Source organism: Protopterus annectens, chromosome 4.part0 (assembly GCF_019279795.1).
Source record: "Protopterus annectens isolate FY-2018-M chromosome 4.part0, PAN1.0, whole genome shotgun sequence".
Classification (NCBI taxonomy): domain Eukaryota; kingdom Metazoa; phylum Chordata; order Ceratodontiformes; family Protopteridae; genus Protopterus; species Protopterus annectens.
The window spans coordinates 966,551,400-966,623,488 of NC_056733.1; positions in this window are offsets into that span (position 1 = coordinate 966,551,400).

Below are 72,089 nucleotides of genomic sequence, written 5' to 3' on the forward strand. Positions count from 1 at the left end.
AGTTTTATATATATATATATATATATATATATATATATATATATATATATATATATATATATATATATATATATATATATATATATATATATATATATATATATATATATAGCTTTGAGGCAGACAATGTATGCATTACATGGCTGCCTTTGCTCCAGATGGGATGAATATGCTGCACATCCTTAAGTCATATGAGACCACAGCCACCTGTTCCAGGGACCTCAGTGTACAGTATGACATACATGGGACATGCTGGAAAGACACATACATGTCTCAAAGGTTGTCAGTCCTCTGCATTAGGTTTCCAATCCATGTCAAGCAGAGCACACCCAGTAACCTGTTTAAGCACAGGCTGGCTGACTTGAAAAAATGTTATCTGCCATGGATCATTGCTGATTCTATCCTGGACATGGGGGGAGTCCTTTCTGTAAGAAATATTGGCCATGCATTATATCTGCCATTGCATGTTATATTTTGATGTATAGACTATGCTTCTAAACACCATCAGGCCAATACCCTTGTTACAGCCTATGAACCTTGGAACTTCTGGTGATGTGCACGACCAAAACACAATATTATACTGTATTACTACTCTGAAGAGATTTGTCTGCAGTGCTTACATATATTCCATGGCTCAGAATCTGATGGGTTGACTTTGGATGTGCAGACATAAGTTAGCACTAAACAACCCTTTAAGAGAGGGCTAGCTATACAAATGAGATGCATTTCATTGATTGACCATACAAGCCTTACAAAAGTATCAACTAGAAATTAGAGGAATCATTATGCTAGCAACTGTCTAACTGCAATATAACTGACAGGCACAATTATCAGGCCAACAGCACAAATGGATAGATAAAAAATATATTAATGTAGGTAGCTTTAGTATCCTTGAAGCCAAAAGATAGACAACAGGGATGTAGCACAGTCATCACTTGCAAAGTTTTTTTTGGGGGGGATGCAGAAGACCTAGCCTGACACAAAAGGTCAGATAAGGGCAGCAGCCAACACAGAACATGTAAATGTAATATGTGTGTCAGTAGGTGCTCTCAATGTGACATTGGTGTGTGTGTGTGTGTGTGTGTGTGTGTGTGTGTGTGTGTGTGTGTGTGTGTGTGTGTGTGTGTGTGTGTGTGCTTGTGTGTGTATGAACACAGCCAAGCTCATTGCTAGCCCTATGTGTCTGTGTGCTGGACAGCTGTGAGCCATGCATAGTACAGGTGACAGTTCATCGTCTTCATCCCCGACCACGAGAACTGTCTCTGCTAGGGGTTGCACTGGCACCTCCATGCCCAGGGTCAGATGGAGTGTTACTATCTGAGGGTGACTGATGTCTGCTGGATGTGCTCCTTTCATAGGAATGCCCAGGACTATGACCCCATGGCCTGCTACGTCTGGGTGTGGACAGCACACTCTCTGATGAAGCAGCGGATGCACTGCCACTACAGGAGGTTGATTGGGCATGGCCCCATTGGCATTCAGCAGTTGTAGTTACTGACCTATGCCCAATGGGTTCGACTTTCCCCTCCCAGCAGATGTTCCATCACAGACAATGTGCATTCCATGCCAGACACTCTTCGCTCTCTCATGGACACATCCCGTTCATACATTTCATTGAACCAATCCAGTGCATTAAAAACACGGTGAAGGCAGTCACACATGTCAGACTGTGCTGAATCTAGAACCCTGAGCATTCTTTTGGAATGACATTCTGAATGTGCGTGTGCCTCCATTATGTCCCTAAACATACGTTGAGTGACATATGAAGAGACACTTGCACCAGGTAGTGGAGGGACAGCATGCCTCTGACAAGCACCCCTATCAATCCGCCTGTGTGGCACCTTGCCAACAGTTTGGCTACACACAGTGTCAACAGGCACTGAAGCCATGGTAACTTAAACCAAAAGGCACAGGTCAGCAATCCACTCAATAACTTAATGTTAGCACTTTCGTCTGCCAAAGTTGACAAACTTCTTCAGATAAAATGATAAGGAAATTACATCAGTTAAATAGAAAATGCTTTAAAACATCACTTCCTGTTTCCTTAAAAGTTGCTTAAATAACCATTTTAAATCTGTGAAAATAAAAAAACATTAATTAATAATAAAAATAGAAATAGAGAATAAAGATGGCTTCTCATAATATTAAAAGTTATTACATATGTCATCTAAGGACTTTAAATTCCATAAGCATTTGACATTACAATTCTCGTTGAGACCTGAATAAGAAAAGGCATTAAGCCGTAGTTGCCAAACTAATTCCCTTTCTTCTAAAATCAAAGACCATGGACCCCCTCCAGATGTCAAAAGGTAGTTTTTCTAAAACAGTAAAAGAAAAATGATGTTGGACATGGTCTGAGGTGTGTCTGGCTAAAGCATTGTTGGCATTTTAAAGCATTTTCTATTTAACTGATGTAATTTTCTTATCATTTTATCTGAAGAAGTTTGTCGACTTTGGCAGACGAAAGTGCTAACATTAAATTATTGAGTGGATTGCTGACCTGTGCCTTTTGGCTTGTTTAAGTTTGTTTTTTACACATTAACTGAAGCCATGATAGCCACACTTCCCCGATCTATGTCCTCTCCCTCCAAGTGTCAAATATCTGTGGCCTCAGTGGGCTGGGTATGCGTAGGCATACTGGCTGTGTCTGGGAATCCTGAGTGTGGGTGCTAGATGTCAACTTCTGTGTCAGATTCAGCCTCTGCAACCCTCGACTGTGCCACACTTTGGCCACCATCATCATCAGAATCTGATGGACACTGACATTAGGTGGCGCTGGGGACACAAAACTACTTCCATGTTCACCTGTGATAAAAAGAAAAACAGGACAACATTAATACCTACACTACTATGCCGCAATATATGTTAATCAAATTACACTGCTGTCAACATTACGGATATTTAGCCCTGTCAATCACTTACAGTAATAAGTGTGGAGAAAGCCATAAACCGTGGTTGTACAAAGGCTCAAGACCCAGGGACAAATGTGACATAATATACAATTACAAACCTATAGGTGTATACGGCTGATGGAATAACAGGTTTTGCTTCACCATGACATATCTGAAGGGTATGCATTTTGAATATGGCATCTGTGTCATACTATTTAATGTTTGTAATCATTAATGACTTGTCAGTAATCTGCCAGTCAATTACTATGATCTTAAATATGGGCCATAAAGATGACTACAAAATCTTGACATTCAGCAAAAACCTGTGCAGTAGACAGGTATGCAGACAGTACTACAATATATACAGCAGGCATGAGAAGACAGTATAGAAAACATGTGGGAATATACATATATATATATATATATATATATATATATATATATATATATATATATATATATTGTATTTGGGCCTAGTGTTTGTGGAGGCTGTGTGTCTGAGCACATATTCAGGGACATCTTGGTTTAACCAAAGCCATCAGGCATTTCAGTGAGAGAGAATTGTTTGAGGTCATTGGCTGACTGAGGTCACCTGGACTACAGCTTAGACTAAGCACCTCATTGGTTCTTTTGAGATTTCTTTCTTAAAAGCTGTCTGAGGTTTCAACTTTCTGTTACCTAAGAAATTCAGTTGTGAGTGTTCTGCCATTTTACACTGAACTGATCGAAGGAAGGACACTGAGGAAACTCGGAGCTATAATATATAACATTAAGTATCCTGTTTTTTGTTTATTTTGTTCTTTATTTCTTAGTTATTTATAGCACTTTGTGTACTGTGTATTTTTCTAGCTAGTTTCACTGTGTGTGAGGTATTAACTGGAAATTGTCCACTTTTATTAAGCATCTGTTGGGTTGTTTGTTTCTGATAACTTGTTGCAGTTAAACTCTTTTTTCTAGAGGCTACTTTAGCTGTTTAAAACTTTCATTTAAAGGCTCACTGCTGCTTTTCAGCTGTGAAACATTTCTGCAGTTTGTTTCCCACCCTCCCTCTCTGTTGGTATAGTGTTTTTATAGTTGGTGGCTTTGCAGTTGCCCGCCCCTAGTGTAAATTTGATCTGGGACCCTCCTCCCAGTCTAGTGTCATTACCTCATTCTATCCAGTACAGGGAGAACATTTGAGAAGGCCATTCAGCTTAGTTTCTGCAAATCCTTTCTCTCTTTCTACTAAAAAAAAAAAAAAAAAAATGTATCTGCTTTTACTGTATTTGTGTTTCTTCCTATTTTATTTTGCTTTTGTTTCATCTTAAAAGTACTCAGTTGTATTTATTACTGCTTGGTGTAACTCATTCTAAGCCTTTTAGTTTAAGCACTTGGGCTTCAGACCAGTTGCTTTACATTAAGAAGGTTTGTGGTCTGCACTGTAGTGGCAGAACAGGTAGCTTACATCCTTCTAAGTTGGGAACTGCTGATTGAGGGCTCAGTGTCTGTTATTCTAAAAGTGTATTAATTCTGGTTTAAGCACTTGGGCTTCAGGCCAGTTATTTTACATTAAGAGGGTTCGTGGTCTGCACTCTTGTGGGAGGAGATGCTGGACTCTGCCCTTCTGAGCTGGGAATTTCTGGTTAAAGGCTTATAGTGCCTGCATATTTGAACTGCTTCTTACTGAAATTGGTACACCTTGTTTGCTGTAGCATAGACTAGATCCAGGCCTGCTGAATCTAGCTTTGTTTGTATAACTTGAGCACTAATCCAGGCATTCTTTAAAGTATTCAATTGTATTTATTACTGCTTGGTAGTAACTTGATTAAAGTGTAGTTATCATTCTAAGTCTTTTGGATTAAGCACTTGGGCTTCAGACCAGTTGTTTTACATTAGGAAGGTTTGTGGCCTGCACTGTGGTGGCAGGACAGGTAGCTTACATCCTTCTAAGTTGGGAACTGCTGACTGAGGGCTCAGTGTCTGTTATTCTAAAAGTGTATTAGTTCTGGTTTAAGCACTTGGGCTTCAGGCCAGTTATTTTACATTAAGAGGGTTCGTGGTCTGCACTCTTGTGGGAGGAGAGGCTGGACTCTGCCCTTCTGAGCTGGGAATTTCTGGTTAAAGGCTTATAGTACCTGCATATTTGAACTGTTTCTTACTGTAATTGGTACACCTTGTTTGCTGTAGCGTAGACTAGATCCAGGCCTGCTGAATCTAGCTTTGTTTGTATGCTTGCTGTTTGTTTGCTTGCTATTTCCCTGAAATGCTAATTCCACCTAAAACGCGGCTTTTCAGCACTTCTGTGGATCCCTAGTGATATCTACATTGCTTACTGTACTTATTTCCTTGTTTCACTTGAAAGAAATTTACTGTTTGTCATTTTTGCATTTAAGTTACCTGTAGCACATTGCATTTAAGTTACCTAGCACTTGCTCACTAGGTCAGCACTAAAAAATTAAAAGCACTACACCCTCACAAACTCCCCTTGAGTACCTTGTTCCCCATTGGCCCTTTTTTCAATTATAAAGGAATTCCCAATACTATTCTAGCATGTCCAAAGGTCAGTTGTCAATCTCCTCTCCGGTCCAGCTGGTGAATCTGGGAATTTTGAGGCAATGTTACAACTGCCTCATGTACACAGACAACCCTCTCCTCCTCCCAACAAATTCTAACACGTGTGAGAGATGCAACCATATAGCCAAACTGGAGGCTAAGCTCTCTCAACTCAGTACTGGCGTAACCAGTCAGGAGGAGAAGGAAACCACACTCACTACAATTCCAGTCTCACATAGACCAACCACAACAACAAACCAAACACATAAACACACAAAAACATACTCGGTGGCTCTAAATAAAAATCTGCCTAAGCAGCAGAGACCTCCAAAGCAGACACTCAAGCAACCGCTACCCCAAAACAAAACACGTGCAACACATAGCTCACAAAGCCAGTGTGCCGAACAGTCACAGCCCTTAAGGCTAAACAACACACCTGATACACTTGTAATAGGTGACTCTGTTGTCAGGCACACTGACGTCCCACTCACCAGACTGAACAAGGAGAAGGTCACGGTGAGCTGCCTGTCGGGCGCTAGGATCCACCACATAACACAAGCACTCAGGTCACTCCAAGGCAAGTACAAATATGACTCAGTCATTGTCCATGTTGGTGTGAATGACCTGAGACGTACCTCCCTGGACTACATGAAAAGAGACATAGACGAGCTCTCTGAGCATGTAGCCCAGGCCGGTATGACCCTGACCTTGAGTAGCATCTTACCCTCACCAAGAATGATGCCACAATATGAAGACAAGATGATCAATTTCAACAATTGGCTTAAGTATTGGTGTCATTCAAAGGGGATCCAATGCCTGTCAGCCTGGGATGACATACTCGACAAGCCACGATGCTTCGCTAGGGACGACTTGCACCTGTCACCCCTGGGCTTTCAGATATTGGCAAAGGCTCTTGCTACCCCCATAGTGCCTTTTTTAGGCAAGGCTCAAAGACAAACCCACCTCCATAGGTATCACAAGGGATAAGAAACTAAGAGTAATGCTACTCAACGCCAGAAGTCTAAACCTCAAGATGCACGCACTCAAAACTCTCCTTAGCATGGAGAACATCGATATCTGTGCAGTAACAGAAACCTGGTTCAAGGCTCCTGAGAGCACCCCAGCACTACCAGGTTATACCTCATACCATGCTTTTCAGCCCCAAAACTTGGACAGAACCACAAAAGGAGGGGGAGTATCAATATTCATCAAAGATACCCACACCTCCAGGTTGGTGGCACAGCATAAAGTATCAGAGACTATCCATGTGCAACTAACAGTGGGTAAAACTGCCTTCCAGTTTATAGCCTGCTACAGACCACCCTCACAAACCCAGGAACCCCATTCGGCCTTCTAGAGAACACTGGAAAATATGAAGGTCTCTCCAAACACCATTATATTGGGTGACTTCAACTACCAAACATAGACTGGGAGCATTACTCTAGCTCCAACACCCTAGCCCAAAGGTTCCTAGAATTTATAAACTCAAATGCTATGGAACAAATTGTTACCACTCCCACAAGAGGGGAAAACATACTGGACCTGATCATCACCAACATGGGGACTCTATGCTCCAGACCAGAAGTGTATCCCTCACTGGTAAGATCAGACCATAAAATAATCTCACTGGATATTCACATCCCGACCCCACCCCCTGCCCAGAAAACCACAGTGAAAAACTTCGCTAAGGCCATTGACGAGGGGAAGGTGGTCCACACAGCCTACCTGGACCTCGCTAAAGCCTTCAATACAATACCGCACTCGGGCATTATAGATAAGCTCACCAGCTTAAATATAAACCCCTATGTCACTAGATGAGTTGCAAACTGGCTCAAGGACAGAACCCACATGGTTAGAATTGCTGGAGCCATGTCAGACCCCAAACCAGTTACAAGTGGTGTCCCACAAGGCTCAGTCCTGGGACCTCTCTTGTTCGGTATATATTTCTCGGAGGTACAGGCCAACACGGAAGGACTGTGGCTGACCAAGTTCGCAGATGATTGCAAACTGGGCGCCATAATCGACTTTCCAGCCGACACAAGCATCCTCCAAAAGGGCCTCATAGAAACAGACAACTGGTGTCAGAGCCATGGCCTCAAGCTAAACACCAAAAAGTGTATAGTCATCCCCTTTGGCAAAAACAAAGTGCCCACAAATTACCACATAGGTGGTAATCCATTAAGTACAGAAGAAGAAATTAGTGACCTGGGGACCCAAGTTGATAGCAATCTCTCATTTGACAACCACGTGGCCAAAGTGGTTAGAAAAACTTTTTATATGGCCCACCTAATCATGAAGGGATTCACATCTAGATCAGGGGTGGTCATTGTGCCTCTTTACTAATCCATCATCAGGCCCATAATTGAGTACAATGCCCCTTTTGGGAAGTACCTTACCAGACACCTGCAGCAACTGGAAAGACCCCAAAAGTATCTCACCAAGAGGATCAAAGGGCTCAAACAGATGCCATATGCTGCCCGGTTAAAGAAACTCCAGCTCTACTCAGTGGCATACCGCCTGCTCAGAGGCGATCTGTGCCTGATGTATAACGCCATGTCCAACCTGGAATTAATGGACATGCTGCACCTCAGAAAATCCAAATCCCATCGAGCTACGCACTCGAGAGACTTGAACCTCAGCACTGAAATAAATAGGACATGCTGGAGGGACAGATTCATAACCCAGAGGCTCCCTTCACTCTGGAATAAAATCCCAGTCCAGGTTAGGCAGACTCCCTCACTGACTCTCTTCAAGAGGAATCTTGATGAGTGGATGGGAGATCATAGGTTTTCCCCGGGTATCACTTCTGTGTCACTGTTAGACAGAGGCACAGTATACTAACCTCGAAAAAGGGCATAGCAAAATTAAAATGGGTGGCGAAAGCCAAACACACTCTGGCTAGGCTTATAAATGCCCTAGGGCAGATAGCCTAGTATGAACCTATGAACCTATATATATATATATATATATATATATATATATATATATATATATATATATATATATATATATATATATACTGCTACAGGCCTTGCCCAGTGAATTCCTGACATTCTTGGGAAAAGTAAAACAAGAGCTCAGATGGTATAGTGGTACATTCCTGTGACTGTAGTGTTCAGGGTCATGGGTTCAACACTTGGGACTGCTGTTACCCAGCTCTGTTAGAAATGCTACATGTAATGAATTCCCAATCCCTCCACACCACACTCTCCAGAGACCTCACCTTCATTACCACAATCAACAGAACGTGCTGGAGGGACAGGTTAATAACCAGAGACTGTCCATGCTATGGCTGTCTCATTAGAGGGGATCTCTGCTTGACTTATAAAGCTATATTTGAAGAGACTTCCCATACTTGTCAAGCAGAGCACCTCAGTGGCCCTCTTCAAGAGAAATATTGATGAGTGGATGGGAAATAGAAAATTCACCCCAAGGGTCGTTGCAATAGTTTCACTCAACAGAGGCACTGGGAACTAAGGTTGGGTGGCATGATGCCAGGATAATCCTATGGGCTAGGTTTGTAAAGGCTCCAGAGCCATTAGCCTAGTACACACCTATGAACCTATGAACCTGTAAGACATAATGGCAATGGCACCCCACATTTAACAGTAAAACAGGGGTTAATACTTTTAGTCATCTATATGTACAGTCAAATAAATATTATCAGGACTGTGGATGACAACCTTTAAATGAGCATAAAACTGCAGCTATCTGAAATACCCCCAAACCAACACACATTCCGTTTGAAACAACTATATATATATATATATATATATATATATATATATATATATATATATATATATATATATATCTATATACTGATGACAGAATGCAGCATTATTTTAATGATGATGTAGAAAAGCATACCTGGCAGCCTCACATGTGATGTGGGAGTGACACCCACATCCAGAATATATTGGCTCAAGGATTGCTGGGAGCTGTCCTGTGTGGAGATGTGTGTCAGGAATTCCTTTGGCAGTTATAGGATCTGAACATTGCAGCAATCTGAATTATCCCTCACCAAAAAAACAACCTACCATGTATTAAAACTATAAACACTATTACAAAATGACTACAACTGTATTCTAGTGCTGATCTAACAAAGCCTATGTGGATGCTCCTGTGACAAAAGGAGATACTGCCAGCCCAGCTAGTTGGAATTTTGTAAATAATTATATATCATTGGTGAATATCGAAATGATTTATTCAAGATGCTTGTGTTACAAATATATTAGAACTGTATGTCATGTGTATATCAAACTGCTTGTACAGATGTGTGTGTTCAAAAGGTATTTGCAAAGTGCTGTTTGAAATGTAACCACAGTATGCCCTACTGGAAAAGAACAGAAATTTACATGTACTTTTGTAACTGTTTAAATGTATATATTTCAAAAGTGGAAACTGGAACACAGGAGGTTAACTTTAGAAAAATAAGTGAAATTAAATTAGTTTATGGCTAGGCCATAAAAGATGGTATCTTTTAGTTTTCAATACAGCAACAGATGCACTATCTGTGCTAGGAAACCTTGTGTATTGTTGTGAAATAAATTATCAAAGAATCAGACTGTAAAATCATTAGGCTTTTTAAAATGACAGTCACCAACACAGGAGATTCAGATACAAGAAACTTTACTAGTGTACACCAGGAGGCAGAAAACCATACAGTACAAGTATAGAATTCTGTCTAATTACATTCAGGAAGTGTTCAATATTTTATAGCATTTACAATTAGCTTTGCCCACCTTACTGACGTGGTCAAGCACAGGGCACCTACATCACTATAGTCCACAATAATCTATTCATAAGAAAGTGCTGAAGTTATACTTTTTAAAAGTTTTCCCATGAGAATAATACAGCCTTGCAAAGCACCTCGTCAGTTATAATGTCTTTCTGTAAATGTTATTCTTTCAAGGTTTCAGTCCTGCTCGAATACAATAGTCAGTTCAGTTCTTAATATGCTTCTTTGTTCTTCTTGCAACATTAACTTCTAGCAGCTGTGCTGATAATATTCACAAGGCCAACTATCTCAGAGGAAGGAAGAAAAGATTCAATGCCTTATATATGCATTTTCCTGACCCAGCAGATAATCATTAGTGAAAAACATAAGCTTGCTGAGCTGGCTACTGCCAGGGTCAGAGTTCAATCACACTGCAGCTCCAAAGCTTCAAGCAATTACATGTAAGATCATTCTTACTGCCATATTGTAAAATAGAATAAAATGCATTACATACTATTTGCTTTTAAACTAGCACTTCATATATGTTTAAGTACATATTTTTTTAACATTCTCCCTCCTTTTAATACTTTTTATTCTATTCAGAAACATAAACAATATCATTTCGTTCCCTAGCCTTTTCCTTTTAAGGACTTTTAACTAGGCAAGTCATTTAATCTATACTTTAGAAAAAGCATCATCTGAAATCAATCTTTCAATTTCAACATCTTGGTAAAAAGTTTCAGTAACAGATATATCAACAAAATCTTTGATTAATCTTTTCATGCAGGGAATTCCACAGCAAGCACATGTTCCTATTAGGAGTATACCCACACAAATAGCAATTAAAATGTTCATTAGGATGGAACCCCACCCCCCAAACAGATTCTGGAAAATGTCCGTCAGTGGGTTTGGGCCTGGTTTAGTCATTGCTGATACTTGCTGAATTACCTCTAGGTGATTATTTGTCTCGTGACGATCCTCAGGGATAAAAGCACAGCATTCTTCTTTGTGTACCACCTCTTGCTGCTAGGGTGAAGTAAAGAGCCATTCGATTTTGTAGCACAACAGTTCTCATTGCATTCAGTTCATCAGTCACCAATTTTAGGGTGGAAAAAGTTGCATTACTCATTACTTCGAGAAGTCTCGACAGCTTCCTCAGCTCCCAGATCAATTTGACTGCTCCATAGGCTGGTAGTATTCCTGCCCAGGATATAACACTGTTACCCAAGTCCATATGAGTCAATTCACTTTTGTCTTTTACTGAATTATGATCTCTCCAACCAGCTTCGATCTTCCCAACTGGATTCACAGGTTTCTTAACTGGACCTTCAGATTTTTGAGCTGTTTCCCTTACATTTCGTATCTTACCCAAAGGTAATTCTGCAGTATGTTTTATTGCTGGAACCAGATAACCCAAAAAACAACTGCCGGACCAATTCTCAGGTAACCATTTATATGCCTTTTTCCCACAAATAAAATCATTACTTTGGTACTAATACGTGTTATCCCTGCATGAAACATTCTCCTATCTTTAATAGACAATTATTTAGTTAAGACTGGATTGTCACGTACTGCATTTAATGTAGTTTTCATTGAACTCAGATATGAATCATAGTTAGTATTACAAACAGTACCCCCACTTCTGACTTTAATGTAACATTTATAAGACATTGTTATATTACAATTACTTCAGCCCACCTGGAGGGTATCATTTTTGTAGAAACATACAACTCCTTTTTGTGTGACAGGTAAAAATAAAGCTATTTTGTCCTTTGATCTTACAGTGCCTGTATTAAAAAGCAAAATTTTCCAAGTCTCATTTATCCCCAGAGGGACAGCGGACATTAACAGTCCTCCATATGCTGTTGGTATAGCTGTACAAACCCAGCAATTTGAAATGTTCATAGTCTTTGCATACACACGTTTCATGGCCAGGTATGTGTTAAAATTTGGATGCCAGTCTATAGACAGTTTATCATGTCTTCTCACTTTCACTCGTGTGGTTGAGTGCAGGAAAAAACCACAATAAGAGAAAAATTGTCACACTTATAGTCAACAAATGCACAGCTAACAAAATAATTATGCAATAGTTCTGGGGTTGCTCTACTTTTCTGTTTGCTTTACTTTTGGCCATTTTGCCCTTGTGTATCAGTCACAAAGTTCTTATCAAGTTGAAAGTTCTTTTACCGGTTTACAATGCGTCAAATGAACCCAGGACGTCCTCTCAGCTACTCTGACTGCAGTAGGCGTTGCCAACAGGACCTGGTACGGACCTTCCCACTTTGGACTCACCCTTTTCGTCACCTTCAACCAGATCCAGGTACATGGTTCCAAAACTGCTTCTACCGGTTTGTTCTGTCTTTCATCTGAAAAAGAGTCAAACTGCAAAACAGATTTATTCATTAACAGTTTCTTTATATAATTAGCTAATGAACTGTCAGCCTCCTGCTCTGCAGGCATGAGAGCTTTCCACTGAGGCACATAATATGCTCTCCCAAAAAACATTTTAGAGGGAGTCAAACCCTTTACATTTATTTAATTCTAAGAAATCCATACAAGTAGTGTGGAATGGATATGGTGGTATAGGAAAACTTCCTTGCTTGGTTTTAAATGCTCCTTGTGCATGGTGCTTGTTAGCTGCACAAAATTTTTCTGTATAATTTATGTATCCATATGTTTGGAATATTCGATTTACTAACTGTACCATCCCCCCTGTTGAGACATAGCACTGCCCATGGCTCAACAAAGCTGCATATCTAAATAAATTAGACGGCAATATCGGTTTTCTTTCTTTGGAAATGTACAGTCCATTCTCAAAAATTGCACCTCGTTTTACCCATTTTTGTTTTTCTGCTTTTGTAGTAAGCATCTGCATTGTTTTTAACATGTCTAAATCTAAAATCTCAGAGGGTTGTAATTCCTCATTTAAAAATAAAGTTTCTGAGTCTGAGGCTGCTTGCTTTGCAGCTGCATCAGCTCGTGCATTACCTTTTGAAATCTTATCCTGTTGTTTTGTATGAGCTACACATTTACAAATAGCTACTTTGGTAGGTAACTGAATAGATTATTTTTTTTTTTTTTTCTCAATAAATTTTTATTCAGTATATAAAACAGACATTTAGGAGTTTTGTACATGTAAATAGAATTGAATAGGAATATTACAACTCTGAAAAAAAAAACAATCATTCAGGAGAGTTTACATATAACAATGATAATAAAAACATTACTAAATATATACACTATATACAAGTTAGGCATCCTGAAAAGATAGAGAGAAAGAACAAAAAAATACAGAAAAAAATACCATCTTGAAACAATAAAAGAAGTGATGGCATTAACTATTAATAATATTTAACACTTTTTCTAATACTAAGTTCTTTAATGCCTTTTTTTTGGACTTCTAACTATGTTCCCTTGTGCATCAATATATGAATAAGCCATTTTTTGAAAAGTTGTCCAATTTAATTTGGTGCGATCAAGCCAATTTTGTGTTATGTAAAGTTTTAATAAGGAGCAAATAAAGATGATAACATGAGTATCTGATTTTGAAAGATGAATTAATGGAATATGAAGAATGGCAAATTCCCAGGACAAAGTAGATTTATGGTATCCCATTCTCTGTAGTCTGACTTTCAAAGAGGTCCATAATCTATGAGAAAAATGACAATACCACAAAATATGGAGAAGATCAGCTTGGGGGTGATAGCAACATGAGCATGATGCAGATTTGTTTGGATTGAATTTATTTAATTTATAAGGGGTATAATAGGCATCATTATTAATCATTAATTGTGTGTATAAAAGTTTTTTGAAAGGGATAAATTCCTTTGTATGTCTGATAGCCAAAAGTTTTTGAGACTCAGATAACTGAGAATTATAATTCAGCCATGTATTAGATAAAAGACAATTATTTTCTATCATTAAGCTCTTTATCAATTTGTAGGAATTTGAAAGCATTTTATCTGATGAAGATAGCATTTTGATAATTGTGTTGAGATTATTCATTTGATGATCTATGGGGTCTATACATAAAAACTTATTTTTAATTATTACTCTTAATTGACAAAGAACTGGTGAATAGTTCCAATTGACTTTCAACAACTTACGCCAATCAGGTATAGATAAGTCAAGATGTTTCAAAATATCTCCAATTTTTAAATTTTTTATTAGAGGATATTTTGTTAAGTTAAAAGGTTTGTTATCGATCATTATATTTGGGTTTAGATGAATTGGTTGTATAAAATGAGAAATCTTATCTAAATTGCACATTTTTAATAAAGATTGAAAAGCTTTAATCTTTTGCTTAATAAAGATGGATAAATTTTTGGTAGAAATGGTGTCCAAAGAGATAAAAGGAACAGCTTCTGGGTTTATATTTTTGAAATGATGTAATTATACCATATTTTATCCATAAAGAATGATTTATATGTGCAATATTCTTGGAATTAGATATGGTGAAAAGTTTGTTAGATGAAACTATCAGATAATAGAGATGTAGTTTAGGAAGACCCAGACCCCTTTGTCCTTAGAAATTGATAGTCTGGAATATGAGATTCTAAGATTTGGGGAACCATAAGAATTTAGCTAAAACTTTGTTTACAGACTCAAAGAAAGATTTGAATTATCTGATCAGACGTAAATTGGTAAAGGAATTTAGGCAAAATATTCATTTTAATTATGGCAGCTTTTGATAAAAGTGAAAGATTTAGATGTTGCCATCTGTTTATATCAGATAATATTGAATTCCAAATTTTATATATATTATTTTGAGAAGATGATTTATTATTGTGTTCTAAGTTGATACCTAAATATTTTATATTATAAGTAAACTGAAACTGATGGTCTGAAAACAGACATGTTTTATGTACTAAATGATTTAAAGGAAATATATAGGTTTTAGAAGAATTTAAGAGATAATTCGAAACAGAAGAGAAGTAATCAATAGAGTTAGTTATTTTTCTATAATCAGATATAGGAGTTTGAAAATAAATTATTAGGTCATCAGCAAAGGCTGAGAAATAAGTTTTGGTGTTAAGTATTCTAGGGACATTGTGAAAAGTATTTTGAATAATATATAACAATAAAGGTTCTAAATAAATATTAAAGAGAAAAGGAGACAATGGACATCCTTGTCTTGTTCCTCTAGTAATCTTAATAGGAGGAGAAAAGTGACCATTAATGTAAAGTCTAGTATACATATCTTTGTATAATATTTTAACAAAGTTTAAGAAGAATAAAGGAATATTAAAACAAGACATAGTCTGAAAAAGAAAATTCCAACAGACTCTGTCAAAAGCATTTGATGCATCCATGATCAGAGCATATATTGGGTTTGTGTCTTTTTTAATAAGATGAATGATAGACTCTAAGGACAATGTGTTGTCCCAAGCATGTCTTCGAGACATGAAACCAGATTGATCTTGAGAAATAATTGAGGGTAAAATTCTTTTCAATCTATTAGCCAAGATAGATGATAAAATCTTAATATCTACATTTATTAAAGAAATGGGTCTATAGTTAGCTGGGTCAGATTTTTCTTTATTACTTTTCAAAATTAAGATAGTTTTAGAAGTTTTCCAATGAATATCTGAGATGTCATTGAGTCTTATATGGTTATATACTTTGAAAAGAAAGGGAAGAATTACCAATTTAAAGGTTTTGAAGAATTCCGGAGTGAACCCGTCAGGGCCAGGAGATTTAGCTGATTTAAGATTGTCAATTGAATCTGAGATTTCTTGTAAGGATATAGGAGCTGAAAGTAAACTTTGTTGGTTATCATTTAGTTTAGGAAAATGCAGAGAGTTTAAGAAAGTTTCTATGTTATTATCATTACCAAAATTAGAAGATTTTGAATATAAATCAGTAAAAAGAGTAGTAAAGAGTTGAATAATTTCTTCATCCGTGTTATATAATCTATTCTTATAAGACAAAGATGATATTTTTGGTCTGTCAAAAATAATTTTAATAATTCTAGCTAGTAGTTTAGAGGGAACCTGAGCCCATTCTGAGTATGAAGCAAGTAACTTTTGTTCAGCTAAAGATAGATTATGTTGATGAAGCAAAATTAAATCTTTTTGACCTTCAAGAATTTGCTTTTCTATAGTATAGTCATGGTTCATTCTAAGCTGATTTTCCAGGGACAGAATTCTAGATTTTAAAAACTCCTCTTTCTTAGAGTAAAGTTTTTTAAAATAGGCTGCTTTACTGATAAATAGTCCTCTTAACCTTGCTTTACAAGCAGCCCATTGTATGTCATAAGGGATATCTGATGTTTCCAAATTACCCTCCATTTCCTGTAGAATATCGGAACATTGTTTACAAATTTCTTCATTTAGTAGTAAATTATTATTTAAAGACCATTTATTCATATTACATTTATTTTTAGTATTAGTATTTATGTTTAATTTTAATAAAATTCTTGAATGATCAGAAAAGAATCTAGGTTCAATATTAAAATCTAAAATATATTTTGAGATAGAATCAGAAATTAGAAAAAAATCCAGTCTGGACCATGAACGATAACACTTAGAGTAATATGTATAAATATCACTTCTATTTGGGATTTTAACAGCATGCATTGGGTCCATTAAACTATAGTCTACCATCAAATCATTAAGAGCCATAGTAGATTGATAGTTATAAGAAACAGTGGAGTGAGAACGATCAATTTCTGGATTAATTACTGCATTCCAATCACCGCCTACTATAATATAGTGGTCTTTATATGATGTGAGAATATTATGGATTTTTAAAATAAACAAATGTTGTGAATTACATGGGCCATATATGTTTAAAACTAAAAGAGGTTTATCAAGACCATGGATGGAAGTGGTAAATAAACACCATCTACCCTCATTATCAAATTTCTCATCGACAATGTTCCCCAAAAATTTTTGCTTAATGATTATGGCTACTCCTCTGGAATTAGATGAGTCCCCTGAGGCTACAATCTTCTTAATCCATTTTTTATTCCTCTCTTTATTCCAATCAAAACGAGGAATATGGGACTCTTGAATAAAACAAATATTGGCCCGTGACTTAAAAATCAAATGGAACAATAATGACTTTTTTGCTTTGCTTTGAATACCTCTAACATTCCAAGAATCCAATATTATGTCAACTGGCATATTCAAAGCAAACAACTATTATTGATGCTGCACAGAAACCACCGAGTAAAACCCAAACCACACTTAAACCAGTACATTTGAAAAAAATAAAAAAAAAACAGATTTAAACTGGACAGTATTTAAATATGTCATCACATTAACAAATATCTCCTGTAGAAGAAAAATAATATCAAAAGTAATATAAGATTTATTTATATCCTTTATCCTAACCCTAGTGCCTACCCACCAAACACCTAATGATAAAGGAAGATCAGATGCAAATAAATTAAAAGTTGAAATTTTAGATAATAAAAGTATGAGGTTTACATAAAGAATACTCAATATCAACCTAACAAAAATTAAAACCAGTATTACACTACTATAACTATATACAAGACAAACTAATTTCAAGATGTCCAACATACTCAATCCCTACTTAATATATTTAACTACAAGCTCCTATTAGTAAGTAAAAATATATAGTGATATAATGAATTTCCTCAAGTATTTAACATCCCAGCATAGCGAATGATATGATGAAAACAAAACATATGTAAAATAACATGTATTAATATTAAAAGACAAATATAATCACATTACTATATATATTAATAATCCTATGAGAAACTAGCAGTAAATATATCATATATAAGCTGGTACCTTAATTATATATAGAAAAAATAACTATAAATAATGCAAAACAAAATAAGACTACACCTTTACAAGTAATCACATAGTTAACTACAATGAATTTGTCAGTAATCATATAAAAAATAACTAATACAAAAAATGTCTAAAATTATAGTATAAGCATTTAAATTTATTTCTAATATAGCAAAGATTAACCTCTGGGAGACTTAATATTTTATAAATCAATCCCATATAGATGAATGTTAACTGCCAAAACAGCTGCTATTTAGCAACATCTCTCTTTATTCTACTGTATAGTGAATAGACTTTGTCGCCATCTAGTGGTAAAAGATGACTACAAACAAAGACTACTGGATAATACCTTGACCCATGTTATATTCACTATATTAAAAGAACACTATTGTAGATTTTTACATTTTGAAGGACTGATTTTAAAATGTTTGTATCATTATATCTGCTATATGTAAGGTTATACTGTCCTTTTAGAATATAAGGACGCAGTATGGCAACAGAATATAAAATATACCAAACTCGAGATGCATTCTCTTCTGAATATCCAGTGTAAAGCCAAAACAAAATAAGCTAAAGTCTATAACAATCAAACAAGCTACCCATAAACATGTGTATTATATCCAATGAGATTAGAGTTAAGTCTATCTAAACTTTGTAACTATGTGTAATATTTTGTTAAACATAATTTAGAACTACAATCCCCTCTTAATGCATATATTAAACTACATAGAATTCCTGAAAGAACAGGCAAACAGTGAAGATAAAATATATATTTTAACATTACTTTATATTTTAAAATATGTTATTCTTGTCAATCCATTCTTGTGTAATTGAAATGAATAGGACTAACCTGTCCCATTGATTTATGAATGAAGTCCGCCTTGGTATTGAGTACATTTACTCGCACTAAAGCGAGATAAGAAAAATGTGGAGAATCGCTGGTGGTAGTGTGGAAAGATCACTTGTTTAAAGTAAATAAAATATTTATCGCTTAGTCACAAACATTTTAAAAGTGTAAATAAAGATGTACGAGTCTTTTTTGAAGACTAATACTTGCTGACGATAAGCGCCACTGTATAAGTGAAGCTAGCAGCTGTCCGCAGGAAATGATGACGTCACCCACCTCTTCCGAAAGTTCATAGAAGGTGCGTGCTCCAATACAGATGCAGCTGGTGCTACCAGCAGAAGATTTTCTCTTCGGATGGTCTCAAGAGGCGAAATTCTCCCTCCATCAACCGCACAACTAGCAAAGGGGACTTTTAAACTAAAAGCTAGAAAGTACAAATGTACTATATCCGCAAATAGCGAAAAAATAGCTATATGGCAGTTCGAAAGTCATGACAACAACACTAGACAACTGCAAAGCATATACCATCATAGTTATATTAGCCCTTATTAGAATCAAACTAAAACAAAATATATATATATATATATATATATATATATATATATTCATTTCATTTAACTTATTAGGGAAAAAGAAAAACAAGATTAGGCAGCAACAGACATATACACTCTAAAGCATAAACAATGACTGCAATATATCACATTTGAGACACATTCAGAGTAACATATTATGATACACAGTCTGGAATGTTTTTAAATGTTTTAAAAAAATATCTTTAGCATCTTTAGGATCAGAACACACAAACCTTTTGTCATTGACAGTAAAAGACAAGGTATTTGGATAAGACATACGAAATCTTATCCCTCTTTTTATCAAGTCAGCACAATAAGGGGCAAGTTTTTGTCTATTTAATTTTATTTGAGAAGGAAGATCTTGGGAAAATGACAGTTTATGAGATTTCCATATAAATTGTTTTTTGCTTTTAGCTGTCTCCAGGATTTGGAAAGTATCTTGAAAGTTTAATAACTTGGTATAAATAATCCTTGGTGAGGAAGAATCTTGTCTAGAACGTAATGCTCTATGTGCTCTCTCTACAATTATAGATTTTGAAGATGTTTCACAGTTTAACAAAGTTTCGAAGATGTCTTTAGTCACAGATAACAAGTTTTTATTGTCATAAGATTCAGGCAAACCACGGATAATGATATTATTTCTTCGACTTCTGGCTTCCAAATCCAGCAGCTTAGTTTGTATATCAGAGATAATCTTATCTTTAGACTTAAGAACACTTTCCAATGAATCAGTTTTTTATCTCTAATGCTGTATTTCTATTTTCTATCATATCCATTCTGTCATTTATTTGTTTTAAAGTTTTACTAAAATCAGCAAACTGTTCTGAGAAGTTTTGGATAGCACTTTGGATAGGCTTTAATGCTACTTTTAATTCATCTAAGTGAAAGTTTGAATCATTTAAGTCTTTATTACTTACTTTGGAAGTTTCAGTAGATTGTTTAGATGTCCTTAATATTTTTGAATTGGAATCTTTTTCAGGAGAGAGCATTGAAGAAAATTTGGCCTTCGTAGGTTGTGTCTCCATGGAGTCAGATTTTGTAGCCATGCCCAGAGATGAAGTGCAATTGACAGGATGTCAGGATCCAGGAATAGACTGAAGCAGCAGGTGACCAAACAGATGTGATATCAGAGTTGTTCTGAGGTAAAATAAATCCCAGGATAAGAAATTCAGAGCCAAAAATAATCCAAATACGTAGAAAAAGATTTAAAAAATGTTTTTTTAAAAAAAAACTGAGGAAAAAGTTTGGTATAAAGTTGTAAAAACAACCAAAAGTTAAATAGCTGTGAGGAGCTCAAAGAGTAGGGACTAATCTAGTCGGCAGCCATCTTGGAATGACTGAATAGATTCTAATAGTTCTAAAATAAATTGCGCATGATTAATAGGTTTTCCACTGGATGTAATCATTCCTCTAATTTTCCATTGTTGTGCAAATACATGTACTGTAGAAAAAGCATACTGACTTTCAGTATATATGTTTACACACTTGTTTTTTGCTAAAGTACATGCTCTTGTCAAAGCTATTAACTCTGCTGCTTGTGCAGATAAGTTGTGTGGTAAGGATTGAGCTTCTGCATACCCCACCAGATTCTTTCCTGTAGGACCCCTTTTGCATGAGCCGTCCACGTAATATATCACCTCAGCATTATACAAGGGCATATCTGTAAGATCTTGTCTAGGTAAAGCTAACTGTTTAATTTCCTGCAGGCAGCTGTGTGGTGTGCCCACCGCAGGAGTTGGAAGTAATGTCATACATCGTTCAATTGTCATATGAGGTTGGCTCAGCAGTATAGTTATACATGAAAGATGTCTAGCAGGAGAAAGGTATGCCATTTTCTCTTGCAGTAAAATTATTGCAACTGCATGAGGCACTCTCAATGTGAGAGGGTGGAATAACACCACTGAGGCCGAAGCCTGCACTGCCATTGCTGCTGCAACTACTGCTTGTACACAGTGAAGCAAAGATCGCACCACTGGGTTTAACTGTGATAAATAGTAAGCTATGGGGCATTGCTTATCCCCATGTTGTTGTGTCAATACTGATGTCATGTACCCTTGCTTACAATCTACGGTCTGAAAGAACCGTTTGTGATAATTTGGAAGTCTTAAAACTAATGAAGAAGCTATCAACTGCTTCAACCTGCAGAAAGCCATTTCTGCTTCTGTTGTCCATTGTAAAATATCTTGTACTGCCATTGGTGTCTTATATATCAAATCAGTCAGTGGAGCAGATTCCAAAGCATAATTTGGTACTCAGCTCCAACAAAAATTAGTTGTACCTAAGAAAGACATTATTTCTTTCTTAGTTGTTGGTTTGGGTGCTTGCAAAATTGCTGTTTTTTTTTTTTTTTTTTTCTTTATCTAGTATTCTACTTTCATTGGATATCACATATCCCAAGTATCTAACCTGTTTTTTCCAAAGTTGTAACTTACTTTTGTTTACTTTGTGTCCTTGTATTGCTAAACATTTTAATAATGCTACAGTATCTGCCCTGCACTGCTGCTGGGTGGGGGCTGCTAGCAAGATGTCATCTACATAAAGTAGAATTTGACTACCTCCCGGTGGGGTCAATCTTGCCAGGTTGCTAGCCATTTCTTGTGCAAATATTGTTGGGCTCTCACAATATCCCTGTGGTAGTCGAGTATATGTATACCTTTTACCCTGAAATGTAAATGCAAACCAATATTGACTATCAGGATGTATAGGTATTGAAAAGAAAGCATTGCTAATATCTACCACAGAGAAATACTTCTGTTGCGGTTTCAAATCATTCAACAAAGTATGTGGGTCTGGCACCGTAGGTGCTCTAGGTATTACTGCATTCTTTACAGCTTGTAAATCTTGTACCATCCGCCATTCCCCGTTTGCTTTTTTAACAGGAAATAGGGGTGTATCACATGGTGAATCAGGAGATTCTACCAGTACTCCTTCTTTGAGTAATGCTGCTATTATAGGCTTAATTCCTACTTCTGCATCCTTTCTCAAAGGGTATTGTCTTTTCTGTGGTCTAAAAGCTGACTTTGGGGTAATTGTAACTGGTCCTGCTGTTCAAATAAGCCCTACATCTGACTTGCCTGTTGACCACAGAGTTGTTGGAATTTTACACAAGGCCTTTTCTTTTTCTTTTAATAAAAATGCTAATCAGCTGTCCTCACTAGATTGCAAGTGTACAGCTGTATGTGTCTGTGTCAACCAATTCAGTTTTTGTTTTTGTATCCCTTGCTCTGACAGTTCTAAATCAGTCTGTTTCTCCCATCTTGTTACTTTTTTCCTTTTTTTTTTCAAAAAACTTTTTATTGAATTTTCAGACATTGAAATAAAAATACAACAACAACAGAATTAAAATACATATTGAAAGAAAAAAAATGAAATATTAGGAGATGTATATGATCACACAATTTTGTATGATAAATGTTTATATCTCAATGCAGTCTGAGAACATACAATAACTATCTACAACTTATACTAATGTTAACCTAAAAATACTTCAAAATGGATATAGATCTAAAATGAAACAGGTATATAGATATAAGGGAGACTGAGGTCTATGAATTCCACAAGGAGAGTAACCAACTATACACTATAAATAATATGTAACACCTTTTCTATAGCTTTATTAATTTGTGCCGACTTCTTGGGACTTCTCACTATCATTTTCTGCGCACTAATATATGTGCAGGCTAGAGTTTTGAAATTATTCCAATTCAATTTGGTAGTCTAGCCAATTTTGGGTGATATAAAGTTTTATAAGTGAACATATGTATATTAGTACTTGTGAATCCAATTTGGAAAGATATATATTTGGTATGTGTAGTAATGCAGTCTCCCATGATAGGGTGGATTTATGATAACCCATTTTCTGTAAATGGACTTTTAGAAGTCCAAAGTTTATGTGAGTGATAACAAGACCAAAAATATGTAGAAGATCTGCTAGGATGAGAACAACAAGAGCATGAGGCCGATTTATTAGCGTCAAATTTGTTAAGTTTAGAAGGAGTGACATATGCATTATTATTAATCATTAGTTGAGTGTAAAAGAGTTTTTAAAAGGCGAGTATTCTAGTGTATTTTTAATAGCTGAGAGTTTCTGATCTATAGATATATGAGGATTGTGTTTGTCCCAATAATTGGAAAAAAGACATAGTGTATTATGAATTATCTGATTTATAAGATTATAAGATTTAGATAACATTTTCTCTGGAAGCGTAAGAACTTGTATGACCGCTTTATAATTAATGATATCTGTGTTGTCTACTGCGGTGTATGGGAACTTAGCGTTGACAATATCTCTCATTTGACGTAAAATGGTTAAGTAATTAGTGTTGACCTTAAATATTTTACGTATATTTGTGAGAGTTTCATTTTTGTATTGTATCAGATCCCAAACGGTAAAATCTTTGATCAGGGGAAAGTTTGAAAGATTAAAAGAAATATTATCTAAATTAATATTAGGATTTAAATGGATAGGTTGCATTAATTGAAATATATTTTCTAAATTAACAAGTTTTAACAGTTCTTGAAAAGCAAAATTTTTTTGTTTTAAAGAGTTTGAAATTTTTAGCTTATTCATGACATCTAAAGAAAGAAAAGGAAGAGCTAATGGATTAATCTTTTTAGTTAAAATGTGTTGATACCACAATTTTGTCCAAATAGGATATTGATTATACTTCTCAGTATCTACATTCAAAATAGATAATAGTTTATTGGCCGAGATGATCAAATAATAAAGATGAAAATTCGGAAGACCAAGTCCTCCCTTATTTTTAGGAGAGATTAATTTACTGTAAGAAATTCTCACTGATTTGGGAAACCATAAAAAACTAGCCAGAACTTTATTAATTTTTAAGAAAAAAGATTTTGGAATCAACTGATCCACAGCATTAAATTGAAATAGCAATCTGGGGAGAATGTTCATTTTTATTATTGCTGTTTTTGATAGAAGTGATAAATTAAGCAATTTCCATCTATTTAAATCAAGTATAATAGACGACCATATTTTAGCTAGATTATTTTGAAAAGTGGAGAGACCATTATGATTTATAAGAATCCCCAAATATTTAAAGCTCTGAACTATCTGGAAAGTGGAGTCTGGAAACAAATATGATTTGTGAGCAAGTGGATTTATGGGGAGAATCTGTGTTTTTTGAATGTTAATCTGATATCCCGAGACCTCAGAGAATCTTTCAATAGAACCAATTAGTTTTGAAAGGTCAGAGCAAGGTGTTTGAAAATATATTACAAGATCATCTGCAAAAGCCGACAAACAAACTTTAGTGTTAAGAATTCTAGGAATCCTGTGAAAAGTATTTTGAGTTATATATAATAATAAAGGCTCTAGATATAGATTGAATAAAAAAGGAGATAGCGGGCATCCTTGCTTTGTGCCATTAATGATCTTTATGCTTTTGAATACTTTCTTATTAATATAGAGAAAGGTATGAGAATTTTTATATAAAATTTTAATAGAGTCTATATAAGAAGATGGTATATTGAAGCAAGACATAATGTGAAAAAGAAAATCCCAGTTGACTCTATCAAAGGCCTTAGCAGCATCAAGGGTCAGTGCATACAATGGGTTTGAATCTTTTTTAGTAAAGTATATAAGAGAATCTATTGTCAAGGTATTATCCCATGAATGTCTATGTGACATAAAGCCCACCTGCTCCGAAGAAATCAAGAATGGTAAGACTTTTTTTAGTCTAAAAGCAAGTAAAGAAGCTAGAATTTTGATATCAATGTTGATCAGAGAAATAGGTCTATAATTATTAGGATCAGTTTTTTCTTTATCCCTTTTCAATATTAAAATGGTTTTTGAGGTGTTCCAATATAGGTCGGATATACCATAAATCATTATATAATTAAAAATTTCAAAAAGAAGGGGTGAAAGCTCAGATGAGTAAGTTTTAAAGAATTCAGGTGTAAAGCCATCTGGTCCCGGGGATTTACTAGTCTTAAGTCTGCTAATGGCTTCCGATATTTCTTTAATAGTCAACGGGGCAGAAAGTGTATTCTTTTGTTGATCGTTTAACCTAGGAAATTTAATAGAGGACGCAAAGTTCACTATCTGTTGTTTACTCCTAGATTTGTTGTCCTTTGAATATATCTCTGAGAACAATGATGTAAAGAGCTGCATAATTTCCAAATCAGTATTATAAAACTTGTTGTTATGTTTTAGTGACGAAATTCTAGGGAGGGATTGATTACCTTTAATTATTCTGGCTAGCACTTTAGAGGGGACCTGTGCCCATTCAGAGTATGTAGCTAAGAACCTTTGCTCTGATATGGTAAGGTTATGTTGATGTAGAAGCAGTAATCCTTTTTGGGAGTTTAACAATAGATCATATGCAGAGGAATTAGGACACATTCTGTATTGATTTTCCAACATCTGAATTTTTGTTTTTAACTGTAATTCTTTGTTTCTATATTGTTTTTTAAGATATGATGCTTTGTTAATTAATATGCCTCTAAGGGTTGCCTTACATGCAGCCCATTGTATATCTAAAGGAATATCTGATTTACCTAGATTAATATATGTTTCTTTCAATATTTCAGTTATTGATTTATGTGTATCTTCATTTGTAAGTAAGTTATTGTTGAGTGTCCAGCTATTGTATACAGATGTATCTAATGTATTTAAAGCCAAACTAATTCCAAGAGATATTCTAGAATGGTCCGAAAAAAATCTGGGTTCAAGAGAATAGCTAATTTTCCTATGAGTAAGGAAGTTGGAAATAAGAAAAAAATCTAATCTTGACCATGACTTGTAACATTTTGAGTAGTATGTGAAAATGTCTTTTCTATCATATTGTGTTATGAGAGAGATAGGATCTATGAGGTTGAGATCTATTATTATTTCTTCCAGAGCAATAGAAGCTTGGAAATTGTATGAGGAGGATTTACTAGTACGATCAGTGTCTGGATTAATGATAGCATTCCAATCCCCCCCTAGAATAAAATAATGGTCTTTAAAAGAGGAGAGAATATTATAAATTTGTATAAAGAAGACATGTTGTTGATCACAAGGGCCGTAAAGATTAAAAAATATAATTGGTTTATCAATATTGTGGAAACAGGAGATAATGTAACACCACCTTCCATCCACGTCATATTCCATGTCAGAAATAGTTCCCTGAAAATTATTTTTAATTATAATGGCCACTCCACTTGAATTTGTACTGTTACCAGCTGCTACTATCATCTTAATCCATTTCTTGTTTGTTTCTTTATCGAAATCTTCTCTATTTAAGTGGGTCTCTTGCAAGAAACATATATTTGCCTGTGACTTAAATAGAAGATGAAATAGTAGGGATCTCTTATTTTTATTTTGTAATCCTCTCACATTCCATGAGTCAATACTTAAGGTCATATAGTTAAATAAAAATAAATATATAACATATACCTAAGGTTTGGCAGAATGTATTTATAACTATAAACCTCAGTTCTTTGCCTTTATTATAGTGTATCTTGATGTCTCCCAAGAAAATTATTTTAAAGACCCTGTTATATTCCTTCCCAAATACCCCGGTGCCTAGCCACCCACCCCCTACTAGAGAAGAAAAATATAAGTGAATCAAATAAGTGATTTTGGTTAACACTATCAATTTCAATTGCATCAAGTTAGCATAAAAAACTTTATATAAAAACCTAATTAAACAAAAACACATTTTTATAATATCAAACATATTTACATAACTAACTAAATTCAAGATGTCCAACATATTTAATCCCTACTCATTATTTAGTATCGAGCTCTAATTTTAGGTAAAATATACAACAGTTGAAAGAAATTCCTCAACAACACATTCTAAATATTAATATGGATCAAATTTATATAAATTACCATGTATGGAAAAAATACGGAAGATAGATTTAACATTATCCCATACATATGATACCTTCAGGAAAAACTAATATAGATTGTATTAAGTGTAGGTAATGTTTTGGTTGAGTAAGAAATATTTTATATATAGCAATTAGATGAGTAAATTAAGCAAATAATCATACAGTAAGATACGCCGTGGTTGCTATAGTGATATTGTGGATGACTATGACAGTAAAATCAGCTCATAGCATAAACATATGAAGTATGGTTCTAAAACCAGACATGCCTGTACCATAATAATAGCATTTCAACTATCAGTCCTAAAATAAATAAATAAGTCAAACAAAAAAAATATAAAAAACTGTAATACTATGAATAATATATTGAAGAGATATTTCCTAAGTTGAAAAGAGCAGTATCCAGAAACTTAAACAGATAAAAATAAGCAGTCTCCCTCCATAGCCAGAAATTTAAAAGCTGAAAACTGCTGAGCTATCAACCACATTAGGAATGTATTTGCATCGGTATTTTAACATCATAAGCAAACATGCTTTGCTAGTACACATCTAAAAAATATATAAAAAAAAAAAAAATACTAGAGTCTTACACAATAATTTCTACTTGTCTTGTTACATGCTACATGTATTTTGCCAATTTCATTTTACTTGCATTCTATTCAAACACAAATGACATGTCACTGGAAGCATTCTACAAATACCACCCATGCATGCATCTTCTGCAATAATTAAGTTTCAAAACAGATACAGCATACATTTCCATGACTTTTTGTTTGTGCTGAAATGCAACAAGTTAATCATTTGGGGGAATGTGTCATATACAATATATCTTACTTACTGAGATAGGTATAACAGGTTAATTTTTAAACTAGCACAAAATATACACTACAGTTCTCCTGCATGCATACATAAAGTTATTCAAACAAAATATTTAAATCTGAATAGGAAGACGAAATTATTGTACTGTACATGTATATGCATCTATATCATGTTTCTATTATATCACAAAACCCAACATATAAATGTTAATCAATTTATCTATATATTCAACTGTGAAAAATCAATTTACCTAAATTACCCTTATGTTACTTCCTTATTATGCACATTGTATATGAAGAAACAGATTATTTTACCACTTATGAAAAAAAACAGTTCATATTTACTTGAAAGTGACCTGTTTATATACATTAAATAAAAGTTGTACCTTGAAAATAAATGTAACAGAGCTGTTTCTGGACCTTTGTAGACTAATTCCATCAGTTCTTCCATACAAGCGTGTCCATACTAAAACGGGAAAGTATGCTGTTAACAGCAGATGACCAGAGCGAAGCGTGCCTTCTTAAATGAAGCATTAGACCACTGTGTAAGCCCAAATACCAGATAAAGTGAAAAAAACCCCATGAAAACATATAATTTAATGTATTTAAGCTTGGAAACGTTTCATTCAGTAGCCTGTAGTGAAACGGCACTAGCGAGTGTCCTCTGCGAGTGATGACGTCACTGCTGGGCTCCGTAGCTTCCTAGAAGGTGCGTGGCAAAGTGAAACAACAGCTGATGGGGAAAGCAGAAGATTTACACTCTGCACAGGCTCGAGAGTCATAAAAACTCCCTCCAAAACACTTGTAGCTTAAATAAGGTATTATAATTGTTTAAACTAAAAAACAAGAAACAAGAACATGTATATTAAATCGCAAAGCCTGTAAGAATCTACAAGGCTTATTTAAATACAAAAACTGACTTCATATTCCTGTAGGAAAATTTTGTTCACATTGAAATCAGTATCATTTTTCCTTTTTTGTTTTAGCCCCTTGTTTACAAAGGAAAAGAAGAAGAAAAAGAATATACTGTACCTATATAAATATTGTGCACACTCTTGACAAGAATAATTTGAAAAATAGATGACACATTCTGTCTACAGAAACATATCATTTTCATAAGAATAACCACACATTTGTACCCAGCAGATAAAAAAGTTAGGAAACTGATTCCGGAAGCCTTTTAAATACTTTAAGAAAAATATCTTTTGCTCCCTTTGGATCAGAACACATAAATCTTTTTTCATTAAATGTAAAAGACAAGGTATTTGGATAAGACATATGAAATCTTATCCCTCTTTTTATCAAATCTGCACAATAGGGGGAAAGTTTTTGTCTATTTAGTTTTATTTGAGAAGGAAAATCCTGTGAGAATGATAACTTGTGAGATCTCCATAGAAACTGTTTTTTACTTTTAGCTGCTTGCAGAATTTGAAAAGTGTCTTGGAAATTTAATAATTTAGTATATATAATCCTTGGTGAAGAAATATCTTGACTTGCTCGTAAAGCTCTGTGTGCTCTCTCTGCAATTATATTTTTTGAGGATGTTTCACAGTTTAACAGTGCTTCAAAGATACTCTTAGTCACAGATAACAGATCTTTGTTATCATAAGTTTCTGGTAAACCACGAATAATAATGTTGTTTCTGCGACTTCTGGCTTCTAAATCAATCAATTTGGCTTGCATTTCGGAAATAGCTTTATCTTTAGACTTTAAATCACTTTCCAATTAGTCTATTTTTATCTCTAGAGCTGAGTTACTATTTTCAATAGTGTCCATTCTGTCATTTATTTGCTTTAGAGTTTTACTAAAGTCAGCAAATTGCTCTGAGAAGTTTTGAATGGCACTTTGTATAGGTTTTAATGCTAGCTTTAGTTCATCTAAATAAAAATTTGAGTCATTCAAGTCTTTGCTACTTACTTTGGAAGTTTCAGGAGATTGTTTAGATGTTCTCAATCTTTTGGAACTGGTGTCTTTTTCAGGTGAGAGCACTGAAGAAAATTTGGCCTTCGTAGACTGGGTCTCCATGGAGTCAGATTTAGTAGCCATACCCAGAGATAAGATGCTGAAGGCAGAGTGTCAGGTTCCAGGAAGGTTCTGAAGCAGCAGGTAACCAGATCAGATAACTCCACAGACTGTTCTGAGGTAAAATATATCCCAAAATGAAATTTCCAAAGATAACAATATTCCAGATGTATGTAAAAAGATTTATAAAATCTTTTTATGAAAAAAATTGAGGAAAAATATTGATACAAAGTTGTAAAAAAATAAAGATGTTACAAATCTGTGAGGAGCTCAAAGAGTAGGGACCAGTCTAGTCGGCAGCCATCTTGGAATCCTACTTTTTTCCTAGGTCTGCCCATTTAACACTTTTGTTTTTTGTCAAGCTGACATGTGGCAGTCTATTGGACTTATACAATTTCATGAATTCCTGAGGTAATGAACAACTTACTACACTGTTTCCCTCAGTATCCCAATATAAAGTTCGTAATATTAATCTGTTAGCAGGATTTCTAAACAATTCTTGCTCATATTCCTTATCAGGTCCTGGTGTGCTACAGTAGTATAGAGTATAATGTAACAAATGCTGCTGATCAGTGTCAAGGGAGGGTACCTTACTGATGGCTACGTTCATCAGTTCTTTGGATACTGCCCCTGGACCAGTAAAAAGGTCCTGGCTGTACCAATAATAGGCTTCACCCTCCGATCACACCACAAAAGTATCCATTTGTCTTTGTACCTCCATACCCTGCATGGTAGGAACTACTGCTATTCCAAAAATCTGCATGAGGTCTCTTCCCAGTAAATTTACTGGACATTTTGCAGAAACTACAATTTTACTTTTTTGGGTCATACCTGAAACAGGATCAGTTATTGCTATATCATGGGAAAGTGGTTCCCTATATAGCTGCCCATTTGCTGCTTTTACTAATATATAGTCAGGTGATTCAGAGTGTTCTGGTAACTTTGAAGGGTGTATCAAAGTTCGTGACGCTCCTGAGTCACACAGGAATTTCACTTCCCTTCCTTCCACCAGAAGTGTAACTTCCAGTTTTGTGTCTGCTAAATAGAGCTCCAAGCTCAACTATGCTAAGTCTAAAACTTCACTTTTTTCATCCTCTACATCTGTTTGTACCTCCTCTATTCCCTCTACTACATTTACATTTTCTTTCTGTCTATTAACCTTTCCTGATGATTTTTGATTGTTATCACTATCAAATAGTCAATCCTCATCACCTTTATCTTCTGTCATTGCTTTCTTATTTTGTTTACAGTCCCTAGCTAGATGCCCTTTTTACCTGACTGTAATACAAATACTTCAGCTCCATCTTCAGCAGTGAAGACTTGCGCCTTCTTTTTTTTTTTTTTTTTTACTATTAAAGTGTCTTTCAGCATGTCTAGCATACTCAAGTAAGGCTTGTAGCCTGCTTGTTCGGTGATCTATCATATGCTTTGTAATAAAGCTACTGATAGGGGCAATGCAACCTTTTAAAAATGCATTTTTTTTAATTGTTGTTTAAAGCATTCTAATAATCTAGCATAATATCCATCTATTGTCTCATTTTCCTGTTGTATGCATTGATTAATGCAAGTCCAGTCTGTTTTAAGTTTTTATTTCTCAGAGCTTCTGTCTGTCAGACCTTTCACTCTGTTGTCTAAAAATGTTTTTGAATTTTTTAAGCTTCTGTTTTTCTACGATTTGCTTCCTCAATCCACCTGTGTGCTTGAGGTATGCCTAGTTGGTGCTGCTTTTCTGCCTGATCTCCTGCATCAGATTTAAGCTGTTTAAGGAGTTTAACTAGTGTAAGTTTATCTAGTTTACCATCAAATTCATATTTGTTAACACATTTTGTATAATACCTAACATATCAGCATGCTGTAATTGCATGTATTTTGTCTCTTTGGTTAGGGGCGGATCTTGCAAGGTTTTAGTGCACTGATTTCCCATGTCTTAAAAAAGACTGTTACGTAACCCTTTTCTTACCACGTGGTATCTTCTTCCCTCTGTTCAGTCCTGTCTAGAATGACTGCCTACTTTATTCTGTTTTCCTGATCTATGACCAAATATACAGTACTGCAATTCATTCCTGATCTGCTAAAACAAATCTTAGTAACAATATACTGTAACCTGGTCCCTGATCTAAAACAAAAGTAAAGAGGGAAATTCTTCCTACCTGAGTCTCCTGGTGATGAAAGTGTTCCAATTCCGCTCTTCGGCCACAGATCAAAAAGTGGACAGCCTCTTTACACACAACAATTCAGTCAGAGGTCTTTTCACTCAAGAAGAACCATTTTGGCAACTTCTCCTGCACAGATTTATTACCACCCATACACTCTGACCTGTAGCTTACCAAGGGAATTCCGTCACGAAAGGACCAAACTGTGAAATAAATTATCAAAGAATCAGACTGTAAAATCATTAGGCTTTTTAAAATGACAGTCACCAACACAGGGGATTCAGATACAAGAAACTTTACTAGTGTACACCAGGAGGCAGAAAACCATACAGTACAAGTATAGAATTCTGTCTAATTACATTCAGGAAGTGTTCAATATTTTATAGCATTTACAATTAGCTTTGCCCACCTTACTGACGTGGTCAGTCACAGGGCACCTAAATCACTATAGTCCACAATATTCTATTGATAAGAAAGTGCTGAGGTTATACTTTTTAAAAGTTTTCTCATGAGAATAATACAGCCTTGCAAAGCACCTGGTCAGTTATAATGTCTTTCTGTAAATGTTATTCTTTCAAGGTTTCAGTCCTGCTCAAATACAATAGTCAGTTCAGTTCTTAATATGCTTCTTTGTTCTTCTCACAACATTAACTTCTAGCAGCTGTGCTGATAATATTCACAAGGCCAACTATCTCAGAGGAAGGAAGAAAAGATTCAATGCCTTATACATGCATTTTCCTGACCCAGCAGATAATCATTAGTGAAAAACATAAGCTTGCTGAGCTGGCTACTGCCATGGTCAGAGTTCAATCACACTGCAGCTCCAAAGCTTCAAGCAATTACATGTAAGATCATTCTTACTGCCATATTGTAAAATAGAATAAAATGCATTACATACTATTTGCTTTTAAACTAGCACTTCATATATGTTTAAGTGCATATTTTTCTAACAATTGTCTTTAGGGTGAAGTAACTGCTAGTCTTGAAAGCATGAAGGAATGCAATTGTTTTATGACTTCCAGCATCTGCCAGAGATCTGATGAGAAGCCTTTCTCTGTATATTTTAACATGTAGATGCTAAATGCTGCCAGCTTCATCAATGGTTGTTTGACCTGTGAACTAGAAGTCAGATGACCAGAAGTGACGTCATTCTGCAAGCTATCCCAGCAGTAATATTTGAGATATTATTTTGAGAAGTCTCTTAGTGAGACAGAGGATTCTGCATTTTGTCTTGGACCTGACAACAGCTGGAATATCTATTCACCACATCTGCTTTGCTCTAATAGTAAGTTCTTAGATTATAGTATAATTCTATTAGATTCAGTCAGGAATGTAGTAAAGCACAGTTTAGATGTTGTTCTTTATTTATTTGAGGCAGTCCTGCAATGTTGTTTTAAATATTTCCTGTGGTTTTGAACTCTGATGTCACTGTGAATATATATTTACCATTGCCTTTTTCTTTTATTATTAAATATATTTAAACCTTTCATTGTAGCTGATCTGTGTAGAGATGTTTAAGTTTTGAGAATACTTGCATATTTATTTGGTGACACTGTGTGGGCCACTCCTAATAGCCTTGCTCTTGGTCAAATTACCATTTGTGTTAATATTAATATTACACAGTAAGATTGGACACCCTTTGTTAAGGGCCTTACAGTAGCTGATAAGGATTGACTGGTGGCAGTAATAACTACCTTATAGTCTGGGCAGAAGGGGGCATAGCTAGTAAACCTGTGCCAGCTTTTACCAGGTGTGTGTGTGTGTGTGTGTGTGTGTGTGTGTGTGTGTGTGCATAAATCAAACCTCAAAGAGTGTGTGTGTGTGTCAGCTATTTGGGCCGGGACAAGTGGCACTAGTTGGACAGAGAGGGTGCTGGAGGTCTTGTCTTGGTCACTCAGCTGAGATCTCAACTCTATAGCTGTGCCAGTGGGGAGTCTTACTGGGGATCTGGAAGAAGATGGAGAAACCAGCCCCTGACTGACCGTGGTCTCTGTGTGCTCTTAAAGGAAATTGCACTTGATGCGGAGAGCTGCATCTGGAAATACTGTGTGTGTACCTGTCATCCTCCCAGTGAATGTTCTCCCACTGTTGCCAGTAGTGAGGATTGAGGCTCCTTGATTACTGGTCCAGTGGAGGGTCATCACAGCTCCTCTTGAGTCACAGGAGTGGCACCCACATCAAGGACATACTGGCTGTTGGACCGCTGGGAGATTTCCTGAGTGGCAATATTTGCCAGGAGTTCCTCAGTGGGGCTGAGGAGTTCTTTTGCTGCAGGTCCACCACCAGTGACCTCACAAACATGTGCCACCTCAGCTGCACACTTCCTGGCTGAATGGATCACATTGGTAGCTCTGTGATGCACCTGCTTGTAAGAGCGACTCTGTCAGCCCTGTTTATATTTTGGGCAAGGTCATCCCAGAGTTCTGCATGTTCAGCCATTCTTGCCCACCCTCTTGACAGGAGGACTTCATGGTGTTGTCTGAGTACATCTATAATCAGCTCGTTTTTGGCTTTAGAGAATGGGAGTCTATGTCTCTGGGGCATATTGTTTACTGAAAGGCAAAATAATGCTAACACATATAAAGATCACATCAGTACAAATTGTTCTACAGATAATGCAGTAAAGGATGGCTCCCAATATTCAACAGTGGATTAAAGATTCTATAGTGGCCAGTAAATTACAAGGGTAATTACAAGACTAAGAGTGTAACAAGAGCAACATATTCTTGATTGTGCCCTAACAGATACTGAACTATGTCCCCACCCAATATAACAGTCCACTCTAGTTCCTGCCATTGCAGGGCATCATCTCACCCCTCCCTCACAAGTAAACACTAAATAACAGGGTCAGAAACAATGTTCCTAAGCAAACAGCAGGGAAATGTTAAAAGTACTGTCAAAGGATAGCACACAGCATTATACTTTATACCTACCCTACATCCTCTGTACCTGTCACATTGCTGTAAAGAAGGCCATGTAATGAGTATGTTTCTAAGAAATATATACAGATTTACTTCACATTTATTGTTATCTACATTCCAGCATAGGCATTATTTAGGTTACAAGATGAATACATACCTGATGGAGTACAATACTCCTCTGACAAAATTTAGTGAATACGTAGAAATATGTATCTGAGTTACAATTATGTACTAACTGTCATCCACATCGAATTACCCAGCTACTCATTTGCCTTTTTATACTGGAGTGCATCAATAATTGATTGCATTATAATTATAATATAAATATAAATAAAGACTACTGGTTGCTTTTACAAAATCTAAGACATTTTCTTATAAATAAAATAGAACAACTGCAACCTTCAGTTAGACATGAAGCTCCAAAACTTATTGAATACCTTATTCTTATCACAAAACAACCTTATCAGGGCACAGGTTATTTGTCTAAAATCTATAAAATTGTTACAAAAACAAAAAACTATCATGAAAAATCATACTGGGATTATTATACTTTAATAAACAACCATCCTCCAATAGAAGAAGAAAAAAGTAATATTCTAAAATCTTCCACATTTTCTACATTATCAAAATACTGTCAATTCACTTGGAGATATCTACACAGAAGTTTCTATACACCACATAGGTTAGCCAAAATGTATTCTATTGAAGATCGATGTTGGAGATGCCATACCAAGATAAAAGCAGACTGGCAGCATGTTTTTTATGAATGTATATGTCTCAATATGTACTGGAAATCCATTAACTATTTTTTTCAGACTGTTTATAATGATAATTTTCAATTAACAAAGTCTTTAATTTTATTCAACTCTCCTATTCCAAACTGTGTACCAAAAAAAAGACACTAAAATCCTATGGTCACTATTGGCAATTTCACGTAAAATCATAACTATACACTGGAAAAATGAGGCTTCGCCTACGTTCAAGGAATTTGAGAATTTAACATCAACAGTTGCTCATATGGAAATATTAACAGTGAAGAACAGAACTAAAAGATCTACTTCTTACTATTACTCTTGGATGAAAGTACTATTAATACTCGAAAAGATCAACGAAGATATATCACTTATGTTTCTAACTTTATATAATATAGAATTTCAATGTTATTTGCATAGACACCAATGTAAATAGTTATATAATGGTTTGAAGTTAGTAATGTTTTAGAATTGTAAATATGTTATTTATCTTTATTTCATGTAATGTTTCTTAAGACATCTTATTTGAAATAATAAAAAAAAAAATAGTAAAAAAATAATTGATTGCATGTGTCCTACTCTGTGCTTTAGAGATGCTAATTACAGCACACAGCTGAACTGCATGCTAATCAAGCAATCCTGTGCAGGTAGTCAACAAGACAGAAAAGCATCCATGTTGTCAACATTTCCTTTTATTTTTTTTGTGGATTGATGAAACACTGGAGCACAGATACAAAGTAGTGACAGAGAGATCGTTATTAGCTGCTGCTTTTTGAATACATCTGTGCTACAGGCTGAAGACGCTGCTGCTACTGCTTGCAATAGCCATACACAGAGAAGGTGAAAACCTTTCAGGGCACATAGAGACTGGAGGAACTGAACGACCTCTCTCAGCATTAACACACAGAGACAAGTGCAGGAAACCATCCCAGTGGAAATTAAGGTATGTGTTTAAATGCTATTCCTACTCATTGAGACATTTCACAGACAAGCAGGGGCATGCTTGGTGTGCTATAGGCATCACCTTCCATTACCTTCAAAACATCACTGCATGGTGTGCTACAACATGGCAAATTTAAACATTAGCTCTGAGTATATTTTCAGAAGAATGCTACAACTGCAACATGTATTGCATTAGCCTAAATTAATGTGCACCTTAAATTGGAGTCATGTACACATGACAACAAGAAATGGGGAACAGGATAGGGTCTACATTAACCATGAGGTGTACATCTATAACTGCCAAGTCATGTTGAACAGCATGTGTATTCATATGTCACATGTGAATCCCATTCGTGCCCCCACCCAAATGCTCAAGATGTGTGCTCTGGGGGATATCTCACAGGCTCACACAGGGGTGGATGCCTTGGATCTACACCCACAAAATGACAGTCAATGCTTGTTTATGCTAGCCAACATAACTTTACTTATTTGCCAACTGCATAACATACTCCCAGTTAATATCCTTAAACATTGTAAAGGCAGTAATCAAGAATTGTTTCTGTACCACAGTACTGGTCAGATGACTGCTGACTGACCAGGGAACACAGCATGTTAGCACAGTCTTCTATATTTGAAAACAAAGAATTGTAGCACCCTGTGTACGGAGTAAGTGAAGTATTTTTCAAGTTAAATATTTAAGTAAGTGTACATCTAGCATATACTATTTCAATTTAAATGTACATTCCCTGTTGAAGTTGCTTGTGTGCTGAATGGTTGTTACTGCTTGCTACAGAGGTGTATGTGAGAACAACAGCTTTAAGGTACTCATGCATTGCTCTGAATCTCCATTACATGTTGATCTGGATTGCACACGTATGTAGGCATATTCGCTGTGTACTAACACATTGGACTGTATATATCAAAAATTGATTTCTTTTTCTGCATGTTATCACTTTTGTTTTCTTACATTGAGCCTGTACAAATGTTACAATGAATACACATGTAGTTATAACTTACATAACTTCTCTTGTGGTGCAAGGAATTATGTGTCACTTAAGTTCACATGGTCCTGGTTCTAATACAAGTATCGCAGCCTTGTTTTTCTTAATGTGTCCTTGTAATAGTCAGCACTGCAATCAATTCTAGACACTTACATCTTCATTCTTGTTGAGGGAGCATCTGTGAATGTAGGACTGCCATAGCTAAGATCCAGGGTTCTAATACCACAGAATCCTTTCCATTTTAATGGTGTCCCACTTCACATGATAAATTATAGTAACTGACCGAGATTTTCCTATACCTCAATTATTGTTCTGATGGCTGAGACAGTCATATTACATCAGTTGTGTAGTTTTTAATTAATAGCTGTATTATTTCACATATTGTACTTATTTAGCTTCACACAAACACATTACCCATATTTGCACGATGCTAAGTAGCTCGTGTCATTTTCAAATGTTGCAGATTGCAACATTTTGCATTCTCATTATTTGTTATAACTGTAACTGGTGGGAAAACACATTGCACACTGGAACACATGGCTGGCATTCAGGGTGAAGGATTGAGATTTCATTCTCAAAGGTGAGGTGTGCAGGAGTCCAAGGTGTTTGTTGGACCCCTAGTGAATGATTATTGTCCCTGGCTGTTGCAGGAGCACTGTCATGGGTCAGATTACAAATGGAATGCATGGAATAGTTTGGCCTGGAATTTGTCCAGTGTTACCAGTATCCTCTGCACTGGTGAACAGAGTAAAAATCACTATTGAGACCTCAGGACTAGGAAGAGGGATACCCTTGAACATTGGATGGATGAATGCAGGACTGATGGCACTCCATGGATGTGTGAGCATCACTTACAGGTACTGCTTGAATGGTGAAGCAGCTGCATCTGTTTCTCATTGCTGACCTTAATGCATTTAAATGTCCTCCACAGCTAATGAGGAGAGAATACTAAATATGTGAGCCGATGAGGGAAGAATGAGAAGGATTAGAGATGCAAGCGATATGTGTGCTTCAAAACAGTGCTGGTATTTTAGCATTAGGAGTAAATGCAGGTTATTGTGCTAAACACTCTGATCACTGTGAGTTTGCTTTTGTCCATTAGGAGTAAATGCAGGTTATTGTGCTAAACACTCTGATCACTGTGAGTTTGCTTTTGTCCATTAGGAGTAAATGCAGGTTATTGTGCGAAACACTCTGATCACTGTGAGTTTGCTTTTCTCCATTAGGAGTAAATGCAGGTTATTGTGCGAAACACTCTGATCACTGTGAGTTTGCTTTTGTCCATTAGGAGTAAATGCAGGTTATTGTGCTAAACACTCTGATCACTGTGAGTTTGCTTTTGTCCATTAGGAGTAAATGCAGGTTATTGTGCGAAACACTCTGATCACTGTGAGTTTGCTTTTGTCCATTAGGAGTAAATGCAGGTTCTTGTGCTAAGCACTCTGATCAGTGGGAGTTTGCTTTTGTCCATTAGGAGTAAATGCAGGTTCTTGTGCTAAGCACTCTGATCACTGTGAGTTTGCTTTTGCCCATTAGGAGTAAATGCAGGTTCTTGTGCGAAACACTCTGATCACTGTGAGTTTGCTTTTGTCCATTAGGAGTAAATGCAGGTTCTTGTGCTAAGCACTCTGATCACTGTGAGTTTGCTTTTGCCCATTAGGAGTAAATGCAGGTTCTTGTGCTAAACACTCTGATCACTGGGAGTTTGCTTTTGTCCATTAGGAGTAAATGCAGGTTCTTGTGCGAAACACTCTGATCACTGTGAGTTTGCTTTTGTCCATTAGGAGTAAATGCAGGTTCTTCTGCTAAACACTCTGATCACTGTGAGTTTGCTTTTGTCCATTAGGAGTAAATGCAGGTTCTTGTGCTAAGCACTCTTATCACTGGGAGTTTGCTTTTGTCCATTGTAAGGAATATTGTGCATGCATTAGTACATTTAGTAAAACAACAGTCCAGTATCACAGAGTACACAGGGGTTGCCATTTAGATAACCACACTTCCAAACTATACGGTACTTATTTAAGTTGACATAAATATTGCAATGTCAATTATGACCTATACACTAGGGACACAAGAGCATGCCGCAGATTATCGTTATAACAGTGAACCTGTATCTATAAACGTGTAAAAGGAAAGAGTGCTGGAATTATGACCTATACACTAGGGACACAAGAGCATGCATTATCGTTATAACAGTGAACCTGTATCTATAAACGTGTAAAAGGAAAGAGTGCTGGAATTATGACCTATACACTAGGGACACAAGAGCATGCCGCAGATTATCGTTATAACAGTGAACCTGTATCTATAAACGTGTAAAAGGAAAGAGTGCTGGAATTATGACCTATACACTAGGGACACAAGAGCATGCAGATTATCGTTATAACAGTGAACCTGTATCTATAAACGTGTAAAAGGAAAGAGTGCTGGAATTATGACCTATACACTAGGGACACAAGAGCATGCCGCAGATTATCGTTATAACACCTAATATATCAAACCTTCATACCAAATCCTTCCAGTCCCCTATCTCCTAATTCTTGCTCCCATTCACTTATCTTGAAAATCATCTTTACCCCAAATATAAGATGGTGACTCTTGAACTCGATATTTACTATTACTATATAACATATCTCTGCTATGTATTACCAGCCAATTGATCTTTGTCTCATTATACTTCTATGTAAAATGTACTTTTTTACTAATCTTGTAAATGTACAATGTCTACTTTTTTATACTTTTTTAACTTGTATTTTTATAACCTGCATTTTTTATAACTTGTTATGATAACTTGTGTTTTATGATTATGTTTGGAGCTTTTCTCCTCGGGCCTCTACTGAAAAAGGACATGTATCCAGCTAGACTAGCCCGGTTAACAAATGTAAAATAAAAAATAAAAAATAAAATTATAACAGTGAACCTATATCTATAAAAGTGTAAAAGGAAAGAGTGCTGGAATTATGCTGCATTCCAAATGGAAAGTACAGCATTACATTAGTTACTGCTTGTGAGTTACAATAACACACTCCCCAAATTTAAGGGCAGCTCTTTACAATAATGTTTTAGCTTGTCTACAGTAACACTGAGTATTGTTATATATTCATAATGATAGCAGTGGAGGTGCAGACCTCTATACCTGTGCCTCAGATGGCCTACTGTCAAATATAAACATTGTCCATGGAATATGCATATGTTCAATATATGCAACCATGCATGATTGCTGGATGCAATCTGATTTCAGTACAGTGTGTTTGTGTTAGCATCAGGGTATTCAACATAATAAAGGTATTTATTAGCATTTATTATTATTATAAGTAAATTGTAATATAATATAGTACATTAAGTGTAGAAAGTTTTGTATATTATCTGTGTGGTTATTAATGTTCTTTTATTTTTTTCTCTCAGCCCACCCCTTCTCTTCTTTATTTTTTTTATTTTATTTTTATTGTTATTGTATTATGTATCTAATCATATTTTCCATTATAATAATTATTTTGTATTAATTATGTTTTTATGTAAATGTTATTTTGTGCATTATTTTGTGTTATGTTTATTTCATTATTTGATTTTGATGTTATTTCTTATTACTACAGCACAGCAGGGTAGGACAGTTCCCCCTGGAATGCCTATACTCCCTCCACCTGCTATAGCACCAAGGCCCAGCACTTCTGGGCTGTAGCCTGGTGAACCCAGAGCCCCTGTCCTACCTACACCCTCGGGTAGTTCTGCCCAGATGATAGCTTGTCATTCTCTCTGGGAGCAGAGGCAGGGGGTGATTTTGCAACCTGAACTGAACTGGTAGGTTTGATGTGTATGATTGTGCACCACACAATTGGTGCACAGCTATGCCACGTGGAGACACTGCTCTCCATTGCCATACTTAATAACACAAAATACACAGTTGTCAAGCACAGTAGCCATTGGCACAGTGAGGTGACAGTGATGACAGCCCATTGGGTGGGGAGTTGATTCTCATTGTCAGAAAACATGATGTCCATAGACTCATGATTCCCCCAACCCCACCCCAACCAAGATGTTCACCCCCCCACTTGTGTCTTTCACTGACTCTGTCCTAATTTTGTATGTCTTGTTTGTCTGCAGATGCTTCTTCACCTTCCCAAATTGCCTGCCACAGACTTGCCTATGTCCCTTCCCCAACATTCTACTCTCTCCTTAAAAAAAAGACACCTGTCCCTAAAAAAAACATCATCCCATACATAGCTCTCCATTTCACAGATGTTTCTACTACACACCTAATTTAGTCCAGTTGACTTCACAATGCAATTATGTCGTTGTCACCCCTTTCTCTGGAGATGACAGTCCAAACACAGCTGAAAATGTGTGCATGTGCCCAGTTGTTACTGTTGAAGAAATGGACAGCTGTTGTTCGACCCTACACCTTTTCTGCACATTCCTACCTTCCTTTCACTTTGTTTTTCCTTTTTGTATTATTTTATACAATTTCAGTATCAATAACCTCCTTAAATAATTATTTGCCCTATTAACATTTAAAGAATCAACATTCCCTGAGATTCAGAAAGATTATCTCTGTCATATCTAATTAGTCATCTACATACTGCCCAATAGCATGATGGGGGTAATCTGGGATTCAGATATGATGATCCTACACTGAGTAGCCTCTGATTAGTGGCTCATTATCATGACAGATAGAGAAATTCACAAGCATCCAGACACCTGCAACCATGCTCCTATAGAGTCACTCTCAAACACACACAAGCACACACACACACACATGCACACATGTGCACACGCACACATGCCCACACGCCCACACACACACACACACACACACACACACACACACACACACACACACACACACACACACACACACACACACACACACTGAGTTTCACGGTACTTACCAGCAGTAGAGTTAACAGCCCTGATACTTTTGCATGCGGATTAGTCAGTGATATGCTTGGTTGTACCGCAGTCTGGGTGTAGCCCCACAGCAGCATTTGAATCTCTCAGACACAATGCACTAGGAAAACCTGCAGACAACAGGTTTTTGTACTGGGTTAAGCCTTTCTAAATTCCAGTGATGGAAATTATCCTGTAGCTTTTTGATACTGTTTCTAACTTTTCTTCTTTTCTTTCTTTTCACTTGTTCTCCTATTTTATTTTAATGTTTATTGTCTTCTTTTTTAAGCATCTTTATTGAATTATAACTTGTGACATAGGCAAATTTACATTTATACAAAAGTAATCAAACTGTATTAACAAATTATATTAACTAACATTATACTTTACATATATTGCTATATATCATATAACCTAAGCAACATTACATACATCATTCAATTCCTTCCCCTTTTTCTAAACAAGAAACATCTTTATTAGACCATCACTTACAGCATAATCAGTCAGACATTTATATAAATGAAAACAAACCACGCTGACACAATCCTTGTGGCAAGCATTTTACATCACAAACCATACTGACACACTCCCAGTTGTAAACATTATACATTAATTATGATCTACCCAGTCATTTTCAGTCAGACATTACATAGCTCATTTAAGTCCTGCCTTCTTTTAAACCTCCTTCCTCTCCTGTATGTATTGTTTCCATAATTCCCATTTTTCCTATGTAGTTTGCTCCTATCCTTTTCTAAAGCTCTCAGTTCCAGTTGTTTTATCTCTGTTACTATAGTCACTACTTTTAGTATAGTTGGTTTAGATTTTGATTTCCATTTTCTAGTAATTGCTTTTTTAGGAGTCACCATAATTATACACAGCAAGACCTTACCATGTCTAGGCAATTCTGATTCTGTACCATAGCTCAGAAAAATCATCTCCCTCATCACACCAGTCCACCCATCCAGCATCTCTGACAGTGCATCCTGCAGGGAATCCTTAAAGCCTGCCAACCCACCACACTTCCATAAAATATGTTCCCAAATAACTTTTTCTTCCCTGTCACACATCCAACATTTGCTGTCTGCATGAGGAACAATTCTCTGGAGTCTAAAAAAAATAGAACAAAACCAACGATGAACCCGACACAGACAGCGCAAAGGATCCACAGCTTGCACAGGGAAAAAACAAATTTATTGTAAACCAGAAACACTCCAAAAACCAGGGTTAAGCGCTTTCATCTGCTAATACAGACTTCATCAGAACCCCGAACTACAATTCATATTGCATTTAAAAAAACTTTTTTGGCGCCAAAAATAATTAAAGCAACACATCCTATAAAAAATCACTATAAATGCCAGTCATGTAAATTAAACTAAAAACAAATAAAAACCCTAAACACGACATAACCAACAACTAATAAGGAAGTATCCATGTTATAAAAAATGTGTATATGTATATATAAATATATTGATAAAGTAAACATTGAACATAAGTAGTCTAATGTTATGTGTGAAAATAAATAAATACACCCAATATGTTTGTAACATGATGGTGAAATTAAAATGATGAATTTACAATAATATGTGTATAAAATGTAAAATATGAAATATTGTACTGAATAAAATTAAGTTTAAATTTAATAAATGAATGTCTCACAAACTTCAAGCCCATTGTAAAAAAGGCTTGATGCTAATAAAATCGTTAATACCAGGGAAACGGGTAGCGTCCGTTAATATTTGCCATTTAGCTTCTTTCATGCAAGAAGAGCTTTCCAATTACCCCCAAACGGTGAAACATCCACTTTGTCAATAATAAAAAAATTAAAAATATGTGTGTCACCATATGAGGAAATGTGTCTATAAAGTGCATTCATTCTTGACGTAGTTGATCTTTTCTCTTGTATCCCGAGAGACTTAGGTCTTGAATTTTTTAGCAACAGTTTGAGGGCTGTTTCTGATTTTAGTTGGGACCACATTTGTCTTCTTGTGGATATGATGTCTCTTGTTTTGGATTATAACTTCATTCAATTTGAGGGTGAATTTTACAAGCAGAAGAGAGGGGTGGCGATGGGGGCCTCTTGTGCTCCCATCTTTGCCAACCTCATGATGCTAGAGTGGAAAACTAAGTTCCTATTCTCTAGTGAATTCTTCTCTAACATTGCTTTTTACACCAGATATTTGGACGATCTATTTATTTTATGGAATGGTCCAATTGACAGGATTCCCCTTTTCATTGATTACATCAATCAGACCACAGACTTCTTGAGATTTACCCACCATTTTGACACTAGTGGGATTGCCTATTTAGATTTATACATTAGTCATTCAGAGGAAGGGTTTGTTTCTCGTATCTACAGGAAGGAGACTTTTTCCAACGACTATTTACAATACAGCAGCAACCACCCCAGATATGTTTTCAAGAACGTTTTCAAGGGACAATGTATCAGGACAGCACGCATGTCTTCTAATAAGGAGTTAATGTGTAGTGAACTTGATTTTATTAAATCCATGTTCCTTGATAGGGGATACCCGATTTCACTTTTGGATGACATCACCCAGTACGTCAAGGGTGAATGGGGTATCAAATATCCCCCAATTTTGGGTACTGGTTGCTTAAACAAGAGTAAGGATCGGTTTAATACTGTAAATAGGCACAGAGTTTGTGTTTTAACTTACTCTCCTTTTGTTCACCTTATCAAAAATATCATCTGTGAGCACTGGAGGTCAATTTGTGTTGACAAAGATTTGGAAGATGTTTTTGGAAAAAGACCAAGTTTTGTTTTCAAGACCGGACCCAACATCAAGAGTATTCTTGAGACTAGAACTAGTACTAAATCAAAGTATGTTGGGACTAGGAAATGTGGATGTTGTAGGCAGTGTGATGCCATTAGGGAAGGTGATGGTGTCAGGTTGGCTGATTTTAACAGGACCTATGTTAAAAGTAAGGTTGGGAATTGTAACACATCCAAGGTTGTGTACATCGCAACATGTACGACATGTCCCGCCTACTACATAGGGAAAACTGAGAGACTCCTTAAAAAATGTATTTATGAACACCTTTATAAGATTAAAACAGGAGATTCTAAGAATGCACTTTATAGACACATTTCCTCATATGGTGACACACATATTTTTAAATTTTTTATTATTGACAAAGTGGATGTTTCACCGTTTGGGGGTAATTGGAAAGCTCTTCTTGCCATGAAAGAAGCTAAATGGCAAATATTAACAGATGCTACCCGTTTCCCTGGTATTAACGATTTTATTAGCATCAAGCCTTTTTTACAATGGGCTTGAAGTTTGTGAGACATTCACTTATTAAATTTAAACTTAATTTTATTCAATACAATGTTTCATATTTTACATTTTATACACATATTATTGTAAATTCATCATTTTAATTTCACCATCATGTTACAAACATATTGGGTGTATTTATTTATTTTCACACATAACATTAGACTACTTATGTTCAATGTTTACTTTATCAATATATTTATATATACATATACACATTTTTTATAACATGGATACTTCCTTATTAGTTGTTGGTTATGTCGTGTTTAGGGTTTTTATTTGTTTTTAGTTTAATTTACATGACTGGCATTTATAGTGATTTTTTATAGGATGTGTTGCTTTAATTATTTTTGGCGCCAAAAAGTTTTTTTAAATGCAATATGAATTGTAGTTCGGGGTTCTGATGAAGTCTGTATTAACAGATGAAAGCGCTTAACCCTGGTTTTTGGAGTGTTTCTGGTTTACAATAAATTTGTTTTTTCCCTGTACAAGCTGTGGATCCTTTGCGCTGTCTGTGTCGAATTCTCTGGAGTCTACTTGGGGTATAAAAATATCCATGCAAACATTTCCAAGCAAACATCCTGTCTTCTAGATTTTGTTGCATATCTGGGAGACATACATATATTCTCCCATTGTTTCTTTGTGAATTGTGTTTATTGTCTTCTTTAGTTACTATTTGTCATCTACTACATAATATTTATAAAATTGTAACTATTTTTTGTCCAACATACTATAATGTTTTTAAATATAAGGTAGCTGTTTCTTACATCTGTTGGAGTTTCTCCCAAGTCTCTATCCGTCTGCCCTTTGGTCTTTTCAAGTAAAGTGGGTTCCTGGATAAAAAGTTTGCCCACCCATAAGAGGTGCAACCACTAACTTCATTAAAGGGAACAATCTTCCCAGTTCTATATCCTATTGCACTGTGGTCTTTTCCAGTGAAGCGGCTGACTGGATAAAAAGTTTGTCCACCCATAAGACATGCAACCACTAACATCATTAAGGGGAACAATCTGCCCAGTGTATGTCCTAGCCATTTTTATTAAACAGATCTTGTTGAATGTCATCCATATTCTGCTCTATAGAAATGGTGCACACATTACATTGGACCTTCTACTACTAACCTCTTTTTTGCTGTTTTTGTCACTATCATCCCGCTGGAATTGACTATACATAATTAGCATTGTTTCTTGATAGAATACTTTTTGCTTAGTGTTAACTGTAGGCTTATCTGTACATTTCTGAAATAAAAGAAGAAAATGTTAAGGCACTGACTTGGGCCAAAGGCAACAGACGATTGTTTTTTCTTTACAGTGCTGCCATTTTCGGGTCGTGGTACAGTCACAGTCATCCCATTTGCTTAGTGCCCCTGCCTATCAAACCTAAGCCCCTCCTCTCTTGCTGGCATGTGGATAAGAGTTTATTTAATCAGCAAACTCAAACGGCACCATTTTTAAATATAAGGTAGCTGTTCCATACATCTGTCGGAGATTCCCTGAGGTAGTGTGCTCTCCATGTAAGTTTAATTTGATTGTAACACAAGCCTCATTTTTGTTTACTTGATATATTACTATAACTGTCTTTGTATGTTGATTGTGGAGCATAATAACAGTACATTGCACTTATATGGTGATGTTAGCTTAAAGAATTTTTACACATCATGTCATGGTTTCCGTACATCTTAGAATTATCCTGTAGCTCACACTAATATATTGTGTGCTTCTCGTTGCTGTTTAATTACCACTGACACGGTCCATATGGCATGGAATTCAATATCTTGTTGCCAATACTATATGTGCTAGGATTAGCATTACTTTTTTAAAGCCCCAGGTTAACTAGATGTGGCGTTTGTTTCTGGGTGAACTTAATTGTGTTGAACTCTTATTTTCCCACCGCAGTAATCTGTTACATAGTTCTGGATTAACTCAGTTCTCATGTCCTACCTTGTGGCAGATATTTTTTAATCACTGCAGTTGATTGTAGACCCCCTAATTATTGAAATGTGGCTATACTAGTAGCCCTAGCTAGTTCTTATACATTTCTATGTGATATTATGTGCACTGTTCTACCTGTAGTTGTGTCTACATATTCCTATAACTTGATGAATTTTAAAATGGGATGTTGAAGTGAACTCATTAATTTGAAGTATTCATTTGCTATTTTACCTAGTCGTTATGGGCTGCTGCATCTTACCAATTAATGCTAAACTTTATTAATTAATGAATTAACTTGCTTACTATATTGAGAAATATGTATTTAACTTCATGTAAGTAATAGGGCTTCAGCTTCTCTGTAGTGTCATTTCCACACTATAGTTCTAGTTAAAGAAGGAGACGCAGCCAACAGTAAATGCTCATTTAAAGCCTTACTGCTCCTGATTTCATGCTGTTAGTACTTTTATTGTTTTCTCCTTTCTTTCAGCATTACACACCCTTATTAGACAACGTATTGCTATTTTATTCGTTGCATTATCTATCCCTCTGTACTGTGGTCTTTTCCAGTGAAGTGGCTCCCTGGATAAAAAGTTTGCCTACGCATAAGACGTGCAACCCTGACTTCTTTAAAGCGAATAATCTGCCCAGTGTAAGTCCTAGCCATTTTTATTAAACAAATATTGTTGAACGTAATCCATATTCTGCTCTATAGAACTGGCGTGCACACTACATTGGACCTTCTACTCCTAACCTCTTTTTTTGCCATTTTTATCACTAGCATCCCCCTGGAATTGACTATATATAATTAGCATAATTTCTTGATAGAATACTTTTTTGCTTAGCGTTAACTGTAGACTTATCTGTACGTTTCTGAAATAAATGAAGACAGTGTTAAGGCACTGACCTGAGCCAATGGCAGTAGATGACTGTTTTTTTCTTTACACTGCTGCCATTTCCACATCATGGTTCAACCAGCTCCATTCACCTCACTGTGCTCCCCTCTACTACCCCATTTCCCACCCACCCCCCATATCAATTACCTTTATACTACTTATAGGTCCACCCTCTCTACACTAACAATTAATCAGCACATAGCTTCTAATCAACCTCATATTAGACTACACCAACTCTTACATCATACCCTTAAGTACATTTCTAATTACCTTACACTATACACTCCCAACTCACTTATCAATGACGGCACTATTCAAACAGCACATCTACCTGTCTTCATCACTACCTCTACCTACTTACAGCCTTACATACCACATTCATCCTTTATCTATTATGTCTCTCATTTCTACTACTACTTCACTACTTCTTTCTCTCTCCCTATTTCTCTATCTCCTGCTAAGCATAACATCATTACACAAAATAGAGTTACCTCCTAAACCTACATCAATAACACCTATCCAAACCCCAACTGTCACTAGTTATTCTGAGGTATCCCCCAGTCTTTATCTGCTTAACTTACTCTTGCTTACCAAACCAATAATTCTTCCACAAAAAAACAAAACCCTCAACCTTACATCCTTATGAACTACCATAGCTCTAAAATAAAACAATTACCCATGACCCAGCCATACAAACACACTAATCTACCCCATTGTGGAGATATCCACCCCAACCCAGGACTCATCCCTTCCACTTCTAACCCTCCAACTCATACAAATCACTAAATATCACAACTCTTAACCTTCAAAGTGTTAAAAATAAAATCCCAGAATTTCATGCTTGGATATCTCACACCAAACCAGCCATAATTGCTGCAACAGAAACATGGTTAAAACACTATATAAAAAACTCTGTAATCCTCCCCCCAGACTACTCATGTTTAAAAGCTGACAGACCCTGCAAAATAGGAGGTGGCATTGCACTTCTCTTTCCAAATACCTTCACTATAGTCCTGTATTCTAACTCCATTCCGCAATTCACTACTGCTGAAATCATAATAGCATTGCTAAAAATGAATAACTGTAAGAACCTCTGCATAATAGCTCTATATAACCCCCCCCCCAGACAACAACATTCCCCTCTTAGAAGAAATCATTGCCTGGACTTCTAACTTTTTCTTCTTCTTTTGTCTTTTCCCAGTTAGGGGTCACCACAGCAGATCTCCTGTCTGCTCATGATTGGCAGTGGAGTTTTACGTTGTCGAGTTGCCAGCTCGACTCCCAACCTTCCACAATAAGGCACATAGCCTGGACTTCTAACAATATAAAAAAATGAAACAGTCATTCTGTGTGATGTAAACATAAACTGGCTAGACCACTCAAACCATTCTCTCTCAGCTAATATCAACCTTTTCAACTTTAAACAATTAATTACTAATATAACCACACCCAACAAAAATAAAGATGGTGGCTCCATCCTTGACTGGATTCTAGTTTCTGAACCTAATAAAATCTCATCAGCTGGGACTTTACCTTGTAACATCAGTGACCACCAACTTATCTATATTATACATAACACCTCTCCAATGCTTAGTCAACACCAATATAAACAAACTAGAAACCTAATCAATTTTGACCCAACAACCTTTACCGAAAATCTGAGTAATATCAACTAGAATATATTAAAAATCCTTCCCCTTGATGAAGCTGTTGAATTCTTTAATCCAGCATTTCTCAACATCCTAAACAATCTAGCTCTCCTCCGACATAGGTTCATAGGTTCATAGATTAGTACTAGGCTAACTGCCATTATGGACCATGTAAGCCTAGCCAATTTCCCCATGTGAAAATCAAACTCTGCACCGTAGGCCTGTAAGGTAAACACATTAACTAATATGCCAACCACCCACCCCCCGCCCCAAAAGCTCATAGCTGATTACTAGGCCAGAATCACTAATAGGCCATTTTAAGCCTCACCAATTTCCTTTCCAAAGGCGCGACTCAAACAAAAGAGAGTAAAAACAAATAATGCCAACTGGCTATCTAAAAGCACCAAACAACTTATAACTGCTAGGGACAAATCATGGAAAAAATGGCAAAAAAATAAAAATCCCACAGACCACCTGCAATACAGACAGCTTTGTAATCAAGGAAAGCACCTAGTCATTAATGACAAAAATCACTATCTAGGGTTTCAGAAAAAACTATAAACAACCCCCCAAAATATTTGGAATTCCATTTCTTCTCTGCTAAATCCTGGCACTAAGAATAATCCCTGTCCAAATCCTGATAAAACTACAATTGAAATAGCCACCCTCTTCAACACATATTTTATCAACACCATATCCAGTCTCACTGTCACTTTTCCTCAGACTGACTGTAATACCAACTCAGTTCCATCACAGAAAATCTTCTCCACCTATGTTTTCCTTCTCCTCTACACCCACTGCTACTACAACTAAACCTCTTCTTAAGCCTAAACCTGACAATAACAGTCCTGACAACCTACCCCATGAATACCTTCAAATGTCAACTAAAGCCATTGCTCACCCTATTAGCATACTTCTAAATAGATCTATCCAATAGTCATATTTACCCTCCATCTGGAAAAAAGCATATATTCTCCCCCTGCACAAAGGAGGTAACAGCACAGACATCTCTAGTAATCCCAATTCCCTAACACAAATCTAGGCCACCTTTCAAATCATACTGTTCTGACCCCTAATCTATGCAACGAAAGAATTATTTCCATCAAGGACTACTCTTAAACCATACTACTAACCTACTTATTCATACACACTCTCTTTGTCATTCTTATAATAAACTCTGCAGATTAAATATATATTACAACTGTCTCTTAGTAAACCTAGCTGAGACCTCAAAAGCATATTTATCTGCATATATTATCCATAATGTTGACTTCCAGTTTTGAGCTTCTACCTGTACTTAACTGTGTCTTTGCACCTTTTTTGTTACTTAAGAAATGCATTGTCTATTTAGTTATGTAAATTTTGAATGTATGCAAATTTTGATTGTAAATTGTAAATTCTGATTGTATGTATATCTTTATGTGGAGCTTTTCTCCCCAGGCCTCCACTGAAAATGGACTCAGCTTGGCCTAGTGGACTTTCCTGGTAAACAAATGCAAATAAATAAATAATATTGAATTATGACATTCCTTCCTATCTCCTTTCTATGCGCTGATATCTTTTTCAACAACAACAGCATTTTCATCAATAATATTTTCATTTGCATTTCCATCTACATTTTCCTCAGCATTATTCCAGTCTGTGCCAGTTACCTTATTTTTATTAACTTCACTTGACTCAGAAATTTGTTTTCAGTTAAACCAAAAATGTCTTTATTTCTTTCGTGTTATGACACAATTTTATAGTGTGCCCCTTTTAGCATTGTTAGTGGCCCAACAGGTAGTGCACTTGCCTCTAATACTGGAAGACTAGAAGGCTGTGGGTTCTATTCCAACTCCAGGTGATTTGATTCCTGACACTAGAGTGCAGTACACGAGGGGTACTGCACACCTGTCCGTGTCATCCTTCAGATGAGATGCTAAACTAAGGTCCCATCTGCATGAGTTGGAGTTACTCAGGTGAATGTAAAAGATCCCAGGGTGCTTATTGAAAATGGGAGGGAAAGTTCCCTGATGCCCTGTCACAATTTTTCCAGTAGCAGAAATACATCAGAGTTCCCTTAAAAAGAGACCACTTGCCTATTCAACAAAGGATAAACAAGTAAACACATTTTCTGCACACTGGAAACATCTTTGGGACATTTCACAGTCAAATGTTCAAACAAACAAACAAACAAACAAACAAACAAACAAACAAACAAACAAACAAACAAACAAACAAACAAAAACAACCAAACAAACAAAAACAACCAAACAAACACAAACAACCAAACATGATTTGGGATTATTTATACCAGCTGATATTTTTGATCCTTTATAGTTTATAAAATATATCTCTTGTTCATGTTTTTATTTTCTAAAATCATACACGACACTACAGGTATCTTTTAATTATCATTCCATAGTCTTTCTCAAAATCTCGTCAGTTCTTAATTGAAGAATTATCCTTCCTGCAAACTTAAATCAGTAACAGTAATGTTTTACAAGGGTTATACCCTTTTTATCAGCTTCACCATAAATAAATCAGCAAAACTAAAGTTTTTAAAATGGCCATGCACAAAAGTGTCTTAAGAAATGTGACAGAATGAATCTGAGAGACAGAGAAATCCGGAGGCATCACCAGTCTCAACCATAGCTCATAGGAGCTATGTATATAAACTAATTATTTCTGCATTTGATGGAACTGAATAACTAACTTGGTTAAACAAGTCTGCAAAAATAAATATTTCTCATAAATAATACTATATGTAATATTTTTTTGAATGTATGTATGCTGGAGATTTTCTTCCCAGGCCTCCATTGAAAATAGACATGTATCCGGTCGGACTATCCTGGTCAACAAATGTAAAATAAAAAAATAATAAATGTAACTAGCTATATTCATACCTTCCCTCACTTTGGCTATGTAGATTAAAGATGTTTTCTTCTTGGCAGAAAACACATTTCCAGCTTCCTCCTCTCCTCTCACATATGAGCTGCTGCATAACGCACATTGCAACCAGCAACTGCTTCTTTCAGAGTCATCATCCCCTGCCTGCATTCACTTTTGTACTCATATTCACTTCTTGCTGTTCCTTGTACAGGAGGGCACCTCTCTGCAGGAAACAGATGGCATGTCAGTCGGTTCCTCTTTATTAACCACATGCACCAATGGATCAGTTTGCAAACTGCCCATTTGTAAAGTTACAACTGATACTCCATTTTTTGTAATACAGTATGTCTGTTATCTGACTCAGCCACATTTTCTCTTTATTCAGCATTACAGTCATCTTTTTTAGCTACATTAATTTTGGGAAAAGACTGATCCCCCTGCATTATAAAAATAAAGAGCTCTCCAAGTCCTACTCCAGTTGAAAAGAACAGGGGAGATTCCCCTAGTCCCCTGACCATATTTCCTGTAGTTAGCATGAATAGCATCTAAGGCATTCCCCTGAAAATAGGCCACAAACCTAGAGGGACTAACCTGGTCAACAAACCATAAATTATTAAAAAAGAAAAAAATAAATAAAAATTTCACATGCGCCTTCTGATTTTGTGGCTTGTACCTATTAGAAGTGGGGTAACAAGAATTTGTCTTTGTACTTTCTTACTGGGTAATGATTCAGGTATGATTGTGCAGGATGACAGCACTTTCGAACTTTCTAGCACAGTGTCACCCTTTCCCTAGATATAGCAGGAAATTTTTAGGGTACTGTGGGATGTTAGAGCTGCTGTCTTTAACAGGGAAGAATGACACCAGAGCAACCATGCTTGTTTCTACCCCCAACAGGTTTGTATATTTTGATTTAATCAGCCCTGCAAGAACACAAGATGTGCATCAAACCCTTTCTTCTCAGAGTGCAACTTCTGTTGCAATGTTGTTGGGTACTAAATGTGTGACACCTGCAGTTCTTATAAACAGAGACTCCTCACACTCACAACGGCTTTCCTTCTGATATGAACTTCAGTGATGAAATCCTGGCAAAGTTTCACTAATTAATTTAATAGCACAGATTCTTTCCACTATCTAGAAGAATCTGGCATCCAGGTTCTATCAGACGTTTAAAACTTTCTGCTTAGGTACTTGTTGGGGCTATGGTTGAGAATTAAGAGACATGTACCCTTTTAGTTATGATTCAGTCAGATATATTTAGTGTAGAAGGTAAGTGTTCTTCTAAAAACTTGTTAATTTCACTATCTTCAGTCCCTTTCTTCAAGCAAACTAAGAACTGGTTATTCCTGTGCTGACTTTTCTCCACAGCACCCACTTTCTGCTGAAGGCAACTGAGGGTGTCTGTAATTACCCAATACAGGCCTGGGTCTTGTGTACCTCTGCTATGTTGAGAGAACTTCTGCTTGTCAAAAAAGGTAGATTTCTATCAACATTTGCCTGCCATCACGTTTTTCTAGGTGATTTTTGCCCTCATGCCTGCCAACCATCAACCGCCTTCTCAGTCAGATAACGCCCATTCTTCTGCTCTATGCATTCAGCCAAGAGTTGAGGTAGGTATCTCTCCATGTTTCCACACCCGCATATCATAGACCGTAAAACATTCACAACACCCCTGCACGCCCTCTGCATGTAACTTTACATGGGAATGCTTCTTACTTACTATTGTATTCTGCTGGCCAAGTGCAAGGTTAAAATAATTAAATAATTCCTTGTTACTATTCCTTTCCCAAGGACATTAAAATCTGAAGGAGAACATTTTAAATTCAACAAAAAACATTATCGTGATGCTGTATTAAACTTTTGTTGCACAAGTGACTACAGCACTTCTTTAAGTGTAACTTTATTAAGTGCACATTCATAATTCTGTGATGACAAACATTTTAAATAGTGAAATATGAAAGTCTGTATACTACATGCTGAGACACACACACACACACACACACACACACACACACACACACGCACACGCACACGCACACTGTGTGGCAATTTGTAAAAGTACAATATGTGAAACAACTATTCCATTATTATAAGAAATAAGAAAATGGACTCTACTTTTTTTCCCTAAAAAGCATCACCTAACAAACAAATGCATCCTTAAAAATAAAAATAAAAAAGGGTTGTTTTGTAAGTTCAACAATGCCCCTCTGTGGTGTGTATTATAGTGAAATAACAGACATTCTAAGGATAGGGAGGTCCTCTTCCTGCTTCATAAAACATCAAAACACCCCTGGCTGGTGTTTTCTTTCCCTATCATGCCCACCCTGCTGGGGGTGACTGCTTACATAATAAAGAGCATTGCCTGTTATGTGAATTCACAAGTATTATATTGAAGGATAAACTGAACTTTGAGAATGCAGGTAGGCGGTTTGTATCAATGCTAGCATGAAAACAATTATAAAAAAGGTATCAGGAAGGAACATGGATGAATTAATTTGTGTCTTGTGGTACCTACGTGGCATCATTGTTTGTTTCTGTGTTTAGATCCACACAACTATTTTATGTCTTATGTATTGTGCAGATGTCTAAACCTCTTGAAATCAAATCAGAATGCATTCTCTAGTGCCAGTCAAAGGATTATCATATCACAGTACATTGGTGCATGAATTATATATAAAATGCAAAGAATGAAACAAAAAGACTGACAAATGACACATAACATAAAATAACTAAATTTGTGCTGCAAAATGCTTCTACATGTAACCAAATCAGTGAAGTCAATTTGGTGACAGAGGCTTCTGTCAGTCATAGGATCATAGGATCAGCCCCAGGGCCCTTACAATCCTAGCCAAGTTCAACCCATGTTCCCAAGGGTGTCTGCTTCAAGCAGACACTAAAAGCAGCACTTATTGCTCCTGTCCAGGATGGACACAAGTGGAATCCCTGGGGTGAATTTCTGGTTACCCATCCAATCGTCCAAATTGCACTTAAATAGGGCAAATGAGGAGCTTTGTTTAACATGAATAGGAAGCTCATTCCAAAGGTGGGGCAACCTCTGTAAGGCAAGTCTGTCTTTTCAGCAAAGCTCTGTTAATGTTACATACCAGGTTAAGGTCCTTTGAATGAGTGATCTGTCGGCCATTTGACTTCTAAATGCGCAGCATTTCCATTAAAGCTGGGTCAAAGATTGCTCTGCATGCAAGGCATAGGCCACCTCTGAACAGTCTGTATGACACAGCGTAAAGTGACAATGATTTCAGTCTACCTGCATAAGATAGATCTTGAAGACCCTGACTTTTCTCTGTAAGGAGCCTTTGTGGTCTCTCCAATTGCTGCAGGTGTTTGGAAAGGAACATACCAAAGGGAGCAGAAAGGAACATACCAAAGGGAGCAGAAAGGAACATACCAAAGGGAGCAGAAAGGAACATACCAAAGGGAGCAGAAAGGAACATACCAAAGGGAGCAGAAAGGAACATACCAAAGGGAGCGCTGTACTCTATTATTGGCCTGATGAGGGAGCAGTACAGGGGAGTAATAACCTGTTTTTTTGGGGGGGGCAATACCCTTACTTATGAGATGAGCAATACAAAATGCCCTTCTTACCACTGTGGAGACATGGTGATCAATGGTAAGGTTGCTGTCAACCTGTGTGCCCAGATCTGTCACCACTGACTGTGTGCTTAGGGTATTGCAATTGATTGGTAGTTTGCAGGAACACCACCCTTGCCAAAGGGGATGATAATGCATTTTTTTGTATTAAGTTTAAGACCATGACTTTGACACCAGCAATTGTGTAAGACCTTCTTGCAGGATGTTGACATTGCAATGGTTTTCAATGATCACTCCCAGTTTGCAGTCATCAGTAGACTTTGTCAGCCACAGTCCTTTAGTTTTAGCCCTTACTTTGGAAAAGTAGATTCCAAAGTGTAGGGGTCTAAGAACTGATCCCTGTTGAACACCAGTGATTACAGGTCTGCTGGAGGAGGTGGAGTCCCCTATTTTGACTGCATGAGTTCTATCAGTGAGCCAATTTGCAGCCCACCTGACAATATGTGGGTTGATACCCAGTTGGGTAAGTTTATCAATGATGCCTGAGTGGGGAATTGTGTCGAAGGCCTTGGCTAAGTCTAGGTAGGCTGTATGCACAGATTTGCCTTTGTCTAGGGCTTTAGTGACTGTCTCGAAAAAGTCCACCAAGTTTAACAGTCATGATCTCTTGACAAAGCCAAACTGGGGGAAGTGTTTGGATATTTCCTGTATCTTTGCTAATAAGGTCCATGATTGTTTGTTACATGGCCTTGCAGGTAAGCCTGGTCAGGCTTATGAGTCTATAGTTCCCGGGGTCTGTGAATGCACCCCCTTTGTGCAAAGGGATGATGGTAGCTGTTTTCCATTTAACTGGGACAAAGCCAGTGCTTAGGCTGTGATTGAAAAGCGTGCTCAATGGTAATGCTAATTCCTGTTTTAAACCATGTAGAACACAGCCCAGGATGTTGTCTGGCCCCATAGAGGCTGTGTTTTTGGCCTTGGAGAGGGCATTTAAGACCTGCTTCTCAGAGATACTAGGTGGGGGACAGTTATTAGGGATGCTTTGGGGTATATGTGGCAGGGACAGGAGAGTGAAGGTTTCACTGAACCTGTCAGCCAGCAGGTTTGCTATATCCACAGGTTCTATATATGTAGTACCATTAACTACAAGTTCAGCGCAAATCGGGGCCTTACCTGTGAGGTTATGGATGTAACTAAAGAATGCCTCCTTGTGGTGATCCTTAGTTAGGGAATCTAATTTGGATTCGTAGTTAGCTTTGGAGGACTTCACTAGGAGTCTTATTTGCTTGTTTAAGTTGAGGAGGGAGTGTTTCCAGTTTTGAGACTGTTCCTTCCTACTCTTAGACAGCAATTTCTTTCTCCTATTGTACAGCCTATTAGTGGCAGTTGTCCAGCAGGCAGGTTTGTTTTTCTTGAAGATCTTGCTTTGGTTCTATCAGATATAGCAAGAGTCAATACACGTTTACAGATGCTTGTATAAAGCATTGGTGTAGAACTTAGCATAAGTGCCTGCTCCATCAGTGGGGGGAGGGCTATGAAGCTATTTATGCCGTCATGTAAGGGGTTGTAATTGGCCTTGGAGAAGTTTTTTAGTCTAGGTGTTGCTAAGGGGGCTCTTGTGTTATAGTTGCTTCTACTGAGATTGATTTGTGGTCAGATCTCACCAGGGATGGCCACACACTGGTAGTGGTGGTGCAGTGGTCCCCCATGTTGGTGATCACCATGTCCAGGATGTTTGAGCCCCTTGTGGGTGTGTCAGCCAGCTTGTGCAGGGCATTGGAGTTAACAAAGTTCAGGAAACTTTGGGCAAGTGAGTTAGAGCACGTATAATTTACCCAATCTATAGCTGGGTAATTAAAGTCACCCAAAACCAGGGTGTTTGGTTGTATCTTGATTGACTCAAGTAGATCCAAGTAGGCTGAGTGGATGTCCTGATTCATGGAGGGGGTCATATAGCTGGCAATGACCAGAAGAAGGATCTTACCTATAGGTAATTGCACCTGAAGTAATTCAAGGGAATTATGCTGTTTAACCAATCTAGAGGTATATTTATCTTTAATGAATATTGCTACACCACCTCCTTTAATTCTCATGTCTTCGGTTTGTGGTCAGAACATGTGGAAGGAAATGTTACCTGGTATAGCTGGGGTGCTCTTGGCAGCCTTAAACCAGGTCTCAGTAACTGCACAAATGTCAGCATCTTCCAGTGCAATTTCTGGTTTAGGCTCCTAGCATTTAGCAGCCTAACCTTGAAGATGTTTTTTGAGAGTATTTTTACATCAGGAATTTTGTTCTTGTGACATTGCCTGAAAAAGGCAATATGGGCATGGCAAGAGGCTTATCTAGTAACCAAAATCACAGGGGCAACAGATGAAGACCATCTCTGGCAAAGCATCGATGTCTGTCAACTATGTTATCCAAGGCTGACAGATACTGGATCCCCTTTGAATGACACTAGAAACTAAGCCAATTTTTGAAGCCAATCACTTTTCTTTGTATTGAGGTATTATCCTAGGTGAAGGTAAAATGCTGCTTAAGGCTAGGGACATACCTGCTTGAGACACATAATCGGAGAGCTCAGTCAAGTCCAGTGAGGTGCGTCTCAAGTCGTTCACACCAACATGGACTATGACAGAATCATAACAGTGCCTGTTATTGAGAGACTTGAGAGTGTGTGTGATGTAGTGGATTCTGGCACCCGATAAACATCTGACTGTGACCTTTTTTTTTATCCAGCCTGGTGAGAGAGACATCTGTGTGTCTCACAATTAAGTCGCCTATGACTAAGATGTTTGTTTTTGTGTTATGCCTTAGGGGCTTGACTGGTGAGACACTGGTGTGTGATATATTATGTGTACTATGTTCTGAAGAGGCTGTATTTTGTGAAGCCTGCTTGTGTTTGTGTTTGTGAGGTCTCTGACATTTAGGTAAGCTTCTTGTAAGGACCTTTTCATATTTAGGTTTACGTGTTGTTGGTTTTGTAGGCACAGGAGGTGAGGTGTGCATGCTGACAACCTGCTTAGTATTAGATGAACTGACTGGTGAAGCAGAGAGCCTGGATTCTAGATTCGTGATATGGATGCATCTGTCACACAATGAATTTGTGTGGACTAGAAGAAGTGAGTTGTCAGTGTACATGAGGCAATTGCTACATTGTGTCAGGATTCCCAAGTCGACTAGGCTGGCTGGAAAAAAACTGTGGGAAACTGTCTGTCCATAATGCTAGGTAAGTTGATGTGGTCATAGAACAGGATAGACCAGGTAAAGTAGAGGACAGGTGAAATGGACAAAAAATATGAAGGGCTAGTGGGTTGGATCTGTGTTGGTACCTCAGGAGCTTTGCTGAATGTATCACATGTCAGTAAGAGACAATCATGAGAAGTCACCGATGGAGCACCAGTGGAGTATTAAGGGAAATTTTGTAGGCAAAAGTGTTTGCATCTGTTGTGATATAGGGAAATAGTGCAAGCCCAGCTATCTGGAATTTTGTAAACAATTCTATGTCATTTGTGAATATTGATATGATTTATACAGAACTGTATGTTATGTACTGAGCTAAGATGTAGCCCCCAACATGCCCTGCTGATTTATTACAGAAATGCATATAAACTATATACCTGTGCAAATGTATGTTTTAACAGTAGAAACCAGAACATAAAAGGGTTAACTTACAAAACTTCACAAAAATAAGTTGAAATTAGATTGCTTTATGATTGTGCTATAAAAATTCTCTCTCAGTTTCAGTGTAGTAGACACGATGTCTAGAGACAGAGTTTTTTGTATTGTCTTGGAGAGAAGTAATTACTAGGTTTAAAATGTAAAAGAGCTTTATTGTTTTAAAACTTCCAAGATCTGAGCAAACATCTGAGAGAGATATATTTTTAACACAGAGATGTTAAATTCTATTAGTTTCTGTTATAGCCTGGGAACTGAAGTCAGGTGACAAAAAGTGATGTCATTCAAGCTCTCAGAGAGAGACTGGGCATTTTGTATTTTGCCTTGGACATAGCAAGAATATCCACTCATCATCACCATCTGCACTTGCCTTGCTGAAAGTAAGATTTAGAGCATATTATGTCTTTTATATAGTAAAGAGTAATTTAGATGTTTTCTGTATTTATTTGAGACTGTCATGTAATGCTGTTTTAAAATATTTCCTGTGATTGTGAACTCTGAAGTTACTGTGTTGATTTACTGAGTATTGTTTTGTTCTTATTTATTATTACATATATTTAAACCTACCATTGTGGTTATTTGTGAGGCATATTTAAGCTCTTAGAGTACTTGGTCAGACTACCATTTGGATTAAAAGTAACATTACACAGTAGGATCGGACACTGTTTGTAAGAGCCTTATAGTAGCTGATAAGTAGGGGTTGGTGGCAGTGAAAACTACCTTATAGTCTGGGAAGAAGAGGGCATAGCTATTAAACCTGTACCAGCCTTCCACAGGTGTGTGGTGTATTTGTATATAAATCAAATCTCAAAGTGTGTGTGTGTGTGTGTGTGTGTGTGTCTGCTACTTAGGCAGGGACATGAAGCACTGGTGGGACAGGGAGAGTGTTGGAAGTCTTGTCTTGGCCTTTCAGCTGAGATCTTAATCCTGTAGCTGTGCCAGTGGGGTGTCTTATTGGGGTTCTGGAGAAAGAGGGAGAAACCAGCCCTAGACGGACTGTGATCTCTGTGTGCTCTTAAGGAAAATTGCTCTTTACTGTGTGTGTACATCCCATAGCTATTCTGGTGAGGACTGAGGCTCCTTAATTACTGGGCCAGTGCAGGGGCGTCACATATTAATTGGTGGACAGTGGTGGGATATCCACATTACATATTAATTGGTTGGCAGTGCAATAGCCACATCACATATTAATTAACTTATAGTGGTGTGGATATTGAATTCCTGTAGCCTGTGTACAGTGGTCACTGAAGGTACCTGTACTCTGAATCAGCCACACAATGAACATTCAGAGTTTCATATTTCTTTATTTATTTGTTTGTTTGTTTATTAATTAATTAATTTATTTATTTAACATTTGTTAACCAGGAAAGTCCAAATTGGAACAAAGCCGATTTTCAGTGGAGGAATGTGGGAGGAAACCGGAGCACCTGGAGGAAACCTACAGGGAGGACATGCAGACTCCGCACAGAAGACACCCCAGCTGAGAATCAAACTGGAGAACCTCTTGTTATGAGGTGACAATGCTACTGCTGCACTACTGCGCCATCCACCAGCGACCTAAGGATCACAATTGTTTTATTTTTTTGCTAGCTTAGTTAGTCAGGGAGAGCAGGCAGGCATGTCAGTAGAGGAGTACGGCAAGCTGACAAAGAGCCAGTGGGCTGAGATGTGCCAGGCTAAAGGACTGGTGCATGGAAACCTGACTAAGGCAGAAATGATTGAATCTTTAGGCACAGCTACATCACAGACCAGGCCTGCATCTGTCACCCCCTGGGTTTCCGGACACTGGCTTAGGATCTTGCCACCCCTCTAGTGCCTTTTTTAGGTGATGTTCCAAAGACCAAATTACCACCATAACAGCTATAAATAAATGCAATCTGAAAGTCATGCTGCTCAGTGCTAGAAGTGTAAATCTGAAGATGCACTTGTTCAAAGCACTCCTCAAAATGGAGAACATCGACATTGGTGCTGTAATGGAGATCTGGTTTAAAGCAGCAGAAAGCACCCCTATTCTACCAGGTTATAACGTATTCCACACCTTTGAATCGAAGCTCCAAAATCAGTGGTTTCTCCATATTCACAAAGGTTAAGAACACCTCCAGACTAGTAGCCCAGCATAATGCATCTGAGATACTTCAGGTACAACTAACATTGGGTAAGATGGCGATTTAGGTTGTAGCCTGCTACAGGTCCCCAACCATGACCCAAGACTCTCACTCCACATTCCTAAGCACCCTGGAAGCTGTTAGGGTCCAACCCAACACTCTCATACTAGGTGACTTCAAGTACCCCTTCATCAACTGGGAAAACTACTCATGCACCAATGTACTGGCCAAACGCTTCCTGGAATTCATCAATTCCAATTCCCTGGACCAGCTCATTCTTACCCCCACTATAGGAAGCAACATCCTTGACTTGGTTATTACAAACATGGGCAACCATTTTCTACACCAATAGTCAATTCCTCCCTGGTTAGATCTGACCACAAACTAATCACCATGGAAATCCACATGTCACCCACAACCCCCACAAAAGTAACCACCATGAAAAACTTCTCCACGGCTGACTTTGGGTTTCTAAAAACAGAAATGGCTAACTTCACGGCACCCATTTCAATGGAAAATAGATGCATGACTGCTGAATCATATACCAGTGCACTGTATGAACACATACATAAATGCATGGAACTAGCCTTACACAACAGAACCAACACAGTCTCCTCAAAAAAAAGGAAGCCAATCTGGTGGTCCCCTGCCATTAATAAACTCTACAACAGAAGGAAGAAACTGTTACAGAAAAAGGTGAAGTCTCAAGACTGGAAAATCTCCCTTTTTAGCCTCAACAAAAAGTTAAGATCCCTCATCAAAACCTCTAAAGCCAGCTATGAAGGCAGAATTGTGGCAGACACAAACAACCACAAAAAACCTCCGATAGTTATATCAAGAATCTCCACTGCAATACCCAGGTTTGCTCTGAGTTACTGCACAATGGTACCTCCTATACTGAGCTAACAGATATTGCCAACATACTGGCTGACAGATTCAGTGCCAAGTTTACCTCTCTCTCCCCCCCCTAAAGGGCCAATCCCAATACTGGAGGAATGCCAGGCACTCAGCATTACTGCAGCACAGGTTAAAGCTGCATTGCCCAAGACCAAGAATACAGCTTCCATGGGACCTGACAATATCCCTGGATGAGTTCTACATGAACTACAAAGTGAACTGGCACCACATGTGTCTACCTGTTCAATCACAGCATCACCTCAGGCTTTGTCCCTACTAAATGGCGCACTGCTACAGTCATCCATCTCCATAAAGGCGGAGTGACTACAGACCCTGGGAATTATCGCCCCATTAGCCTGTCGAGTCTGATATGTAAGGCTGTGGAGCACATCATCATGGACCTAATTAACAATGATATAGGGAATCTCCAAACTCTAGATCCCACACAATTTGGTTTTGTGAAGGGTAGATCATGCCTGCTCATTCTGGTTGACTTCTTTGAGTCAGTCACCAGAGCTGTGGATGAGGGCAAGGCAGTTCATACAGCCTACCTCAATCTGGCCAAGGCCTTTGATACCATTCCCCAGTCAGGAATTATTGATAAACTCACCAAACTAGGCATCAACCCCTATATCACTAGGTGGGTTGCAAATTGGCTCACAGCTAGAAACCACAGTGTGAAAGTAGCCAACTCCAAGTCAGATTGCCAACCAGTCACGAGTGGAATCCCACAGGGATTGGTCCTGGGTCCTCTCCTGTTTGGCATCTACTTCTCAGAAGTCCAGGCCAACACAGAGGAACTCTGGCTGACCATGTTCTCAGATGACTGCAAGCTGGGAGCCATTATTAACTCCCCAAGTGATGTAGACATCCTACAGAAGGGCCTCACTGAGACCAATGATTGGTGTCAAAACCATGGCCTTAAGCTTAATGCCAAAAAATGCATTGTCATCCCCTTTGGGAAAAACTCAGTTCCCACTAATTACCACATTGATGGGAGCCCACTGAACACCGAAGGCGGTATAAGAGATAACGGACAAAGGTTGACAGCAGTCTCTCTTTTGACCACCACATTGTCACTGCGGTCAGAAAGTCCTTGTATGTGGCACATCTCATTACCAAGGGTTTTGCACCCAGGAAGAAAGAGGCCATCATCTCTCTCTACTCTTCCCTCATTAGGTCAATCATCGAGTATAATACCCCATTTGGCATGTACCTCACTAGACACATGCAACAGCTGGAAAGGCCACAAAAGTACCTCATGAAGAGGATCCTAGGCCTTAAACACATCTCCTACACAGACAGACTCAAAAAACTCCAGCTATTCTCTGTCTCATATCGTCTACTAAGAGGTGATCTCTTCTTGACTTACAAAGCCATATCTGACCTAGCTCTGTTAGAAATGCTACATCTAAAGAAATCCCAATCCCTCCGCACCATACGTTCCAGAGACCTCAACCTCATTACTACAATTAACAGAACATGCTGGAGGGACAGGTTCATAACCCAGTGACTGCCATGCTTTGGAATAGACTTCCCATACATGTAAAGCAGAGCACCTCACTGGCCCTTTTTAAGGGAAATCTTGATGAGTGGATGGGAAATAGAAAGTTCACCCCGGGGATCACTCCAGTGGCTCTACTTGATAGAAGCACTGGGAACTAATGTTGGGCGGCATGATGTCAGGACACTTCTTTGGGTTCATAGGTTCATAGGCTGGTAGTAGTCTATTGGCTCTAGGGTCTATACAAGCCTAGCCATAACAATTCCCTGGCTATTTCTTCCCATGCTATTTACTTCCCTGGACCCCTGTCTAGCAGGGCGACTGAAGTGATCCCCGGGGTGAATTTCCTTTCTCCCATACAATTGTCAATGTTCCTTTTGAAGAGGGCAAAGAGGCACTCTGCTTGACATGTATGGGCAGACTAGTCCAGAGTCTGGGGAGTCTCTGGGTCAAGAACCTATTCCTCCAGCATGTTTGTTTATTGTGATGACAAGGTTTAGATCCCTGGAGCATGTGGCTCTGAGGGATTGGGATTTCTTTAAGTGTAGCATGTCCAATAGCTCTGGGTTTGACATGGCCTTGTATGTTAAGCAGAGATTGCCTCTGAGTACACGATATGAGACAGAGTATAGCTGGAGTTTTTTAAGGTGGTCAGCGTAGGGCATCTGCTTTAGGCCTGTGATTCTTTTAGTGAGTTATTTCTGTGGCCTTTCCAGTTGTTGCAGATGTCTTGAGAGGTACATACCAAACAGGGTGTTGTATTCTATAATGGGTCTAATGATGGATGAGTACAATGGGACAATTGCCTCCTGTTTTCTGGATGAAAAGCCCTTAGTGATGAGGTGTGCCACATAGAAGGATTTCCTGACTGTTGTGGTGATGTGGTTATCGAAGGTGAGACCACTGTCCGCCTGTGTCCCTAAGTCTCTTATCACACTTTTGGTGTTTAGTGTACTTCCACCTATGTGGTAATTCATGGGTACATGTTTTTTCCAAAAGGGGATAACTATACATTTCTTGGCATTGAGCTTGAGCCCATGGCAGTGGCACCAAGCATCTTTTTCTGTAAGACCCTTTGGTAGAGTATACACATCATTTGGGGATTCAATAATGGCTCCCAGTTTGCAGTCATCTGTGAACTTTGTTAGCCAGAGTCCCTTAGTGTTGGCCTGTACTTCAGAGAAGTAGATGCCAAACAAGAGCAGTCCCAGGACTGAACCCTGAGGTACTCCACTTGTCACTTGTCTGGAGCTGGATTTGGAGTTGGCTACTTTTACAGTGTGGGTTCTGTCAGTAAGCCAGTTGGCAACCCATCGAGTGACGTAGGGATTAATGCCCAGCTTAGTAAGTCTATCTATGATTCCAGAGTGGGAGATGGTGTCAAAAGCCTTGGTGAGGTCCAGATAGGCTATCTGGACCACCTTACCCTCATCCACAGCTCTGGAGACTGATTCGAAGAAGTCAGTCAGGTTCAGGAGACAAGATCGGCCCTTCACAAACCCAAACTGGGTGGGGTCCAGTGTTTGAAGGTTGCGAATGTCTTTGTTTATAAGTTCCATGATAATATGTTCCATGGCCTTGCAGATCAGGCTCATCAGACTGATGGGGTGGTAGTTCCCGGGATCCAAGGTGGATCCCCCTTTGTGGAGTAAGATAACTGTAGCTGTGTGCCACTCAGTGGGCATGAAGCCTGAGGCGAGGCTATGATTAAACATGACACTTAGGTGAGGTGCCAGTTCATTTTGTAGTTCATGTAGTACACAGCCCGGGATGTCATCTGGTCCCATGGATGCTGTACTCTTAGATTTGTAGAGTGCATTTTTTACCAGTGTGGCCATTATTACTGGAATTTGGCAATCTTCCAGTATTGAGATGGGTCATTTAGGGGCCGAAAGGGGGGTGAAGTCAGCACTGAATTGATCTGCCAGGATACTGGCAATATCCTTGGGATCAGTATATTTGATGTCATTCTATTGTAGCTCAGAGCAGATCTGCGCATTGCCATTTTGATTCTTGACATAGTTATAGAATGCCTTGTGGTTGTCTTTGGAATCTTTGGCAATTTTATTTTCAGAACTAGCTTTGGAGGATTTTATGAGGGATATCAGCTTCTTACTAAGGCTGGTAAGGGAGTTTTTTGCATCCTGGGACTTTCCTCTTTTCTGCAGCAGTTTCTTCCTTTTGTTGTAAAGTTTGTTTTTGGCAGGGGACCACCAGATTGGCTTCCTTTTTTTGCCGGAGAGCATCTTGGTTCTATTTGGGATGGCACGATTTATGCATGAGTGGATGTGCTCATACAGTGCCTTAGTGTAGGACTCAGCAGTCGAACCTTCAGTTCCCGTCTGCATGGATGTCATGATGTTTGTCACTTCTGACTTGAGTAGCAAGAAGTTGGCTTTGGAGAAGTTTTTTATGGAGGTTTCCTTACTGGGGGGTGGGGGGGATGTGGATGTTAAGAGTGATTAGCTTATGGTCAGATCTAGGATATTGGACCCCCTGGTGGGAATATGGATTAGTTGATCCAAGGCATTGGAATTTATGAATTCCAAGAACCGTTGGGCAAAGGTGTTGGTACACAAGTAGTTTTCCCAGTTAATGGCAGGGTAGTTGAAATCACCCAGTATTAGGGTGTTTGGTTGTATCTTAATATTTTCCATTATGTTTAAAAAGGTATAGTGAGAATCTTGGGGCATGGTGGGGGATCTGTAGCATGCTACAGTTTGGATTGCAGTCTTACCTAGTGTTAGTTGCACCTGGAGAATTTCAGATGCATTGTGTTGGGCAACTAGCCTGGTGGTGTGAATATCCTTGGTGAATATGAACACTCCTCCAGTGTTTCGGTCCTGGTTTGGTGGCCGAAAATTGTGGTAAGAGTTGTAGCCTGGTATTGCAGGGGTACTCTCTGGAGCCTTGAACCAGGTCTCAGTTACTCCACAGATATCAATGTTCTCCATTTTTAGGAGTGCCTCGAGAGAATGCATTTTGAGATTTAGACTTCTAGCATTGAGTAGCATTACCTTCAGAATTTGCATGCTTGTACCTGTTACAGTGGTGGTTTTGTCCTTTGAACTTTGCCTAAAAAAGGCACTATAGGGGTGGCAAGAGCCTTAGCCAGTAACCTGAATCCCAGGGGCGACAGATGCAGACCATCTCTGGCAAAGCATCATGGTCTGTCGATCATGTCATCCCAGGCAGACAGATACTGGATCCCCTTTGAATGACACCAGAAGCTTAGCCAATTGTTGAAGTCAGTCATTTTATCCTTATATTGTGGTATAATTCTGGGTGAAGGCAGGATGCTACTCAGGGCTAGGGTCATACCTGCCTGGGCCACATGATCTTAGAGCTCTTCGATGTCTTTTTTCATATAGTCCAGGGAGGTACATCTCAAGTCATTCACTCCAACATGGATAATGACAGAGTCATATTTGTATTTGCTGTGGAGTGACTTGAGTGCATGCATTATGTGGTGGATCCTGGCCCCTGACAGGCGGCTGACTGTAATTTTCTCCCTGTTTAGCCTGGTGAGTGGGATTAGTGAGCCGGACTATAGAGTCACCTGTGACTAAAGAGTTAGGTATGTTGTCTTGCCTTAAGGGCTGTTGCTGGGTGGCACACTGGTGTTGTGAGCTATGTGACACTTTGGTTGTGATTGGTGTTTGGTTGCGTTTCAGCTTCGGAGGTCCTTGTTGCTTGGGCAGGTTACAGTTAAGGGCTTCTGCATATGTGGATTTAATGTTGCTATGTGTGGGTGTTGGTGGTGTGGGTTTAGAAGGGCTATGTGTTGCATGAGCTAGGCTTGCAAAGGCTCCAGGTTCATTAGCCTAGTACACACCTATGAATCTATGAACCTATAAACCTATGAACAACCAGGCTGGCCCTGGAGATGTACAACTCTCAGAAAATGGACAGCTCAACCTTTCCACAAAGCACTTAAAAATCTGCATGGAGTTAAAGAGAGTCGAGCTGGAGGCCAAGCATTTGGAAATAGATGCAGCAGAGAGACTGAGACATTCAGAGCCTGAGGAAAATGAGAAACTGCAACATCCTGAGACTGAGGAAAATGAGAAACTGTGATGGCTGGAGGCTGAGAAGGAGAGGCAGAGGCAACATGAAAAGAAGATGCTGACTCATTGCCAGGGTCATGGAGGTAATGGGGAAGGGAGTAACCAAAACCCAGAAGCAACAAAGATCAGTAAATTTCTTCCACAATTTACAGACAGGATAATTTTGATAGTTGCATTCATATGATTAAAAGGGTATGTAAACAGTATAATGTTGACCAAGGGCTCTCGGTATGGTTCCTGACCCCCTTACTCAATGGTAAAGCTGTAACTGCTATTTCTAAACTGTCTGATACTAATTGCTTAAATTATAATATTGTAAAAAACTGTCTTTTAGAATGTTTTAAGTTAAAACCTGAAGCTTATAGAAAAATGTTTTGTGAGCATAGATGCAAGGCACATGGAAGTGTGTGTGAATATGTTGCTGAACTAAGCATTTGTTTCATAGGTGGGTGAATGGATGTCAGGTCACCACTTTTGAAGGGCTGGCAGACATTTTGGTGAGGGAACAAGCCCGTGGCGCTTTGCTGAGGACATGAGAATCTGGTTAGCTGATAGACAATGCACTACTGCAGATGAGTTGGGGAAGAAGGGAGACCTATACTTAGCAAGCAGGGCATCACTGCACAGGAAATGGACACCCAGTGCTGCTCATGAGTCTAAGGGAACCCATGGTGGGCAGCCCAGACTGTCCTAACAGAGCCCCCCCAGTAGCAGGGGAAGCCACTAGTCCAGGCACATGTCCAAGACCAAGTGTTAAATGTTTTAACTGCAACCAGTGGGGCCATGTAGCATATAGATGTCCACGGAGGCAAGGTGGGGAACAAAAGGTGGGAGAGCCAGTAAGTGGGATTGACAAAATGCCAGCAGCAAGTCATCTTGAGACAACAAGGGTACCAAACTACCACAAGAGGTCATATCCTATCTTAGTGGATGGGAAAGAAGGCACCGCTAAGAGAGACACAGCCTCTGACCTAACCATTGTGAAGCCTGCAATGGTTAAAGAGGAGCACTACTTGCTTGGGCAGTCTACTCCAGTCAGAGCTTTAGGAGGGACCCCATTCCAAATACCTTTGGCTAGGGTTCACCTTGACTGGAAGGGGGAAAAGTAAGCAAGCATGTAGGTGTGTTTGAGGATATCCCTGCATATGTCCTGATAGGGAATTATTTTGATAATGCAGTACTTTGTGTGCATGCCATTATATGCGGTCAGGCTTGGAGTCAAGCATATGGGTCTGGTAGCCTGGGGGAGACCCAGACAGACCACACACTTGCTGCCAGGACTGGTGAGGTGATTACTTCAGGGAGGGAGCTACGTGGTAACAGTGAGACTGAAGGTGAGCTACAGCAGCTTGTGCATACTGATGTTCCCTTGGACAGAGTGACTGCAAGGGCAGAAGTGAGTAGTAGTAGTACCCAGGCTGACAGTGAGGCACCGCTGTCAGAGGGTACCAGACTTCCTGCGGAAGGCGAGCTCGGGAAGGGTTACAAGTACAGAGTTGAGACAGGCTAAGCTCTCAGACCCTACATTGCAAGGCCTGAGGCAATAGCTAGTGAGGCACCTGATTCTCAAGGGAAGGGGGAATCTGTATACTGGGACAAAAGGTTACTGTATAGAGAGTGGACCCCTGAGGGAGGCTAGAGGGTGAGAGAATACAGCAGTTGGTAGTGCCCAGAGCCTACCATCTGGCACTTCGAGCCATAGCCCATGATATTCCCTTTGCAGATCATACAGGCATAAAACATACAAAGAGATGTATTATGCAGAACTTTTATTGGCCTGGGATTTCCAGAGATGTAACAGGGTACTGCAGGACCTGTGAGCTGTGCCAAAAGGTACGAATGGCAGGAGACAAGGTGAAAGCTCCTTTGATGCCTTTGCCTGTGGTTGAGGAGCCATGTCAGAGGGTAGCTATGGATATTGTGGGGCCTCTCAATACCCCAAGTTCCACAGGGAAAAAGTATATCCTAGTGGTAGTAAATTATGTTACTAGATATCCTGAAGTGGTGGCCCTATCCTCCAATGAGGCAGAAAAGCTGGCAAATGCTTTGTTAGATATTTTCAGCAGGGTAAGTTTCCCAAAAGAAATACTGACTGACAGAGATGCCAATATCATGTCAGACCTGCTGGCTTGTCTGTGGAAGTACTGTGGGGTGAAGCACCTAAAGACCACCCCTTACCACCCCAGGCTAATGGTCTTGTTGAGAGGTTAAACTGTACACTCAAGATGATGCTTCTGGCATTTGCAGACCAGTTTAAGAGGGAGTGGGACAAATAGTTGCCCCCTTCTGTTGTTTGCTTACAGAGAGGTACTCCAAGAAGCCACATTTTCTCACCTTTTGAGTTGCTGTATGGGGATAGGGTGAGGGAACTTCTAGATTTGATTTGAGATGAGTGGGAGGGTGAGTGTGAATCTCACCAGGAGTCTGTTGTGGCATATGTCCTAAACCTCAGGACAAGGCTCAGGGAACTCATAGGCTTGGCCCAGGAGAACCTGGAAGAATCCCAACAGCAAAAAAGGACTAGTATGACAGGAATGCTCGAACTAGAGAGTATACTGTAGGGCAGCAGGTAATGGTTCTCATTCCTGTCAGAAACAACAAGCTGCAAGCTGCTTGGGAGGGACCCTACAAGGTGGTAAGGAAGGTCAGTGATGTTAACTACATGGTGGAACTGCTAGGCAGATGGCAGGGGCACAAATTGTACCATGTTAACATGATGAAGCCTTACCATGATAGAGAGGACCTTGTGCTGAGTATTTGCAGTGGATGGCAGGAGGATTTTGAGGGGGATATAGTGACTGATCTCTTCAGTGAGTCTTAAACTGACATCTCAGTGAAAGGGGTAGCAAAGTCCCAGCAGTTATCCCCTACCCAGGTTCCAGAAGTTGGAGCAGTGTTACAGGAGTTTGGGGGCATGTTCATTGGGAAACCAGGGTGCACCCACCTGGTGCAGCACCCTTTGGCTACAAGACCCCAAAAGCCTATTAAG